General features: G+C 32.1%; 1 protein-coding gene across 1 annotated transcript; it reads right to left on the bottom strand.

The window, feature by feature from the left end:
• Positions 1 to 18949: 18949 nt before the first annotated feature.
• LOC129002530 (metabotropic glutamate receptor 2-like) lies at positions 18950 to 56494 on the bottom strand. The gene is made up of 16 exons (XM_054430403.1): positions 56344 to 56494; positions 49470 to 49854; positions 45663 to 45869; positions 41972 to 42114; positions 40553 to 40723; positions 37206 to 37350; positions 35190 to 35441; positions 33470 to 33748; positions 31693 to 31842; positions 29562 to 29695; positions 28319 to 28644; positions 27817 to 27979; positions 26880 to 27093; positions 23486 to 23637; positions 20879 to 21038; positions 18950 to 20251 (listed from the first exon to the last, which is right to left on the bottom strand). The coding sequence occupies exons 2-16, from the start codon at positions 49789 to 49791 to the stop codon at positions 20118 to 20120; spliced, it is 2952 nt and encodes a 983-aa protein (XP_054286378.1). The 5' UTR covers positions 49792 to 49854; positions 56344 to 56494; the 3' UTR covers positions 18950 to 20117.
• Positions 56495 to 72089: the final 15595 nt, after the last annotated feature.

Genomic DNA, 72089 nt, shown 5'->3' with positions numbered 1-72089 from the left:
CCAACTTATGAACATTACAGTGGATTTAACCTGTGATTTCTAGAGGAGCGTATACTTGGTCAAAAATTTAAAACGTAGACTAAGATCGTCTGACACTTAAGCTACCGATTTCGAGTAAGAAATTTGCTAATAGTTTTTCAGGTCATGAAAAGAAGTATTTTTAAATTTTGAATAGATATATTTTCCGTACAACTTATGAAAATGTTTGTTAATATTTTCAAACATCATGTAAGGCAAAGGCGATTTTATTGACGTTATGTCACGACTTAACAACAAAGTTAGAACGAATATCATATATTTAGGTTTTAAGTGGTTTAAAGTCCGAAGTTCAACATAGTGCATTGAGAATTACATTTCTTCAATAGGCCAAGATACTTTTTTCTAAGTATATACAGGGTGTCCATAAAAAACGTTTCAGGAATTTAGGAAATTAATCCTCATATTAAAAGGAAGGAAAAATTGTATGTGAAGGTATGTCTGAAAATGTATATTTACCCAGTTATCCGCCAATTTGTTTTTTATACCAAAATATTTTTTTCTGTAAAGTTTTTATTCGATGATTATTAAATTTGGTAACCATGTTAACATACATAAGACCTAATGTAGAAAAAATAATAAAGTTGTTCCAATTGTCTATTTCGAAATGGCGGCAGTTTGAATTTTTATAACTTAAATAACTCAAAAACGGCTAATTTTATGAAAGGTGTCAAGAATACTTTCTTTTTAGAATTTTTAATTACCTATCAAACGATACCAATGTCAAAAAGATCAATTAAAATATAATTTAAATATTAAGTTTTTTGTGTAAAATTAAGGCAAATTTAATTAAGGTACCCTTAATTTTACCTTATTTTAAAACAAAAAACTTAATATTTCAATTATCTTTAAAATATCAAAATTTAGCATCTACCTTTTCAAAATAATGTGGCATTTATTTCTTACCCAAAACTATGTGACCACATTTCTATAACAGGCAGAGTCAAAATTTACACCAAATGATTCAATGGTGTCTACTATTCATTTGGACAGGACAAATATACAAAGTTATTGATTCAGCGAATTATTTAACGTTTTAAATCATTTTATAATTTTTTTTTATTATTCTGGTGACAAAGTTGCACATAAAAGTTTCAGTGTAGCAGGATAAGAGATGGTTTGTGTTTTAACGCCAGAGAATATAAACATCCCAGGCCACTACCCGCATCTGGCGAAGCTATTGTATGTTACAACGCTATCTACTTTCTTTACAATATATTTTATCCTCAAGATTAAAAATAAGTTTAAATAAAATATTTTTGATATGATATAAGTTACCCTTTATTGTATTAGGAGCGATAACGATGATCAATAATTGCATCATTCCATACAGACGATGTTTCTGGTATTTTGGTAAAAATAAAAAAGGCTCTGAAATTTGTACATTAAGTATATAGTAATTATACTACTTAAAACGAAACGTCAATGCAATGGCATTATATCTCAGGCATTTTCCATTTAACTCAATAACACTTTTTTAGATTTGAAATAGTTTAAATGGGATTACAGATCAACATAGTATGCAAAGTATATATGTTCAATGCATGTATGTTTTCTCAGCGTATGAAAAGAGTTGACAGGGACAGTAAAAAATTAACAAAATTTAGCATCTACCTGTTCCCAATCTATCGCTGTATGTAGTAGTAAGTTAGAACCAACAACATTATAAAGAAAATCTAGAAGATTCAAAAAACCTCCTTAACTAAACTAGCATTCATCTATGGTTGTGTTTTGAACCATATATTACATAAAGAGAACTTATTATTTTATAGAGTTGGTCTAAAATAATACAATAACAAAGATATTAGAACACCTGAAAATAACTTGATCACATAGTTATTCTTATTGGACTTTATATTGCCGTATAAAATTCAGTTCTTGGAACTGCCATTGTAGTTAACAATACCAAGCTCGCCTAGACATCTGTCCGCAAAACAACCTTGATCAAACTTTGTTGACAGTTCTAATGAGTGCCTGGCTAAGTTTGTAAGCTTCATAACCTACTGTATTTGGTTTCAACCTATTTAGGATTCTAAAGAATTTGTACCAAAAACGACATTTGAGGTGGTATATTTAAAGTAATGTGCATGTTCTCTAAACCAAAGAATTAAAATAGTTATTGTCTGATTAGGTTAGTTAGGGCAAGCTTACGTAATAGATTAATTCATGCCAAACAGGGAATTAAAAGTCTACAACAAGTCTTTAAAATAACATGTATTTGTAATATAGTTTGGTTGCTAAAGGTTGGTTATATCTAGATTAAATTTCGTAGTTAATGCCGAAGAAGTTAACACAGGTATATAAACGTTCTATAAGAGCGTATTTTATACCTTACCAATAGTGTCAACAGACATTATATTGAATGATAACATGGAGCATATAGGTGCAATGATAAAATTTGATCGGAGTTTAAAAAGAACCTAAAACACAGATGTTTTCTTATAATATATTTAGCAATGGAATTACTGCGATAAATTACAGAATTGCGTTAATTGTTTACGCTTGTATCATGTTATTTTAGAAATATTCTGATCGATTGAGTCTAGTCATATCCTGTTTTATAGTTATTAAACCTCAGAAAAAATTTATATGGCAAATTAACAATATCTTGTATCTTTGTACAAAGTTTATCTAACATTTATTTTACATACTTATATATTATATTATAGCTCAATACAGGCTAACAGTATGTATCTTTGTATAAGAAATATAAACTAACTAGAGATATTTCAATTTAAATTTAAATTTCAAATATTTTATAATTTTAATAAGTTGTAGAGTAGGCGGTATCATAAAACTTTATTCTAGATTCAAAGGTGTCTTAAGTTTTAGATTCCACATTTCGAACATGTCTTAACTACTACCTAAGCCGTTCAATCCAACAGTTGTTTCTAGAAGTGGATTGGGAATTCTAACCATATGACACTTTGAGACTCTAGATTCTGGTTGAAGCTAGTTAAGCTCGTTATCCTACTACATGAAACAATTTTAATTCAAATAAATTAAAAAGTTTAGTTTTGGTTCATAACAAACAATCCATTTGATGAAAAGAGAAGCTTAGGCTACTTTCGCTTAAAATTTGATTTTTAATGAACGTTTAACCCCTAAATTGGCATCCGACTTGTTGGTGCAATTTTCTTCATTATATCCATTATTATACGTGTTCTTGAGCTATTTCCTTAGTCATCCTAGTACGGACCGAGTCGGTGCATATACGTATAAAATAAATGTTTAAATACTACGATGATTATTCATAGTTTTAAACTCGTTAAATTGTGCTGTAATTAGGCAGTATAGTTCGTATTGTTAGCTAACAAAGGCTGCCCCATATTTTGAGATCGTCAACACGAAAAGGCCATTGTAAAGGAATGGCCCCATTGAGCGAAGGATGTCCGCTTATCCACCACATAAAATGTCCTGACTCCTCCTTTCTGTACTGTGATCACGAAAACATTTCAGAATAATTGTAAACTACCGATAACTTTACCTAAGAATTAATTTACTCTACTAATTATTCATAACTTCTCGTCAGATTTTGAGTGAAGGTCGAAAAGACACTATTTGCCCGTGTCATTAACTGTCTCGTCTACTGCACCATTGTTCAAGGAAACAATTCGAAAACTAAAATAAGTAACCTCTCAAAACCACTACGTTGTTTTAAATTCTAAGGTAAAAAAAGCTGTTAGTAAGTTATTCAATTCTTCTTCGTCTATTATGATTGCGTAACTGTAAATACTACCGAATTTATTTTTATTCAATGAATATAGCCTACTATATGTTGAAAAAACTATAAATATATTGAACTATTAATAATTATAATAATTAATCTTTACTTTTCTCTTTAAAACTAAATATATTTTTGCTAACGCTAATTTCATGTGTAACACGGTGGCTAAAAGCTTGCTTTGTGTTTGTCACTGAATAACAAACACACAAAGTTCACAAAGTCCAATCTGAAGCTCATAAACATAAGTAACAAGTTAACAGCAAGACTCTACTCTCTCCATAATACTTTGTGAGCTTTACTCCCTACTACAGTCATGTTTCCCTCCATATAAGTACAACCTGATAAGGTCGGTGTGTATCTGGTGTTCAAGATAAGATTGTTTCTCCTATTCCTACATCTTACACAACCATATTCATGTTCTACCTATTCCACCTAGATATAAACTATTCCGTCGTAAGATGAAAATCTATTTAGTTACCCTTTTTAACTATAATTTGTTTATTGAAGAAAATGTTCGAATCATCACTGTGTGTTCATCACTATAGAATATTTTAACACTTTAATTTTTGTTAAAGATTTAAATCTTACATGACAGTCTGGAGGCTTCTATAAGATAAATAAAGCTAATACGTCTGAGGTTTGAAACATTAAACTAATAATTAGTTTGAACAATTTTTGGAATTATAAAATAAACCTACAAAATTAACAGTGTATTCCGGTAAAAAAATAAAATCTTACCAAATATACTAAATATCAACGATACTGGATATAGAAATTTATGAACCCTTCAATGATTGAAAAAGCATATCAACTGAGCTAAGCTTAGTCACTTTGAAAGAAACTCAAAGTTCAACTGAAGCTACTTTCTTTTCACAAAGGCAATAACGATGTTTTATTGAGCTATTCTCATAATCTGTTCTTTAATTTCTTATCCGTCTTTCTTGTACTAAGTCCTGCCACACAGTAAATGTTCGGGGTCTTAAACATTTGCAGTTTTCATATTCATTTAGTAAGTGAAACTAATAATAGTACTTATATAAAGTAAAATTTAATATAATATTATTTCTTATATTATTTAATATAATATGTTTTTGTTTGTCTTACACTTGAAATGATTCAGCCTATGAATGTATTTTTGTTTGTCTTTATACTGGTTATGTCTTTTGCATGTCATGTCTGCTTTCTAATTTATTCTTATTATTGCTCATATTTATTACCTAATTATGCTATGTTTATAAAGTGATTTAATCCTATTTAATGTATATTCCAATGTAAAAATGGTGTTACCGTTGAGAGAATAAATAAATTAATAAATAAATATTTGTCAATTATTGTTGCAGTCATCTAAGTTTTCCAGCTATCATGCTTAGTTGCAAACTTGTAAATGGTCTATCCGTTACAGTGGAACATACATTTCAGCGTGTTTTTTACTAATTCCCCATTTCCTTAGTTCTCATTTTTTGGAAATCGAAAGCATTGAAGCTGCATTTAGTTGATAGGCTTGATCGAGAGTGGAATCAAAGGATTTAAGTCCACTTTCATAACTTAAGTGAGGCTTGCCCTTAAACCATGTTGATGCATTACTGGATTTGCTTGAGCCCTGCTTTCGGTAAGGGATAGTTTCTCTCCTAAAATTTGCCTAACATTCAATGTAAATTAGAAATATTATCATACAAAACTATCATTAAAAGCTATTTAAGTACCAAAATCAACATTTTTACAAAATCTGTACTCATTAAATAAACTTTTTAATATGAGTTAACATTTATCTACTATCACTATTTTTATTTCAAACAAATATTTAAATTTTAAATTACTACTCAAACCTTAGGTATACACTTTCTTGATATAACATCGGTTTCCATAAACCATGTTACTATTTTAATAATCTTGTGTTGGAAGTTTTATTTTTACAAAAGTTTTATTTTTAAATCTAAATGTGTAATAAATATCAGCCAAACTAAATACTTGGATTTGAAAAGGAATAAAAAATTAGGCACATCTTCTTTCTAGATAAATATTTTTATATTGATTTTTTTTAGGATATAACAAAGTGTATAACTATTTGAAACGACTTTGCCACTTAGAAAGAGTTCGTTTACAAGTCACTTTAGGGTATTATTCAATTCCTTTCTGACAATTCAATTTCAGGCGGCACCGGAGATCCTTACTTCCGGTTTCAAAGTGGAATGTTGGGCGTGCGACTTAATATCTTTATTAATTTCCATATCGGTACTGTATTGGACATTTAAGGAACTCTAAGTATTTAAAATCATGGTGAATCTAGTAATACTTTAACAATATAGTTTTGGGGCTAGGATTTTGTGATATTTGTGATTTTGCATTATTCTATTAATCTTGAAATATCACATCCACACTTGTAGTGTTACATCACACGATAAAATAGTAGAGCTAATTGTTACAGCCTATTTGATACTATTTGTACCGGACAAAACTAGAACTATGCCACTGAGCCAGGGATGATATTTTCACACCTTACAGTATATTTCAAAGGAAATATGTATACTTGACTTTCCTATGAAGATTTATTTTACCTTTTGTTGGTGCAGTAAGCAACTATTTTAAAGGTAATTTAATGTTTCTTTAATTTCTCTTTTCTTTAACAATTCTTTGTCCTTGGTAATTTCCCCAAATCAAATTTTTGAAGTTAAATAAGTTTTAACTAAAGGATTAAATTAATTTGTTGATTATTTGAAACAAACCGGATGCTTAGGTTAAACATGAACAAATGAAGGAACAGCGAGCAAGATGAATGATAACTGATCACGGCAGGAGGGTGTGGCGTAACTATAGACGTGAATATATTATGATACTGTACTGTTTTTGTGATGAGATTATTGACACTAATTGTACTAGTCGCTCCATTTTGCTTTTTTATCTCTTTAATTTCTTTAAATATTACTTTTCCACGAAATAGTATTCAAGGGTACGTACCTGTCGAAAATTCACTTCATTTACGTTTTATTATTATTTTGCAAAGCCAGATACGATTACGTAAATTATTACTGCATTGCCCAACGGTGAGTTTTATTGATAATGCATATATCAAAATAATGTACAAGAGAAGATTCTAAGCCAAACCACCAATTAACAAGCATGTAAGGTGGGGTAATCGCGGGTAATCGGACCAATTTAAAGGCAGATCGTTTACAAAAGGAAATATCACGTATGTACACTGTACAGTGTACACATGCAGGTGTCAGTAAAGCCCGCAACATATTGTTCTGCAGAGTAGAGTGATGTTGTAAAGTGTTACTTATGTTTATGAGTTTCACACTCAACTCTATGTCTTTATTGTTCTGTGTACCAAGACAAAAGCCGAGGCTTTTATCGTCATTACTGTTTTAAATACAACATGTGGAAAATAATTGAAAAGGGATCCAGCTAAAAAGTAATCAATTTTTTTTTTTATTTTATCAAAACTATTTCCATATTTCAATAGGGACTATGACTTAATAAAATATAATAAAAGATGGCAAAGATTCTCAGCTTTCATCAAGCATGGTTATTTTCCAGGAGGTAAACTATCATTGCTTACAAAAAATTTGTTTAACTTTCAGTAAATTAAAAGAGGGCTTCAAAATAAAAATGTATTTTTCACTCTTCACTGGAGTGATATAGTTTCAAATTAAAATTCTGTGAAGTCAGGATGAGATATTTTTGGTGTTTTAACGCCAGGGAATATAAACATACCGTTCCACTAACGGCATCTGGGAAAGCTATTTGATGTAAAACACTGCATATACTCCTAATATCGTATATTTTATTAATATTTATTTCATTTTACCATGATAACTTGTTGATGTAATTGCATTTCATAATTTTAATTTTATAGTAAAAAAATTGAAACAAAAAGTACATTCCTGATCAAGATCCTGTTGTTAATTATTTTGCACGGCCATAAAATCTTAAATTATTTCTCTCCTTTTATTTATCTATGCGCGACTTGACCGAGGTTTTGAGACTTTTGGTGATATGTATGGTTGGAACTGGCTCGGTTGTAGACGAAGAGGTGAAATTTGTTTCCTGACTATCGATTGTAGCTTCTCTCCCTTTCGATTATGTAAATTCGCTTCGGAGGTCTTCCGCGTTTCATTCTTCACCTTGTAAATTAACCTTGAAAACATTTAACTGTAATATGTATGTAAACCAAACATATAACTATACTTAACATTAAACTAACTATATACTAACTATATAACTATACTTTAAAACATTAAGTCCAAACCAACCAATACAGTTATTTTTTACACGTAAATCAAAATGATAGTAAAAATAATATTCTACACCTCTTTTTTGTTAACCTCAGCTACAAAAAGGTATTGACGATAACATGGGCACTTTCAAGGGCTTTAGGACGGAAACTGGATTTTCTTCAGCTTTGTGACCAACTCCAATTAATTTCTCGTCGCCAAATACCTAATTTTAAAGAAAAAAAGAAAAAATCCTCGGACAGAAAAATGTTTGCCTGTACCCACTACATTGAACTTTCACGTGTTGAAGTTGTTTCCATCTTACCAGTTTATAAAATAGTGTAAGGAGAGTTTAAAAAACGTGTGTACGTTATCTTACATGCGTTAATGTGATCATTATTTAGTACTGGTCAATTCATAAAAATAAGATTTTTTTATTCATTCATTTGCCAAATTAGTTTTAATGTGATTATTATTAATTGTGAAGACTTCTTATGCATATACTATTATTTATGCACAACTGACATCTTTTTGCATACACCTTGTACTGAGGTTTTTAATTGAGGAATTCTGATTAATATTTAACTTAATGTCCTAAAATAATTGTTAATCTACATATTATAAGTAGATAGGTTGCTATTATACATTTTTAAATAACAGATCATCAACTTAACCACTAAATTATGCAAACTGTATGATACTAACATTTCATAATGATAACAATTATGTAGTTGAAAGGTAACCTATGATCAACCTGTATAGTACGATCAACAGCAAAATTGATAACTTTGGATTTGAATAAAATTGAATCTAAGAATTTACCTATAATTTTACATAATATCATATGCTAAACATAACGGTATTCATAATATCTATAATTATCTGAGTTCAAAGTGGTGTTCTCATTAAATGAGAATGCCAGAACTTTAGCGTTGAAGCAGTTAATTAAGATTTTATCACATTTAAAGTTAAGCCTTGAGCAATTTAACCACTTTTAGCTACGAAGTTTAACGCTGCAATACAGCAGTATACTCATCACTGTACAGCTACGTTTTGTTGGTATTAATAAACTGTAACATTATGTATCACTTTTAAAATATTTCACATTAAACATTCTCCCTCGATGGCTCTGCTTTAAATTTCTTTAAAATCAATCTTCCTTATCGAAGTGTTAATAAATTAGTTACTATTCGAGAGGTTAAATACTCTGTTAGTTCCTACCGTAATATTTGGTCATCTAAATGGCGACCGGTTTCGACATCCTTAAGGTGGCACTGTTAAACATTAGACTTGATGTCCCTCCTAGGAGGTTGGCACAAACAGTGGTAACAAGGTTCTCTTAAATATTAATTGTTATGTAATCTGGAAGGCAACAAAATAAAGTTCATTAATGAGTACATTTAGATTTGTTACATTGCATGACCTGACAAAACTTTGAATAACCAAATCATTGCAAAAAAATATATACATTTTGCAAAACGTTTAAGTGTAAGTTACAAATTAAGTCCAAAATTAAAAAAATTAAAACTTGATGGCATAGTTTCTTTAATAATGTTGAATTTATAGTTTATGCATACCAACTACGTTTAATAGAACTTGTACAACTTTGTTGGGAAGACAATTATATTAAATTGCGCGACAACACCAGAAGGCAATACATTCATCTCTAACTCTGGTTCCGATAAATGTTCCTTGATATTACAAGTCCGGAAACTGGAATATATTACTACTAAACCTTCTATCTGTTTTAAAGTTCTAGAAGGAAATTCATAGTACAAATTTTATTTCGTGCATTCTTTGAAATTTGCGACTCTTTGTATTATAGTTTATTGTATAAGAAATGTTTTAATAATAAAAAGATTTTGATGCCTGTTTAGGTATTAGTTGTTTACATATAATCAAATCCATTAAGACCTCAGTATGATGATAGGATAGCCTATTATAGTATAGGTGGGGAGCGAGCTGGTATAGTGGTTAGAGCGCAGTACTTTGGTTCCTGAAATCTCGGGTTCAAATCCCGTCAAATCACCAATGAATTTTATCTAAGTGACAATGCCGCAACTCGTAGGTCTTGCCTGAAGTAATGTGAAAAAACAATTCTGAGCTGGTGCCGAGCGTCGTAGGACAACAGATTATAGTTGCGTGACCCCAGAATTTTCTGAATTTGATACAGAAATATGTATGGTAATGCGCCGGCTAACCATAACTGAGTAATTGGCGTATTTGGATTACAAACTCAATGTTTGCGTAATATAATTTAGTAACTCCGAAAAACTTGGTGTACTGGTAACGCAGGATGACATCGAAAACAAGATGAAATTAAATTAAAATATACGAAGTAAAATGCCTATTAGATATATTCTAAGTCCAGAACCCAAGATTCTGTGTTTCATGCCTATTCGTTTACTAAAACGTGTACTTTTACATTCTTCTCTGCACTAATTTGTTTTGTGTTGAGTTATTACAATGACCATATAAATATAAGATCCCTCTCTGCAAAGGTAATGTAAACATTGTCAGTTAAAGTGTAACACTAAGTGATGTTTCAGTTTCATCATAACTTACAACTCCACCACACTGAAGAATTGTAACATTTTGTCAAACTAACAGTTAATGGTTGAATAGAACAGATAATAATTTGAGAATGTAATACACATCTTTCATGCAAAAACATGTAGTTAAGTTTCAAAGTATTTTTGCCATATTTTAAATATCTAATGAGCGCATTGAAAACAAATGTAGTATAGTGGTTTAAACATAATGCTAAGAGATTTTGTTAATTTTTTAGACGTATTATAATTTATTCCATTCTTCAGTATAGCAAACTTTGTCCAAATTAAGACACTACAGTAAGTTACGGAGGCTACAAATTTAGCCAAGCACCTATTAGAACTGTCAACAAAGTTTGATCAATATTGTTTTGCGAACAGATGTCTGAACAGTTGAGCTTGATATTGTAAACTACAATGGCAGTTCCTAGAACTGTAATACTAATTAATTTTATATAGAAAAGTATAAATAATTGATTTAAACTAGAGGTCGTCCAGAGGTCGAAAACCTGATTATATAAATGAAAACTATGTGCTTCTTTTAGATATTTATTTAAGTAAAATGCTGAATTAAGTCAGAGGTAAAAAGTTTGTATATTATGTAGGCTTTACATACGATTTATTTGTATACAAACAGTTTTTATTTCACTAGAAATGGAATATGGTTGTTTTCACTTAAGTTTGTTAGTTTGTATTGTAAAAACATTTGAAATCCGATGATTACATAAAAACCTCAAGTGTTAGGAATGTTTTGGTGCGTCAAAGTTAAATGCCTGACGTGTCAAGTGTATTTAAAGAGGTAAATAATGTGAAACTCCACTATAAGTTACACTTTGTAGCCGATACTAAAGTAGTTTGAATTATTATGGTATTAAAAAGAACTCCGGTTGAAATATTATCCAAAGATCCATTCATATTGTACTTAAGTTATATGAAGTTAGTTATATGTTCATGTTTAAATATGTTTAAATAATATCTATATACTTATTTAATACGCAAGCAGGTTTTTTGTGACAATTACTCCTCCAAAACTACTGAACCGATTGACATGTTTTTGATGTCATTGGAAAGAGCGTAACGTGAAGTTGTGCAGGAAACTTTCTTTTTGGGGAAATAATTAGACAGTGAGGCCCTCCATAAGATTAACATGGGAAACAAAAATTGTTATGAAACTTCAGCTGTTGCCAGAAATTAAAAGTGAGAAGAAGAACATATTAAGTTAATTATGAAACGGTCAATAAGTTTGTTAATTTAACAGTTTGCAACAAACATTTACTGACTTGGTTGAAAAAAATATTTACTATTTGAATCCGGGTTGGCGTAAATATTACAATGGAAAAAAGCAAGAGAGCCTGGATAAATTGATATACTAAAAATAAAACTGAATTCACACTGTGCTGCATTTCTTAGTAATTATAAGAACCTATTTGCAAACTATGGAAAAATAGAAAAGTCATAGAACACCACCGAGGAGAAGAAATAGAAATAATGTTTTTTTTTATATTTATAATCGTTATTATGGACAACCTAATGCGGCTATGAGTAAGGCTATTTGTAGAAAACACTAAAAAACAAGATCAGCTTTTCAAAAATGATAAGATATTTACAAGAAATGTTGATTATATCTATCTGTAATGCACATCTTGAGTATTCCCATAATCTTAGAGTCGTATCTTTTAATGTCATCAGAAATTATTACTTTTATTCGTTTTAAAATAAAGCCTGTAATACTTAGCAATTGCTCGATTTCGAGCAACAGGGACACTAGTATTGTTATATTTGGAATGTACTAAGTTATATGAAGATAAAATTGTAAACAAAATTGTGACAAGGATGGTATACATACAACATACATCTAGAGCCACCCTAGAGACGATCACCTAGAGATCAGGTAAGCATCCAAATGTAAAACAATTAATCGTGTCATACATATAGCCTTTCTTGCTGTCTTATTATTTTATTATTTTTCTCGTTCTATTGTTACCCTCTTGGGCTTTTACATATTTCATAGGAGGATTCGTCCGGAACTCCGGAGAATATGATTATGTTTTTATAAAGAGATACTCATCCCTGTAAAGGTACAATATACTGCCTTGCTCAAAATGTGTCAAATGTTTGGTATCAGGATACAGAGTTATTTCTTAAGCAAATTGTTTAAATCTAGAAAGAAACTACATAAATAATAATATGCTAAACAGTAGCTAGAATATCCAAATACATTTCAACTAAACTTAATATTGTTTCTAAAGCATAACAAATTGTAAGATAATCCATTGTAATAGGTCTGAATTGTCTATAACAATATTTTGTTTCGGTATTTTGATATCTTTGGTAGTTTAACGTAGCACAACTTCATTATAAGCTCATTTGCTTTGGGAGGTAAGTAGCTATAGAGGCCACAAAAGGTCATGTATATTATGTTATATACTTGAAATATTAGTACTTTCTTGACGGTTTTAGGATGAAAATAATGTCCATTAAGATTTAGGCTGAGCTTGGGCTTTTGAGCTTGATAAATGATTCTTCTTGAAGGGCCAACAAAGCTAGCCAGTAACAAAGGTATGATAATTTATTCAACGTTATTTCTTCAAGTTTCTTAGCTTTAAAATATCTCCATTTTCATGACATCAGCTTACTTTTTTATATCTTATATTTTACTTTTTCTCAACAAATCATGTTAAGATTTCAATATTAGGCCTAACGTAATCGGATTATCAAGCATTATATTTGTATATGCGATTAAAAAAAGGTACATAATATAATAATATTAATAATAATAATATTAATAAGGTAATAATATTTAACTGAAATGAGAATCTAGCCTTTGACATATCAAAGGCTAGATTCTCATTTCAGTTAAATATTATTAAGGTTTGGTATAGAAAAAACACTTTTTACCAACACCCTCCGAAGGTAGTTTTATTGAAATGGTTTTAATTATTAACTAGCCACAATTTTATTTTGAGAATAGAACTTGCAATGTACGTTAGTGTATTTATAGTAAAAGTAAGCACTTTACAATTATAAAAACACGGTCTTAAATTTGAACCAAGATTAATGTTAACTAGTGCACATGTTGCTCGAAATCGAGCAATTGCAAAAAAGTAAGTAGTCAGTTATTTAAAAACAAATAACTTATTTAAAAACGAATAAAAGTAACCGTTTCCGATGAGTTTAAAAGACTCAACTCATAGATTACGTACCTAACAGTTCCATATAATAAACATTTCTTGCAAATATTTTATAATTTTTCAAAAGCTGATCTGGTTTTTAGTGTATTCTACAAATGTTTTCCCCTTATAGCCACATGAGGTTGTCCATGTTGATCTTCGTCAATGATCATGTAGTCATGGTACTACCCATTGTCGCCAATACTTTCACAAATTTCAGTCATTTTTTATAGCGAAAATTGTTTTTACATTACTTAAGAACTGCCTGAATTTCTGCATAACCTCTTTGTCACAATTTGATTTGCTTCAATTGGCATTAATTTGGCTAGTTACTGTTATAATGTAGGCTAATGTAAAATGTGTTACAATTTATTGATTTTAAAAATACACTCTCAATCTTTTATTTTGTTCATATTTGCAGTTAGAGCCACGCCGACTTAAAATACGTGAGCTTGACTAATACAAAAGTTTACTTTATTGAAATTATTCCATTCTTTTTAGAGCGTTTGAAGTCGGTTGTATTTTTTACAAAAATAAATTATTTAAATCTCTTTTTCTTCTACTTGGTGGCGTTCTATTACTTTCCTATATTTTCCATGGTTAACAAATCGGTTCTTTCAATGATTACTCAAGAATTACAGTACCCTGTCAATTTATTTTTCTTATTTGGTAAAATATATCAAATTGCCCAGACTTTCTCGATTTTTACATTATAATATGTCCGAATGTAAGTTAAAATATTAAATACTTAATTTCAACCAAATCAGTAAATGTACTAATTGCGTTTCGTTGAATTGATATATAAATAACAGCAATTAAATTATACAGCTGATCAAAATGTAAACAATTATATTCTTCATAAGGATAACATAAAAACTTCAAAAGCCACTGGGGCAGAGCCCAAGGGACTTTTTCAAAAAAGCAAGGCCAGTTTGCAAATCTACGCGACACGCTCTTTCCAATGAGACGTCAATGGATAAAATCTGTTAAGAAATGGCGGAGGAGTTCAACCGACAAAGTTCCATGTAGCGTATTAATTATATAGATTCATTTTACATACTTTACACATTAATTTCGGTAGATTATGAAATATTTTAATGGATATTAAACGTATAATAAACACAATTATCTGTGAATCTTTTATATTACAGGTTTAAATGTGTAGGCTACAGTTTTTTGGCGTTCTATTAAACTATGCATGATGTATTTTATACGCGTTAAATTAAATTTTGTTAGATAAATGTAACCAAAATGGTCCGAAGCTGCTACACCGGGGTAGTATCAGTAAAAATATTGGTAAATCTTATGAATAATAAATGGGTTATAAAAAAAGCTGGAATATAATTACTGTATTTGGAACTGACTTTGTATTAAGATCGGACTCTCTGGTCACATTAAATTATGAATGACCGACTGTTTATTTTAGATAAGAATATATTCTCGTAACATGAGCACATATTCTGCTACAAAATTGAATCCGTGCGCTGTTTTAAATTAAAGTAAAATACAAAAATAAATTTTCTACGGGTAAAACAGAACCGTTTCTTGCGATTAAAAAACAAACTTTAAGATATTAAGATAAATTAAGAAATAATATAACTAAATACGGTGTTATATTTTTGGACTTCAGTGCGTAACAACTCTACATAATACCGTGAACATAAAAGAATATCATCAATATAAGATTTATAAAAGGGTTTCCCATGTAACATTATTATAATGTAAAACAAAACTAGACAATCGAAGATGTCACTAACTGTATGTAGACTACTTCTAACTTTAAATCAACACTCTAAGTCTAAGACGTTGTGCTTTTTCACAGGATCAAAAGTTGTACTAAAAATAATGATGTTTTACTGTTTTTCAGTTAGAAAAACTGATATCAAAACCTCAATCATTGAAAAAAAAGCTGATTAGTTAAAACTGGTCCGATTGAAAATACCCCTTGATCTGTTACATAAACTTTAACACAGTGTAACATCAGCCACATCAGTTAGAGGAATTTGCTGGATCGCCTGTTTGATTTAACTTGTCTGCTCAAATCGCCTGTTTGATTTAACTTGTCTGCTCAAAGGGACAAAACTTGTGCTTTCTATTGGTTTTAGTTTAACAAAACATTTCCTTCTATTGGAAATGGTTCGATGTATGCTATTGTTTTCCCGAAAAGTCCACAATTAGGACTAGTGTTTTATATACAGAGTGTCACAAAAAAGTGTGATGGGCTATACAGGACCTACATGCAAAAATATGTCAAAAATGAAGAATAATTTTTTTTTTATTTCGGCTTAGTTTAGCCGTAATCCGCCATTTTTTTTTTGGGGAAAATATTTATTATTTCAAAATCCCTTTGAGATATTTTTACGAAACTTGGCAAAATTGTTTACACTATAGTAAGTAACATTTATAAAAAAAAATATTATTTTAACTTTCCAAATTTCAAAATGGTGGCCGTTTGAATGTTTTAATGCCAAATTTCATGAAAACCGGTACCTAAATCAAAATTTTGTAAGGCAAAAAAGTTTTAGTATTTATTATGAAAAATCCAACAACACAAAAATGAATAAAATCGGTTCATAAATAAAGAAGCTGTGTTTATTTTAGTAATTTAGACTGAAATTACTTAATACGTTACATAAACATTACATTTAATACATTTTAATATTAATAATTAATAATATAATATAATATAATAATATAATATAATAATAAACAATTTTGCCAAGTTTCGTAAAAATATCTCAAAGGGATTTTGAAATAATAAATATTTTCCCCAAAAAACAAAATGGCGGATTACGGCTAAGCTAAGCCGAAATCCAAAAAAATTTATTCTTCATTTTTGACTTATTTTTGCATGTAGAATTAGGTCCTGTATAGCCCATCACACTTTTTTGTGACACCCTGTATATAAATCATAACGCTTAATAAATAGTTAAGAAACCTGAAACACTTAAATTGGATTTTAGGATAGATAGAGTTAACAACTAAAAGCCAAACTATTTCAAAACGTATATAATTCAAATTCAGTTTGAGTCAACATGCATTGTGTAGGAAGAATAATTGTTAGCCAAAGGTTGCTTAGAGCAATTGTACCTTTTGTCTTGTGTTATTGATTTTATAAGCGTCCTTCATTCTCGCAATCAATTGAGAGAATGTAGTGTCTTGAAATGCAAGGAAACATAAGTAAAGACAGCTTGTAATTAGAGACTTAATCGTGTCCGTGCAACCGTATTGAAGTAGAACATTTTGTTACAAAATATAAATAGAACAATTTTAATATTACTATTTATATTATATTATATGTTTTATATCTACGTTTTTCAGATCTAACAGTAATGAGAAATCAAGAGTATCCAAAGTCAACTCACCTGGAATGGACTCCTGAAATGCTTTCTGCCACAGTATTGTAGATTTGAACCGTGCTTCCCTTATGGTATGTGTTCAATTCCATTTTGGAATCGTAAGCCTAGTATTTCGTGCGAATACACAAATTTATAATCCTTTGCAGGTTTTTTTTAGTTACAGGTTCAATTTAATGTTCGTATTTTTTATTGGAGAGGTTTTTGTATTTCAGATATTGTTTCAGCATTTTTGAAATTGAAAACAGAATGGGTTTCTAACTAAATTGTCATTGGGTTTCATTTAATTAAAAACAATGCGAATAGTTCTTTGCTTGTGCCTTGAGAAAGATTTGTCATAATCAGGATTACTAAATTGTAAAAGAACCAGGGTCTCCGTTCTACTAAACGTTTGTCGAGTTGAACGCTTTGAAATGTCATGAAAACTCAATCCCCGGATAAAGTGTAGTCTATATAAATATTTGAAGTGTTAGTTCTACAAACTTATACCATCTTAATACATATCAGTAGACGAAGTAAACAACAATGTGCGTATGTGGATTATAAAAGGAGCATAAGTTGTCACGACAAAGAAATCCAATGATGACCTACATACAGGGAGTAAATTGCTTAAACTGGTGGTCAGAGAGGGAAGTTGAGTTAGCTAACTAAGTTAGTTATGTTGATGAGTTAAGTGGAAGATAATCACATGGAACCCAAACTGGGTGTGGCTGATATGTTGCTTGTGTTACGAGCTATTTTGGTGGAAAATTTTATTTAGCAGTTTCTGACTTACTAAATCATCTCTCTTAGTAAATACTTCAACCGAACACCGTATTTGATTTGATTTGATTTCTTGATTAGATTTTAGTTCCGGCTTATCTTGCAATTTCCGTGTATTTATCAAAATAATTTGCATATAACTAAATAGTACGATGCTTTCCATCATTCATCAAAGTAACACGAGAATCCAAATATCTTTAGTCAAAGAAGTGTTTCAAGTATTTTAGTGGAATAAATTTATCTTTCGATTTTGATTGTTGAACTAACACTAAGCAACTGAGATCTTTGGTGATCCGTTTAGTCTAAGGGTCCTCGTCTTGTGTACAAATGCTTCATCTATTGACAGACTCTCGTCTTGATGAACCTTCTCGTCAATATTACCAAAGATTGGATCAGGTTAAACTTACAGAAGTTATGTTCAGGTTAGTAAATTTTGTTAAATTGTCTTACTCTGCAGCATCAACAAATTTAATCTTTGACATTTTGGAAATAAATAAAAACACAAAAACTGAACTTATCGTGTTAAGGCGTATACAATCTATCGAATGTATCTTGGCTCTTATTACCTCTGGTGGTAAGTTGAAAAAAGGTCATAAATAGAATGTTTAGGAAAGCCTGGCTCCGATTTTGATTTTAAAATTGTATTTGTGTTTCTACGCTATTGTATCAAATTAACCAGATTTTTAATAAACAAAAAATACAGCTGGTAGGTACAGCTGGTAACCGTTTTTCTGTGTCTTAGGTTTGATCTGGATTTAGAGAAAATAGACAAAATATTTTCCTGACCTCAACGAAAAATACATTCATTTTAGTTCCATCAACACCCGGTTGTTTGTAGTAACTACTGCATGGCACCCTTTAATACAAATACCACACATTTTGAATTTGTTTACTTTTTCAACCAAGCAACAACATACGATGTAAAAGCGTTTGATAAAAATATAATTTTACAGTTCTCGTTGTTTTGACACAGCTCATTCAACATTGTAGCATTAAAAAAAAACTTCATAAATGTTTTTTTATACTATTATACTCGGGTCAGAACCCGAAAAGAGTTGCAAAAAATCTCACTCTGTGAATGTGGGAACTTAGGTCATCATCAATAACATTCCATTCTCACAGCCAATGATTTTATTTTCCTTTAAACGCTAATAAGTAATAGTAAATAGAATACAAAGTCAAAACTAAATGAAATAATTATAAATACGTATAAAATAGCTATGTGATGTTTAATCAATTGTTGTTCATTGTACACTAAACTATATAGTTTCCTAACGAGTAAAGAAGTTGAGCACCGTTGTTAACCTTAAACATCAGTAATATTGTTGATTATATGCGATATGTCATATAATCGGATACGATTTTTAACTCTTATCTAATTAACAACATCTGTAGTGGTTCTACCTATGCAACCAGAACCTCACAAAAAGTTTAATTCCTATACCTGGAACCAAATTTGCGATATGAACGATATTATATTTGTCGTAAGTTATAAATACCAAATTGAGACTTGATGTATACTAAAACTTTTAAGTAATAGTCATATTTTCGGCATATCATCGACAGTATATCTTTAAAACATAATTTTGCTTTTTATTTGATTTTACTATTTTTTAATTTGTGCAACGCACCCAAAGATTTAAATTTATTTTCATTAACTGCTGTTTATCAGAATTAATAATGAGTACTGCTATACTGCGTACCATTTGTTGTTGAAAGTGTTCGCTATACAATAATGAAGGTTAATAATTAATGGTTGTATTAATTATTTAAATTCTCGAGACTTTCAGACACAAAATAGTTATAACTTAATACATTGAAAAAAAAACGATTTACAATTTTCATCAGTCTTAATAATTAAAGTAACTTTAAAAATAGGCCTTACCACATATTACCAAAATCAATCAAGTCCTTTGTGGACCATGTAAACCACTTAAAAGTAACGTATCTTTTATCAACAATTATCCTACGACAAATTATTATAAATAGCGCAAGACTCAAAGCATGGCGCTTTCTAATAAAAGGCCGCGGTGAGATGAAATCGGCAACACCGCACGGCCGGCTTAACGAAACACCTGTTTACACTCATTCATAATGTAGCGCCTGCTGTGTTTAGTATCTGTGCGACGTTGCCACACCCCGACTTCAAGGCCTTGTATTAGACGTGGCTATGCTTAAAGGGATCGGGATAAGGTTTCATACACAAGACATTACACGAATACAGGTTTGTGGTTACTCTCGACAAAAGCCTGTTTCTTGGAGCGTCCTCGAGTGCCTACACACTTGGACACGGAGGGTTGACGCTATACAGCCCTGGGTTCGCCGTTGGTCACAGGATGGGTGTGGGTGTGGGTGTGGGTGTTAGTCTGGGTGTCCGACAACGTCTGGGTAGATTTGCTCACCTTCAACACCGGAGGTTTCTCCGCTTTGGAAACTACTGGAACACACGTATTGCAATCCTTTGGTTATTAAATCATAATATAATGAATAAATAGTTTAATTCAAAATAATGTCGGTAACAAAAAGTTTAAAAACTTAAAAATACATTAGGAGTTGAAATTGTTACCTGAATAGTACTATCGTTTAACAGTAGTCTGTGTTTAAAAACATTTTTTAAGAGAAGACAAGTTTATGTTATGCTATGAAATGAGTGGTATTATTGCGGATATTTTCCAAATGATTTAATGATACCATAAATGACAAATATGTGTTTTTTTTTGTTTTGATCTGTAAATGAATACCCTTTCGTGATGAAAAATGTCTGCCACCATACCTTAATATGTAGTTGCATAAAAAAATGCCTTATATTTACCTTCATTAAATTATTTAAACGTAATTCCTATATAATATTGTATATCTTATAAAAGATACAGATTTTCATTTGTAAATGGATTGCTTAAACTAAACCACGAAAATCGCATTGGTTACTATCGTTAATATTACAAATTTAGTATTAAATCTACCCCTTAATCAACTACGAAATAAGGTAGTTAAACACATTACGATGGTATTTAGATTATTTGTTCAAGGATTTTAGATTTATTCACAGTTTTTTTGCACTTACCAGTCACGTCTGTAGGGGGGATGATAGAGTCTACATGAGCGGCGGCCACGGCGACACTAGCGCTAGTACCTGACTTGACGGCACCCTGGTGGCGGTTTCTGGTACTAGGCATCATACTCTGTCGAACATTTCTCTCTGGGCGTATCAGGATAATGTACAGCTGTAAGTTTAATTGCGAGTAAAGTATACATAGTACACGTATACTTTTTACATTCCGACCAGTATGTATGGATAGTTTATAACTTTTTAAGATAAGATTACTTGCTATTCTATGACACTATTTTTAAAATACATGATGTAGGTAAAGTACCATACACTTTAAAATCAATGTATGAAATCTAGAAGTATTTGACATAAATACGATAGTGTAAACCTTACCTAAATTTTGTGACGTTAAAATCAATATAACATTGCTTGTGATTGAAAGAAGTAGGATATAGCCTTTACAAATAGAGAAGTTTTGTGTAGTATTCTGACTTTTTGTTTGGAGTTTCATTTTATTATTTATTACCATTGCATTATTATTTTGTTTATTTTTGTTTACCTTATGGGTAGGGCCTATCCAATTAGTGTCTAATAATTTTCTGTTTAGTAATTATTTTTTAACTGTCAGTGAAAACTCAAATTCAATGAAGGTATAAAGATTAATCAATATATGGATATATTTTGATCACATTTTGAGTGATCTAAGTTGATCCCAGGTATGTGCACTAAGAGGTAATTCTTATTGTTTTATACATTGAAATTGTATTTTTTTTATTTTATTAGGCCATTCAAAACTGACTTTTGATGACTTTTATTTTGACACTGATGTCTTTTGTCTATACATTATATATATATATATATATATATATATATATGTGTATATATATATATATATATATATATATATATGTGTGTGTGTGTTTATGAACAATAAATGATTTGATTTGATATACAAATTATTATAAAAAATAACATTTACATTAAAAATTTACATTAAATAAATTTAATATCAATCGCTTTTTATAGCAGAGTTTAACTTGGAATACACATGTTAAAAAGTTAACTAGCATTTTAAATTAAAGTTTTAGCAGAAAAGAAATGGTAACATTTCAAAAGGACGCGTGTTTAGAAAGTATTATTATTGTCATAATGTTTCGTAACGGAACTATTACAAGCTAAGTAACTGCATTATTTAACGGTTGTGGCCACTATAATTGTGTTGGGTAGCTCATGCATCAGTCAAGTCAGGCTATATTGCATTATTCATGCATAACACCCATGCAGATATAGACACATTGCACCCTGACTGTATTTAAAATACGGAAGTCTACTTTTTTATGAACTACCCAGTATAGAACACAACTTTTCCTAATTTGACCTTTTTTCGTATTCTCACCTTAATCAATTAACCTCTTTGTTGGCCAAAAAACCTACCAACATTAAATTAATGAAAAATCTATTCAAATTTACCCAATAACGAGTAAGAATGTATTATTCAAATAAAAAGAAAGCGCACAAATTTTCACTTAGTCAAATTGGCTTGAGTCAAATTGAAATGTAATGCGACAACTCCAGGTGGCGTAACTAATGACTTTTAAATTGCTCTTTGTCCGACAAAAATACAATTCCATTAGCATTAATAATAAAAGTCCATTCAGCCTTTGCTAGGATTAAGAAATTTATATACAATACATGCAAATACTCTATGATATTGTACAGACGTGTTATGAGTACATAGCAACAGATTAACAACAATAATTAATATTATGCACAAAATAAGGCACATACGAATTTATATCCGATTTAAGTAATATACAGGGTGAATAATAAGTCAAGACCATCCTCTCTAATATTTTTCTAAGTGATAAATTCAAGTGAGTAAGTAAGTATATATAAGTGATAAAGAGATATCCTTTTGGTGGTCGTGCAATTTTGGCTGGAAGTTCCATTTTATGATTTTGAAATTTTTAAGTGTCCCCCCAAAAGGGGGAATTTTGGGGGCACTCAACAATTTTAAAAGTAACACCCTTCAAGTGACACCTCATTTTAAAGTGTTTACAAAAACGTAAAGAAAAAACGTTTATTCACAAATAGACAAAATTTAATTCTTACATTAATTTTACAAATAAAATATTGATGAAAGGTCGTCGTCTGTGGGTGTGGACACTTCAAAATGAGGTGTCACTTGAAGGGGATTTATATTTAACATTTTTGAGTTGCCCCCAAAATCTCCCTTTTTGGGGGACACTCAAAAATTTCTAAATAATAAAATGAAACTTCCTACTAAGATTGCAAAACCATGAACAGGATATCTGTGTATATTTACTTAGAAAAATATTCGAGGGGGTTATTGACTTTTTATTCACCCTGTAGAATAGGTTCCTACTTATTTCGTTTAAATATTTATTCTATTATCTTCTACATTAGGATTTCAAAATGTTATAAAATTACCTTTCGATTGTTACTAATAACAACAGACCATAAAAAATTTCAGAATATGTTAAGCATATCCACCTTATTTGTCATTTGAATGGAAATTATGTGCTACGTGGTTACTCAAGTATTAAGGCAGATCAGAACGAAGCTGTTTATTCATATTTACTGTTCAGTATATGAACTTACCTTGGGCGAGAAGAGACAAGCGACAGTAACACTCGCAGACAGACTGATGGTAACTGACATAGACGTGATCCTCAGAGCCATGTTGTTGCCTGTGCCGAAGTACAGAGGCACAAACGCCAGCCAGATCACACAAGTTGTGTACATTGTGAACCCTACACATAAACATGTTAGAATCAGGACTAAACATTAGGACCTAACATTGTTGGCAATCTATCTGTTTAAATTTAAGTAAAAAAACGTGTCATCCTTGTACTATTTTTGTCGATCATCTGTTTGCAGTGATATTTATACACTTTGAGGGTCAAACAAATACAACAAAAGTAATTTTTTTAACTAAATAATAAAATAGTTGTACTAATTTTTTGTGTTTAAGTGTTTAGAATATTTTGTTTATTGTTTGTTGTTGTTTTAAATGTTCATTGGAGAATTATACGTAATTACTTAATGAATTTAGTTCTTTCTTTGGTTTACGAAGATTGCAGTTTATTTCCATTGGAAGGCGGTCAAGCAATTTTATTATTCAATTTTGCAAATTTTCCATACAGGGAATAAACTAATAATAAACTGCGCTTAATGGCTAGGAAAAAACATCTTATGGAAAATAAGTAAACTAACTGTTGTGGTTTACTTGTCCATATGTTGATAAAAAATATGGAAAATTTATGTATTCCATATATATCTCTAAACATTTCCTTAAAAACACTCTATTCATTTCTCTGTATCAGCAAACCTATGTACTTGTTAAACTAATATTATTTTAAATAAGAAATACATACAATATTTTTAGGATATACAGGGTTAGTAAAAAGTGTGGAGACCCCCTGTTATTTTTTTAACGGCCCATACTAGAAAAACCAAACTCGGCACACCTTTATGGCATGTTATGAAGTACTTTTTGGGCATGACTGCCACTTGGTGTACATCCCCAAAATGGGGGATTTTGGGAGAAATTTAAAAATTTCAAATACAAACACCCATCGAGTGACCCCTCATTTTGAAGGTCCTGGTAAAATAAAACCAACAACGCAAATTAGAGGTCTTTATCGCAATCCAGTAAAAAATGGCAGCCAATTGAAATTCTCAGAAGTTAAATTAAACTTGCAACTTTCCAAGTCTGGAGACCCCCTGTAAATTTTGTAACAGCTCACACTAGGATAACTATAAACTCTACACACCTTTTTGGAATGTTATGAAGTAATCTTTAAGCCTAATAGCCACTTGGTTCCCAAACCCAATATGGGGGATTTTGGGGGAAACTCAAAAAATTTCAATTATAAGCCCCATTGAGTGACCCCTCATTTTGAAGGTCCTGGTAAAATAAAACTAACAACGCAAACTAGAGGTTTATATCTCAATCTAGTAAAAAATGGAAGCTGATTGAAGTCTTTAAAAATCAGAAATTACTTGCAATTTTATATACAATGACTGCCTAATTTTTACTGTGTTAAGATAGAGACCTCTAGTTTGCGTTATTAGTTTTCTTTTGTTATGACCTTCAAAATGAGGGGTCACTCGATGGGGCTTAAAATTTAAAATAATTGAGTTTCCCCAAAAATCCCCCATTTTGGGTTTGGAAACCAAGTAGCTATTAGACTTAAAAAGTACTTCATAACATGCCGAAAAGGTGTGTAGAGTTTAATTGTCCTAGTGTGAGCCGTTACAAAATATACAGGGGGTCTCCAGACTTGGAAAGCTGCAAGTTTATTTTAACTTCTGAGAATTTCAATTGGCTTCCATTTTTTACTGGATTGAGATAAAGACCTCTAATTTTCGTTGTTGGTTTTTTTTTTACCAGGACCTTCAAAATGAGGGGTCACTCGATGGGTGTTTGTATTTGAAATTTTTAAATTTCTCCCGAAATCCCCCATTTTGGGGATGTACACCAAGTGGCAGTTATGCACAAAAAGTACTTCATAACATTCCATAAAGGTGTGCCGAGTTTGGTTTTTCTAGTATGGGCCGTTAAAAAAATAACAGGGGGTCTCCACACTTTTTACTAACCCTGTATATTTGTAGAAATATATTCAGGCTAAAAGAAATTGGCTTGGTGTGCAGGTTTTGCTGTGGTAAGGGTATTATTATGATAACGCTACCTAAATCAGAATTAACATATATTATTATTATTATTATTATTATTATTTGTTGTCATGAGAGCCGAAGCCCCCTGACTGCTTACCCGGTACCTATCCTTCATTATTAACATATACAAGTAAGTTATGTAAATACATTATACGAAGAATTAATTTGGTTCTCTTTAACCTACGTATTCAAAATGTTTATGTACCACAGCGGCCATAGCAGCATTAATAAACCACTCTATATCATGTAACATGCACACAGAGTGCCATATGTAAATACCGTTGGCTATAAAGCACAACAGTATGTCACATGGGAATTTGGTCCCTACACGGAGGATAATGTAGTGAGCTCAGAGAGATCAAAATAAAATGATAAAAGTATTCAGAGTAAATCCCCCAGGGAAAATATTTACAAATTATTCAATATCGTTCAGATAATTGAGTTTCAACCTAATTCAAGTAAAAAATTTTTTTCGTTTAGTTTAGTCACGATAAAATGTTCTCAAGGAGAAAGGATGTAGCTACGTGGGAAATTATGTTTTGTGTGTGTTCTGACGAAATACTCTTTCAACAAAATGTAAAGGAAAACAAAAACTCTTTGTCTGCGTTTGAACACATGTCATGATACTTTAGTTGAATACATTCTGGACAATCAGTTAGCCAGTTACAATATGTGGCTTGAAATCTTCAACTGTAAAAGCTTTCAACTAAATTCAACGTTACTTCTGAAATTATTTTAATATTATTTTTGTACCGTCCCAAATGAAAAAGCGTATTCTCAACTAATAAAATAATTCACTATCTAAATAGTTTCTATTCTTCTTATTTATATTAGATTATAATATAAGTATTTAAGTGCGATATGGACAGCCTATTGAACCCTACATTGTTTTCTGTCTTATACACCAAAAGTAATGTGTTTAAAACAGTCTTTCAATCATACCAAACATTAAAATGCCTAATTAGTGTAAGCTATAAAATATATAACATAACTCAACAATTTACAGAACGCTAACAGATAGAAATCTATTCGCTTATAAAATGCTCATTCTACTACGTTTTCATGTTATAATAACATCGAAGGGTATGATAAAGGGGGAGCGAGCTGGTCTAGAGGTTAGAGCGTGGGACTTCAGTCCCTGAGCCCCGGGTTCAAATCCCACAAAATCACCAGAGATTTTATCCACATGAAAATGCCGCAACCCCTAGGTATAGCCTGAAGTAATTTTAAAAACAATCCCAGGCTCGTGCCTACTGTCATAGGAAAAAAAGGATAGGATAAAACCGATAAAACGTCTTCAGTGGTCATACATCACCTATGTGCTTAGACTCGTTGAATGCCTCAGGTATGTTTCTGGTCAGCACAGCGTACACGGTGCAGACGACAATCAGTACGATGGGATACCCGAAGGCGATCATGTAGGAGGCGTCCACGTAGGATGAGCATATCAGGAGGTTGTCCTCCCTGGTGGGGTAGTGGTGGATGGCACGGGGAGTCGATACAACCATCCACACTGCATTGATGAGCAGCTGGGAAGTAGAGAGGACATGTTACATGTTTACAATATTTCGTAAATGAATACATAAAAACTAGAATTCACATTGTATACACTTCAAAGTTCTGTTAAAATTCTAGGAAATTTTACTGTTAAGATAGGGATGGAATAGAACCTTGATTTGGCCATGATTATAAAGGTTGTTTAATGATGCAAAATGTTCTAGTTGAAACCAAAACACAGATTCTCATTTTTTAAATGCACAAAGTTAGTTTAAAGACGAATTTCATCACTCGTATAGCCCAATTGCCATTCTGCTTAAAAAAACCTATTCTTCCTGGTCTTATTTCAGCACACATTTTTAACTTGGTAGGTTTTACAAAATAGAACAGTAAAATGATAATTTATTAGTGTGTAAGAGATACGACCTGGAACAATAGGATCAATAAGTGTCAAAGTATTTACTTTGCTTAGCAGTGACCTAGTTGTCATCAGATAAGCGAAATTAAATTACCCACCCAAGTCCAATACTTTGCCTGCTCACATGTTTTATTTTTATTTATTTATTTATTCCAACTGGAAATCCATTTCAAACATTATTCTAAACAGAATTACTAGTTCAACTGGAAAGGTTGTTGAGTAAAGGCTTTAGTTTAGGACAGTGCCATTTCAATACAAAACCTATTACTACGGAGAGAAAACATTGACTAGCAATGGAATCAATTTTGAAGTGGTACATGTTGAGGATTTTTATCACCTGTACGGAGACGAGAGCGCTGCAGATGATCAGCTGACTGCGTGGAGAGATGAAGGAAGGTCGCTTGGTGGTGCGTTTACCCGCGTTGAAGATACGGGAGATACGGTTGGTCTTGGTCAGCAATGCGGCGTAAACAACGGTAAAGCTAAACCCAGCTCCGAACCTGCACATATTGGATTGAATACTGTTACGTAAATATTTCCAACATCAGCTGGCAATGCCTTACTATAGAATAACATGACAAAACTATCAAACCGTATCGTCAACAAATAAGGCTGAATTAGACTTCCGAAATTCGTAGATTTTACTTATTGATTGATAAATTATCTCTCTTTGACTTTACATCTAAGACTAATGGTGGAAATATGTTTGAATGAAGTATTTCAGATAAGGAAAGACAAGAAACATTTCATTGAATCGAATATTACATGTAAGAGTGTATAAAATGTTTGAGCGTATTCATATCTAGTTGATTGTATATTCTGTGCTCGCTGGTTCATACCTCTGCACCCCACAGACGATGTCCGAGGGCCGCAGCACCAGCACGAACGTCACCAAGTAACACAGCAGCAGACCTCCCAACAGAACATACGTCAGTTCTCGACCTGCAGCCTTGACTACCGGGGTGTCGTTGTGATGTATGAACACTCCGGTCACGAACAGTGTTACGAGACACCCTGTCAGTGAGAAGCTCATGGCTCCGATGGCACACGCGCTCTCGGCTCGCAGGAAGTCTTCGGGAATGTCCAGACAGAACTGGTGCTGAGTGTCAGGCTTTGTACCCCAGGGGCACCAGATACACTTGGTCTCATCTAGAGGGTGGCGGATCTAGAAAAAACGTAACTAGTTGAAAATTAGATGTGATTTTTAAAGTACGGTCAAAATAAATTTTCATTACTATTGTGCTTAAGTACCCGATGACAATGATTACCGAATTTTATAAATGAAAAAATCTAGAATAATCTAGAAAATCTAAAAATATAGAATACAAATAACAACTTGAATCTATTAGAGGGGTACATTTATTTTTTTGGAATTGAAAAAAAAAACTCCAATTTCTGGCTTAAGCCAGAATGTCCAGATGTTCATCGTCAACGGCTGTTTGCTAAGTAATATTTCCGCTACTAACTAATCGACCATTTTAAAGCTTAGAAAATTATTGAAATTAAGTGTAGGTTTGACATATTGTTATTCTTTATTTCATTTTCAAGAAAGTGTCCCTAATAAAGATTTATGTACGACGAAAGTAGTTGTTGTGAAGTTATATAATTAGCTTAATAATTTTTAACTGTAAACAAAATTGTGTCTGATGATAATAAAAACTAAAACTATTTTTCAGCATTTCATTTAGACTCTATATACACTGAAATCTCAGTCTTATTCATACAGCTCAGCCTAAGCCAGTGTTTTTCTCAAAGAGAACAATAAATATTTTTTCAACTACTATCTATATTAGTTTTTAATACCATTGTAGTTGATTGTAGTTGAAAATATAAACTACTTTAAGTTGTCATTTTTTCCAAACATACATTTTTTGGAAATGGGCTATTTACTTCAGGGTTTATTCAGTGGGTTATTGATTAAATATAATTATTCAATCATTAGAGACTTAAAACGAATATTTGAACATCTAGGCTACATTTTCGTAGTGTACCTACACCATTTATGTAAAGAATGAAACACTTTTACAATTATTTGATTGATAAGTATTTTACTGAAAGGTATTACAGTACAAGTAGGATTACCTGATAAGTAGAACAGTTGAAGCAATGCCAACAACAACTTTCTCCCTCTACATAAGTCTTGGCTTGTCCTACTTGACACGGTAAACTACACACGGACTCCGGGGGGTGAGGCTGTCCTAGCTTGAACTGGACATCTGTAAAATGCAACAACAACAATCATTAACGACGATGAAGTTACGAAAGTATGGTGTAGTTATGCGTTGTAGTTAGGTAGCATTTAATTGCGTTGTAGGGATTTGAACCGTACAAATCATACGGAAGGAGTGAACAGTTATAATCAAATAGTTTTTTTGAGATTATTTATTATTACTGTAATTTATTACTTATGTCTTAGTAATTAATTTTCAATTGCACTCTACGATCGTTTAAAAATTTAAATTATAAACAAGGAAAAGTGAAGTAAAACAGTTTATCAATTATAATAATAATTTCCCGAGATATTATTAAACCTCATTCACACAAAGCAACCTATTAATTCTCCTCTATTTCATAACCTTGCATACAAAAATCAATATCCAGTTGAATTGATGGAGGGTTAGCATAACACGATATAAGATCAGAAATCAGAATCAGAAAATCTTTATGCATTTATTAGATTGATGCAATTTAAAATGATCCGTATTTGACTCCAGCTTGACTATGTCTTTGATCATGGACATCAACAGGCTACCTGACTAATACACCAGGTTTGCTTTGTCTGTACCAAAGCAATACAATGCATCATTTAGATTTTTGTATTTGTATTTACGTTTAAATATGCTTTAGATTTAAAGAAATTAACGTAGGATAAACTGTTTTGTGGTTTAAAGGTAACGTTTTATATAAAAAAAAACTCTGTATGACGTTTTATATTGAAATGTTGTTATATAATCAGGAGTTTTGTAATAGTAGTTTACGCAACGATTGCGTTAAGTTAGTCTTTACGACACGAGTAGAAAATTTAAGGCACGAGCCTTGGCGAGTGCCTTAAAAACTTCTACGAGTGTCGTAAAGACTATTAACGCGAGTTGCGTACACTACTTTACCTACGACCGTTTTTTTAATTACTAAAAATCTGTTTTTTTATTACTAACAATCACTTCTCATAACTTCCTAGAGAGGTTATGTTTTCGTTTATTGTCATTGTCACTGAAAGTGATGCAACGACTTATTGTATAATCAGCTGATTTCATGTAATTACGTGTTTGTAAAACATTGTTAAATAATACGTTACTTTTTCAGGCAATAAGTTCTGCTAGCAGCATTCTTACCATAAATACTGTATCAGGTACAATTAGGGAAATATTGCATATATTTTTGGACAACTGAATAATATAGTGAAACAGTTAATTTATAGTTATATCTCAGCATCGAATATGTGGTCCACAACGAGTTGGGTGAAAAAGTGGTTAAGAGGTTTTCAAAATAAACCAGAAGAACATTTTCATTTATCAATTTAACCTTATATTGTTTCGTCCATTTAATGAATTGCTGGTATGTATTTGCATATGGTACCTTTGTTTTGATTTTGGTGGCAAAAGATTAGCACAGACAGTTTATGCTCTCATTTCTATCTCGTCAACATCACTTTCACTAACTGATATTTTAAAATCAACCTTCATTTAACTTCCACGAACTTAGGTTAAGAATACGCGAGTATCAACAGGAACAAGCCGGATCAACAATTAAAATTGTCAACTGATCAGCTGATTAGTTGACGTTCGAAGTATTACAATTGTACTTCTTTTCTCTCAATCCTTGAACCTCATTGGTCCGTTGCCCGTGTTGATATGAGAAAAACTATGCTGATATGAAATGAAACTATGCTGATATGAAAGTAAACAGCTGTTAAGTGAAACTTTTCAATTCTAAGAACTGAACTGAAATGGCTACTTTAAAAAACGGTCGTAGGTAAAGATATTAGAATAAAAAATATACAGTAAAAATAACCTTGAATATTTCCGTATTTAAATAGTAGATTATTTCACTTTATTAAATAACTCTTTATAAAATAATAAAAAACTGGGAACCACAGAAAGAATACAATTATAGCTTTTTACAATTCATAATAGTTGTTACTAGTTTTTACAAAACAAGGTAATCAGTCGTGGCCTGCAGTTCAAAATGAAACCTAATTGAATTTTCTACGTACCTGACATGTTCAATGTAAGTTCTCCTTCTACATACTCTCCAACATGGACCCACTGGAAGTTCCCAGGAGATATTTGCTTGAAGTGGATGATGTTGTAGCGAGCAGGACCGTCTCCGTTGGCGTCGAAGTGGAACCCATCCCCTGACAATCCTGAAGAATAAAGATGATTGTATTTAACTCAACAAAATGTTATAGCGTGGAAACAAAATATAAAACTATCGATCGTCTAATGGTGAACCTTCACAAGTTGGCTCTATTATAAAAGTCTTTCCAGACCTGTTTAATATTAAAAATAATCAAACCTGTATCTTAGTTTAAACGTACTCCTTTTTGGGGTTTTATCTTTCAAACTCGGCATCATTTGTATTCCTTTTTGTATTTATTTAGTATTTTTAACTTTTAAAGGTAAGTTGCTTTTACTATTTACTTGAACAAGACAAATTTAAACACACGACAAGGTAAATGGGGGAAATACGTATGGAAAAAGGAATGCTGAAAGGGAATATACGATGGAATGGTTGTGTGTATAAAACATGAAACACCTGTTGAGAAGGATTTACAGTTTATAGCTTGAATTTTTTTTTTTTAGGCCGGTATGATAGGGTCAGTTTTGTTATTCCTTAAGATAACAAATTCCTTTACGGTAGTTCTGAAAAAAAAATTTCAACCAACTTTGACATAAATAGAACAACAATTGGAACTATTTATAGCATGTCATTTGTGTCTGGGTAGGAAGGTAGCATGGTATGCACCTTGTATCAATAGTAGGAATACTCTGCTGCATGCTAACCTTTCTATTGTATTGCCTAAAACCTCTAGATTTTTCCGCAAAACCTCCAGGTATTTTTATGCATCTCTCTCTTTTTTACAGTTCACTACAAGACCTACATAAAGACATGTTTCAATGTCTGCAAAATAAATATTAATGATCTTGATATTAATTATTTTATCTCATCAGAAATATATAATAATTCTCCCCAAATTCCCAAGATGTTGTATTTTAATTTTGAGACCAATCAGTATGAGGATTTCTTTTAGTAGACCTAGATGGATTCTGTTTTAGAAACATATAAAGCCTGAGTGAAGCTTTATATAGCATTAGTATTTTACTGTTGAGAGTTTTATCATCAATGATTTAGCCACAGGTCTATAAAGAAGAAAAAAACATTCACATTTTAAGGGTTGTGTATATACACTGCAGGTCCTAACGATCAATCTATTAAATCCAAAATATGCCAGGCCAGGAATCGTAATAATGTTAATGTTATCGTTATAATGTTTTACATTTTTTTAGATAAAAAAGGTGTTATTTTCAGCCCAAAATATTTGATGTAACATTAGTGGAATTAGACACTCATACGGTTATGACAACTACCATCACTACTTTTGTTGGAGACTGACACTTCTTTGATTGCCTTTAACCTCCTTGTGTTGACATACTATTTGATTATTATAAACCCTACATATCCTGAAAAGTAATTTTTCTGTATACAAATTGGTCACGTTTTTAGCATAACCGGATCGTCCCATGTAGACAGACGTAAGTAACACCTTTATGTAACAGTAATGTCACACTCTAAGTATGTGGTGTTTGAAAGGTAATGGTAAATTACCATTATTAGACCTACAAGTGCCACCTACCCCATTACGACTCAAAATATAAAAAAATAAAATACAATATACGTTAATACAGTAGTCGCTTTCATATTAATTGTATTACCATTCGATTTTAGTAATGAATACATAATATAACATTTAGGCCTTAACATTCAGTTACCAGTAAAAGTGACGCCATGCAAGAAGTGCAGGAGATCAGGTCCGTTGGTAGGCTTCATGGCAGGACAGAGTCCCAACTGGTCACGACACAATGCTGCATGCATATCACGCAGAGCTATAGCAAAGGCCATTACAGCGTCGCTGACGAATTGCAGCTGATTCTCAAACGCGGTGTCCTGTGGAAGTCTGTAGGAAGGGTCGCAGGTAGTGGTGTACTTGCGGTTGTAGGGGGTGTTGGAGCTGTTGGGGTAGCGGCATTGGAAGTGGTCCTCCCAGAACTCTAGAATGGTAGGACAAATGGTAATTTCATTTATTGTATTTTTGATCAACTGATGGTGTTGATAGTCGTGGGGTGAGTGAATTTGTTACTCGAAAAAGTAGTAGTAAACAAATGTAATCATGGATAAAGTGAACGTAATTATTTAACTACACCAAAGGTTGTTTTAAGTAAGTAGGTAACGAAACACAAACAGAGGTTTGGATATAAGAAGAAGAACATATAGAAATATAGAAAAGATCAATCAATCAATCAATCATTGAGATGGGAACGCTCCTAGGTTTGATGTATTATATAAATGGAGTTATATACATTCATGTACCCACTGCATAGTTTGCTGAAAAGTGGTATGTGCTTCAGTGTAATTTAAACATGATTAGTAATAACTTAATAGTGTTGTATAGCCATTATTTTGACCGAAATCTATACCCAGTGAATTACATTTTCAACGCTAGAAAAGCAAACATGTTGTATGTTTTTTATACATGCAATAAATATTCAAATATTCTCTGGTATAGAAAAATGCTTGCCACAAGACGATAAGTCAAGTTTCATTTTGTAATGTCGCAATAATGACATTTTTCATTATTAAAAAGGAAAATATATTAAATCATCTCTACTAAAACATTACTTTAACGCCAAACATTGATTGTATCGATAATCTTTTGTGCAAAACTCAACAAACTATTCACAACAAACCTTGCTTGTTTTTTATGAAAAGTAATGTACTTAGAGATAAAATCTTCTGTATGGATACAAGTTTCGTATTTCATATGCAAATTCTATCAATCAGAATGTTTGTAGCTTTCCTTCTCCCCAAGGCTATGCAAAAATGCTTCCTTCAAGAGAATCTCAAAGATCAAAGAGATTGAAGTATGTAATCAACTCAACTTGTCACCTTTTACAAGGTGAGTCTAGCAAACTTTCAATTTTGTGCTTGTTTACACCCTCTAGTTTCGTATTTATACAATTATTTTGTAAAAATTCTTCAAACTTATAATTACCGGAGATTGTAAACTCAGAACCAGACACGTTTGAAAACTGTTTCAAATTGTAATTATAACTTTTATATGAAGATTTATAAGTTTTGCCATTTAAGTTTAGAACTAAGTCAACATTCAATCAACCCCTTTAGATGTTTGTTAGATGTAACTTAGATGTTTTTGAAAATAAATTGAGTATCATAATTTTAAAACGGTGGGTGTTTAATTAATTAACGTTGGATAGTTGGTATGAAAAGTGATTAGTATTGATGTTTAATATTGAATGTTGAATTCAATTATCTTAATCAATACACTTGGAGTATAATTTAACTAAACAAAATATCAAGAATGGTTAACTCATGTAAACTTTGATAAAGTGGTTTAATTTTTCAGGATACGACACAGAGAATAACACTTTGTACTGCAACAAAATTTAAGGAGTCTAAAACGTGTACACTAACCAACAAACCACGGATTTCTTTTGTTATTCTCAACAGTGAGGTTGAGGAAGTATGTGTCAAACCCCTTCACAGGGTTGGCCTGGGGCTGTACACTGAGGGTTCCCTCCACTTCTGGTTCACTTCCCTCGGAAACTAACGACCTTGCTGACCAGCCGTCGCTGCCTATCCAGGAGAAGCTTCCGGTGGCGTTACAACGACGGACAGCTCTCATCAAACCCGCCACCTCCTGGTCCGAGGCGAAGATTATGGCTCCTGAAACACCCCTGGACATTTCAGATTCAACAAAGTTTAAGAATTGCAGCTAAAATGAAAGTTTCAAACTTATAGTATTACACAGGGCTTTATTTAAGCAGTCCTTTACCTGATATTAGGAGATTTTCAGGAACCTCAAACTAGCATTCACCCGTTTACTAAGGCCAATTAATCAGCGCATACTCCACATACGTATTCGGTACATAATGCCTAACAGGAAATATATGCAATAAATGGTAAAAATTATGGTATTAAGACCATTAGAGGCACTTTACCCTAATTTTCTTCCTCTTTAATGCAATTACGCCTCTTTTTGAACATTACAATAAAATTCATAATATAAAAGATAAACACATGTTTGGCCTACTAAAAATGAAATACTTCACTTACAATCAAAACATACGTTACTAATTTTGCAATAAGGGCTTAACCATTACAACACAAGCTTATATAACTTATTTGCAGAGGAATAATTGCAGTAGAAAAGTTGCATCAATATCCTGCAAGTTTATTGTTTGAAGTCAGAGAACAAAGTGCAAGTTGAATACGCTTTCTGTGTCTTGAACCTTACAGAACTCTCGTGAAACAGTCTCTAATCATGTTTTAATTAGTGCAGTTCCTCAGATTAAACTGGAACTTGTAAATTATAATTTGGTTTGTCAAATTAGCAGGATTATTTTACATACTGCATTTTGCATAATGTTGTTTAAGGAAGATTGAATTACCCAGTGCTTATTAGTATTAAAATGTGGTTCAATGTTTTGGTTGCCTACTAATTCAGTTTATAAACATTTTTTCATACTTTAATACTTAAATACGTTACCTTTCAATGATACAAATTTTCTAATCCATGGTATATTTTTTTTACTCAACAACTACTTTACACAAAAGTAATTTTTATATCTTTACAAAATAAATACTTATAACATTATTAGTACTATGTTGGTAACATTTTTTGTAAAAAACCCTGTCAATTCAACAAAACCGATTAAAATTAATTATTTGACTCATTCCATCACAACATTTAAATTTTAATAAACAATTTGGATATGATTTAAATACCTAGAATAAAAATCTAAAAACATAAAATCTAAATGAAATAGTCACGATTTGATAAGTATCGTTCACCACAGCGAAGAAATCTTGGACAAAGACTATTCGCGTTGAGGCCAGTATTTTATTTAGGTGAAAAAGCTGACTTCTCCCGAGGTCTTATTGAGAGCACGACATTTATTTTCGCAATCAGAGAAATATTAATAACGGTTTCAGAACTATCTTGGACACGTTTTGGAAATAAATTTCATACGGATGATATTTTCTATGTTTCATTTAGATTTTTTACCATTTAAATAATAATCGGTACCGATTTTACTGATTTATTCATTCATTTATATCTGAACGGATTTTTTTAAATTTCATGTTTTGCCACTTTTTAACTGGAGATTCTTTATTTTTTAAGCAATTTCTTATTACTGCACCTAAATGCTTTTTGACATTCATTTAGATTATTAATTTAGCCAACTAATTGGAACTATCAATTTCTCCTGTACTTCGAATACGACTTTTTTACAGCAACAGAAAGGTCCGAATTTTATATTATTTCCATACAAAGGTTACTGCACTGTAGATCCTTTCAATCTTTTAGTCGTGGAAGTGCTAATGGATTTAGTTATTTTAAGTTGGACATTTTAATTAAGGAAACTTTAATTAATTACTTGCATTTGTTTCCTAAGACTATTGTTAGAGATTGAATTGCATATCCACCTTTAGCCCTAGGTTTGGTCTGTAGTCTCTGTACTACATTGTCATAAGCGGTTTCTTCAGCCACTCCTGAATCCTTGGTCAACTTCTCCTTCACTGCGATGCAGATGTTCGATTTAGATAGCAGCAACTCTAACTCCTCAAACGCCTAGGGAAACATTTAAAATGTAATTATTTTGTTTTATAACGTTTGAGCGACATATACAAGCTACTCCGATCAAACTTATTTGAAATAGTTCGAAAATACTTAAGGCCCCATAGATTGTCTATAGAAAACTTAAACTTTGAATAAGTATAGTTCCAATGAAACTCAAGAAAGGGTTGAAAACAGCAAACTTCCTTTAACACACAATATATTTTTAAATGGACTATATGAACAATCTAGGCACCATTGTTAAGTAAAATATTAGTTATGAAATTTTAATGTTAAATCTTAATTTTTAACCTTATTTAAACCTTAAGCCTTAAGATCAGAAATAAGGTTGATGTATGCGAAACATAGGCCTAAAATAGCTTAATAATACTCCAGTTGTATGCTATTCAATTTGGTTAGTACTGGCTCTTTTATAAGCAGTTTTTATTGAATGAGTCTTAAAGAGGCAGTGGGGGTTTAATCATAGTATCTTTTAACATCTGAATAAATAATGAGATCGTCCGTTACGGTTAAATCAAAAACTTCAAAATCCAATTTATTTGTAATTAGATAACTTACTTTGTATATGGAAGCGGAATATTTAAGAATACTTGGTGGAGTAGCGTTAAGCTACAATTTCTTTAAATCTGTTTTAATCAAAAGTAATATCTTGTCCCTGTGAGAGCCAATAATCTTTTTTTTCAGCAGCGAAAACCATATAGTGCGTATGTTGTAACTATGGTTTTTGGATACTAGGACATACATAATGTTTATATGGACCAGCACTAAATATATCTTTTATTCAAACAGAATATAGCAGGCAGCTGTCAAAACGAGACTTTTTCTTCATATTTTTGTAATAAGCTATTCGATTATAGGTATAGTTATTGTAGATAAATACAAGAAAACAGATGATTCATATACTATGGCTTGGTGAAACAAGTCTCCGTATTCAACAGAAATCAGTAATTGGATTGACCACACTCTGTTTCAATCCAACCACAACAGTTCGTACTCTAAAACTAGCTTCAACTTTAACATAAGAATATAGTGGTTTATTCTATGATAGCTGCTTACATAGTAAATTACAACGAAAGTATTAAGGTTAGTGTATGACAAAGATCTGTGTTTTACTTATAAAACAATGGGGATAGCAACCACGCCCTAATATAAAACTTATTCTAGCTTGTTTATTGCGAACTAGAAGCTAGGGTAGTATCTTTCTTATATTATTGTATAACGATTAGAGTAGCTTCAGATGTACAACACTCAAGATTACACACTTTAACCTGCATTTTCTCCAGTCACTTGTAAAGGCTGATGAGAGATAAAGGAAGGTTCTTTATTTTCCTGTCGTGCTAACCCTCGATGAATAGAATAAAAGAGATACACTTGGCAAGCAACTACGCCCCTTCCTTAAACCACTTTTATGTCCATAAAAACAACGGTTGATAATGGATAACAGCCTTACGAACAACAATTTCGGTGTCAAAAACTCAAATTACGGGGTGTAAATTTGCTCCGACCTCTGGCAATCGTCTTCGGCTTATCTTGATCACTATTATCTTTCATCGCTTCAAATCTTCTAGCAGGAAACTACATTAATTGGATTTTTGTTTGCAGTAGGAAGCCATATATTCACTTTAGAAACGTGAGGTTATCTTCATGATTGGCATTTACGATATTTTTTTCAAAAGAACGATCCAAACCCTGGCCTGATTACCATGTTAGCCTGGTGCTAGATAACACCGTTAACTGACTCCCAAAGACAAATTCCATCCAGGTCCATAATCTATCTCACTTGGAATCGAACCAGCGGCCATTAGATTTGAAGGCATAGACCTACACTATAACCATTGAGAGTGTATTTGTCTGTCCAGACAAATGCTATGGAATACAATCGATTCTCCTACTGGAAGGTACTCAATCGCTTTTTTTAGTACCTCACTTGTGTAATATCCCTTCATTCAAATAATTCCTAACAAGCTTGCTGACTGAATGTTAAATATAGTGTTTGTGTAGTGAAATAATACATATAAAGACGTTATTGTAGGTTGCACATTATTAATGAGCATTATCTTACAACTTTAAGGAGAAAATAGCCTAAACTCGCATTATCCTTTATAGATATAAAATAAATCGTTGTACAATAAAAACCTAATAATTAAGCACCCAAATGTTAATGATTTTGATTATAGCATCTCTCTTCTTTCTTCTTCATCTTCCTTGATTAAATCCTAGGTTTTTACTGTAAAAAAATATAGCTCATTGATGAATAATCGAAATGTTCATACGTCAAACGTGATTAAAGATGGAACTCAATATTGTAGGTAACTTATGAAACTACTTGTACCACTAACAAAATCGAGAGTACAGAAAACTCTTACACTTACAAATCACGCCAACAATCCATCAACCCCGATAGTGATGATTCCAAAACGCATTATCTACCCTTTTACCGGTTGACCTTTCCCGTATGACAAACAATTTATTGCTGATCGAATGAGAACTGAGTGATTTACCGTCGCATTTCTGACCAAATCCAATCTATCGAATGGTTTAGCATTGAAATAGCACAATTTATGTGTTGATTTACTTACAATTTAGGATTCGGCCAGTGTCCAATAGAAATGTAGTTTATTTAATATAAAGTACTGCTACATATAATTGAATATAAGATTTTGTAAAAGGCAAATAGTATATTCGTGAACAAATAAGTTAATCTCTACACCGGTGAAAAAATAAAGAGAATATGTTGTTTAAGATTTTTGTTGTAAATTTACTCACACGCATAATCAAATGCCATTATTAAAAAAATCCTCAATAAAATCAAACCATCCATATATGTATCGTTATAAATCGTTATATATATATATATCGTTGAAATTAATCAACGGCATTTGGAAGAGGTAGTTTTCTTAGGTTAAGTAAGTTATTCTAACTTCAGAGACTAATCATATTTCCAAAAAGTAGGTTAGCACCTTATATTCTTTGTATTCTATGTTTCTATGTTTTTTTTGGCTTAAGGCAGGTTCCAGTTTACCGTTTGATGACAATATCAAATGGCAAAACCTAATGATTAGCGGTATCTGATCTTGGGCATCCAGGTCAGAAATTTTTAGTTTTAATATAAATCTTAAGGAATTCATTAATTAATTCATAGAATTGTGATAACACCTTAACGTAACTAAAAATACAGTAAAATGCCACATTTTACCTTGATCCCATAGTTGGACTCTTCATACACGATTGAAACATAGCTCCATCCTAGTTTCTTGACAATCTCCACCATAGCCTTGACCTGGTGATGGTCTGAGGGAATGGTTCTGGAGAAATATTCGAACCTCTGCTTGTTGCTCAGCTCTGGAGATGTAGACCAGAAAGATACCTGGTAAATGCAATCGTTAATTGGTGATATACATTTGTTTCTATCTGTACAAATTATGGTTGCCAATATTTAAAAACACGCACAGCACATGCAGTGTGACTTAGAGGGTCTTGGTGTTATTTTACACCTTTATTGGTTTATTGACATAAAAGTGATCAAAACTGTCACAGAGACTGTACAAATTGGATCTGATGCCTTGACATATTGGATGAGCGTCCGCATTGACCTGTATAAAGTAATATATCATATAAAATATGAGGGAAAGCTAAATGCCACATTGACATTGAAAAAATTAAATGGGGAAGACAACTTAGATTTTTTTACTTATAACCCATTGTTTGTTTGTCCCATCCTCTTACCAAATGCAGCATAACTGGATACAATAAACGATTCATGCATTAAAGGTGTGGTTCACAAAACTATGCAGCATTGATTATTCGACTAAGTTTCTAAATTCAGTTCAGAGGAAGCACACAAATTAATCCCCATATAAGTGGTAATGTAATGGATTTCGGTTTGCTACATATAATGCGGTCTGAGAAGGGAATTGCTTGCGGTTGCTGTTGGTCAGAAGAGGAAATTGAGTTAGTCAACTGAGTTAGTAATGCTGATGAGTTAAGTGTAAGATAATCTTATCAAGCCTTTACCCTTGTCTGGGTCTAGCTTACGTGTTTTGGAACTAATTGGTTAACGTCGTTATACGGCTACTTTTTCTCCTTGCCATTTACACCTAACTCAGTTTATGTGCAGTTAACGGGGAAGAAAGAAAGGTGTGTTTATGTGTAAAAAATGTTAAATTTTTGGCAAAATTTAGTTTATTTTACAGTCATAAAATACTTTATTGATAAGCAGATTAGCAGTTTATGAAAGGGAAACAATGCAAGCAGTTAAATCTAAATAGTAGCAGTAACAGAAACACTTAAATAAAGATAAATGGAAACAGATTATTGCGTAGCTTCAGCTTAAACGTTTTACTTGAAAAAAAGTAATCCTGGATTTAATAAGTAATACACTTTTAAACAGGCTATTAAATATGAATAACATAAATCTATTTCAGCATCAAAGGTTTCATTTTGAATTTCCCAAAAGGAAAAATATTCATGAATGTTAAATTATTCCTCCTCAAACGACTTACTAAATACGATGGCTTATATATTCTCTTTTTAACTCAATGTTCAACATACCTACAAATACAAAACATTGCCATTAGAAATACGATATCGTGCACAGGTTTGAAATATATTTTACCTGAGGTATTTTAAAGAGTCTGAGAAGGTTTGCAACCTGAATGGAGGTTACACTTGAAGCTGCTCCCACCACCCCTGATATCACCTTCCTTATGGTGCTCTTGTTGCAATGATACTCTGCGTCGTCTATGTTGCTGATGGACCCTTCAAAAGCATTACATGTTTGCAAATAATTAAATTGAATACATTAATATATTACTTTTGTTACATCAGCTAATTTGTATGGTAATTAAGTTTGACAAAAACAGTGATTGTTCTGTGAAGTCATGTATTGGAAGAGTCTTGTGGTAACGTTTAATTATTTATGAGATTAAATATTTTAAATGGTAAAAGTTAAAGATATGACTCTAGTAGTCTGCTGATTGCAGACAACTGTTGTAGTGTAGTGTAGGTGGACCACGACTCCACTCCTTTAGTTGTCTTGTGAAAAGTTACAACATGGATTTAAAATAAGTTTTATTTATACAAGTCGGTCCATTTAACAAATAATTTATTATTTTTGATTAAAAATCACCTTAAAATTAATTGGCGCATAGGTAAAGCTCGGAGTAAGATGTAAAGGTAATTGGAACATAATTCAATTCCGGTTCAAGGAAAGTTTGAAGCGAGATTTGAGCAAACTTCAATGGCATTTGAATAATTAGTTAAAATTTGGTTTGAGCATAGTTTAAATTAAGTAATGCTCGAGGATATAAATAATATTAAAGTTAGAATATCTTAGTAAAGTTATGAAGTGATAATGGTATTTAACCTAATTTATTTGAAATTTACCATCCGGTTAAATTGTTATTACTGATACATTAAATAGCTCTAATTACTCAATTCACCACTGAAGTGGGAGTAAAATGACACAATAAGAGTTTTCTAGTAGTTTTAATCCTACTAATATTATAAATGAGAAAGTTTGGATGTATGGATGTATGTATGTTTGTGACAAGTAAACGCAAAAAATACTGGTCGGATTGGGCTAAAATTTGGTGTGATGATAGCTCACATTCCCGATTAACATATAGACGCATTCTTATCTCAAAAGTCCTTTCGGGCTCCGCCCCAGTGGCTCTATAGTTTCCACTGTTAACCTCGTGAGTATTCATATTTAAAAGGAATAAAAGCATTTTGTCATCTGTTTAAGTTGGTTCTATGATATTAAATAACATTAACAAGTTATAAGGTTTACCAACAGGGTGCAGTACTATTAAATTTAATATGAAACTTCATTATAGATTTTTTTTATTTATGTCAATGGATACTAAAGTGCAGCCGAATTTTGTTTCTAAAAGCGTTAGTGGATGTGTAACTTTTTTATACAACAAATGTAAAGATCAAAATGTGTCTATTTTGTGTCCTCTTCCCGTTGCAAAGCACGGGTACAACAGCTAGTAATATTATAAGTAAACTAAATTATATTTTTTTGAAATTTTGTTGACATCCAAGTTATGTAAGCTGTCATAAGAAACTAAAACGATTACTTTTACAACAACTTTACACTTTTTATATAATGCTACAGTAAATTACACATACTATTTTGATGATATGGCACAGCAGTTCTCTTATGTTCCTGCAAAGTAAAGTATTGATAACAATTCTAGTTAATCCGGGAACTACGTGCTGCCTATTAGGTGGTGCACAACTAGGTGTAGTGTTAGGTGTTGCCTAAAAGTCTTACTCCAAAATTCTTAACACATCATTGAAAACTAAAGATTTGATAGGGTTGAAATTGGTAATATCTGGACATACACTTGTAAAGGCAGTAGTATATTTTATAACTAGGGTATAAAGTGTCTTTTTTCGACCTGAGTTCAAGTTTTTCGATCGAGGCGTAGCCAAAGGCGAAGCCTAATTGTAATACAACAGCTGTCCTCTACTCCATTGGAACTAAAAAGGCTTTTTGCTCCCTAGGGACGAAAAATGCCACTTAAGACCCGCAACATATGTATGAAAAACTGCAGTTTTGGCTGCAGTATAAATAAAAGGTGTTTAATTTATTATTATTTTGTGTCTAAGTTTGTTGGAAAAGATATTAACAAATTTTAAATGTCCCCCAACAGTTGCATCGGATGATAATATTATAACACTTAATAATTATCAGTGACCACCATAGTAGACTTAAATAAAACTTTGGCTAGATTATATTTTCTTAACTGAAGACTATCCTATTGTTAGTATTGGAGCTTTTTGTAGTCTCTCCAGTCTATAGAGATGATATTTTCGAGATAACTATTGACTAAGAGCATTTAACTTGTTTATGAAACGTTCAATTATCTTGTATGTACTGTTCCTAGCAGGTTAGGCTACAGGTAAAACCTATCTTCAATAATAATAATTCTATTTGACTTATTTTATCTGTATTGCCGTTGGTAACCTAGGCAATCCCTATATTGTTTAAGATGATAGCTGAAAGAGCCGTATGCTTAAACGCAACTAATTGAAATTAACATGATGAACGATAATATTGAAAATAATCCATAATCTTCATTTTACCGTTCGTTCCAGTAACTTTTTATTTTATCAGATATTTCCACATTTTCATTACGTTGGGACTTATGTACATTAGTTCCTAACCAATAACATTGGGGTGCTATACATTGTGTACAGTAATGACTCAGCAATGATTCAAACAGTGGATAATATCTAGATAAAATGTTCAGCATGCGATTTTATTGTACTACGGTCAATGCAGTCTTCTGTGAGGAATAAGATTTTTAATTTCATTTGATTTGGAAATTGTTTGTGGTTTTGAGATTCATCAACCATCAAACGTTTTCTAACTATATGAAAAAACATGATAAACTATTAACAGTCGTATGCAACAATTTGGGGTGGCATTTGTAAAGTTTATACGACATTTACAGGCTACAACAAAAACAAATGATCAAAATAATTTTTATTACATTTTAAGCGAATGGCCTAACAAATTCCTACTATTATATCAAACTGGGTATAATGATTTAAGCTACGAAACAACATTTATAATGACGAAAATAAGGTTAAGCTACGACACAGCAACAATGTTTTATGACAAAAGGCCGTATTACTGGTGTTGTTTATTTGTCATGTAATAAAGACATGATTTTCATTGACATCTCTTCTTGACTCTTAAGGTTATCAAACTGCATATTCGTTTTTATCCATCAAAATCCTCTATATAGAATAAGCAAACACTTTCATTCACCAGTTTTGCGAACTCCACTAAATCAGAATATTTCCTAGGTGCGAATATAGTGTAAGATAAATATCTTTAAATTGTTTAGGGGATACGTTACAATGTTAGTAGGAGGATGTAGTATGTGTAATTTTTTAGGAAGAAATGGTGATGCAATGTGTCCTCAGAGATTTAAATTACCCACTAATCAGCAATATAAAGGGACCGGAATGGTTCAGTTAACACTTTAATATTACAAAATTTCTTTAAATGGTTTATAATTAGTCCAGTTCAACATTATGTCAATTAATTGTATGGTTGTATTGGTCCAAGCAGTCAAATGTGAGCACTGTTATGGACTTTAAAAGTATTTTAGAATAAGCTAAGACTTTATTGAGTTGTTTGGTTGTAATAGGATCCTGGGTAACATTTTCCAAAAACTCTTACAAAATGTATTATAGACGATATATACGATTAAACATTCTAAGAAGTTAGTATACTGCTTAAATGGGTTTTATCGAAAAAAATTATACAAACATAGCATAAATACCTTTTATAAAGTCCACAGCCATCTCAAGGCCATATGTGTCTTTGTCACAGTCGTCTAGGATGTGAGCACCAAGAGTGAAAGGTAAGAGACCTTGTGAGTTTATGACATCAAGGGTGTACAGCATGGTCTCTAGTGCTTGTATCCCACCCTGAGGCATGACGGGTCCACAGGTCTCTGTGTCTGAGCGTTCATGTACCATCATCAGACCTATAAACAACATCACAGTGAGTTTATGACATCAAGGGTGTACACCATGGTCTCTAGTGTTTGTATCCCACCCTGAGGCATGACGGGTCCACAGGTCTCTGTGTCTGAGCGTTCATGTACCATCATCAGACCTATAAACAACATGACAGTGAGTTGATGACATCAAGGGTGTGCAGCATGGTCTCTAGTGCCTGTATCCCACCCTGAGGCATGACGGGTCCACAGGTCTCTGTGTCAGAGCGTTCATGTACCATCATCAGACCTATAAACAACATCAAAGTGAGTTTATGACATCAAGGGTGTACAGCATGGTCTCTAGTGCTTGTATCCCACCCTGAGGCATGACGGGTCCACAGGTCTCTGTGTCAGAGCGTTCATGTACCATCATCAGACCTATAAACAACATGACAGTGTGTTTATGACATCAAGGGTGTGCAGCATTGTCTCTAGTGCTTGTATCCCGCTCTGAGGCATGACGGGTCCACAGGTCTCTGTGTCAGAGCGTTCATGTACCATCATCAGACCTATAAACAACATGACAGTGTGTTTATGACATCAAGGGTGTACAGCATGGTCTCTAGTGCTTGTATCCCACCCTGAGGCATGACGGGTCCACAGGTCTCTGTGTCAGAGCGTTCATGTAACATCATCAGACCTATAAAAAACATGACAGTGTGTTTATGACATCAAGGGTGTACAGCATGGTCTCTAGTGCTTGTATCCCGCCATGAGGCATGACGGGTCCACAGGTCTCTGTGTCGGAGCGTTCATGTACCATCGTCAGACCTATAATAACATGACAGTGTGTTTATGGCATCAAGGGTGTACAGCATGGTCTCTAGTGCTTGTATCCCACCCTGAGGCATGACGGGTCCACAGGTCTCTGTGTCAGAGCGTTCATGTACCATCATCAGACCTATAATCAACATGACAGTGTGTTTATGACATCAAGGGTGTACAGCATGGTCTCTAGTGCTTGTATCCCGCCCTGAGGCATGACGGGTCCACAGGTCTCTGTGTCTGAGCGTTCATGTACCATCATCAGACCTCTAAACAACATGACAGTGTGTTTATGACATCAAGGGTGTACAGCATGGTCTCTAGTGCTTGTATCCCACCCTGAGGCATGATGGGTCCACAGGTCTCTGTGTCTGAGCGTTCATGTACTATCATCAGACCTATAAACAACATGACAGTTAATTATGACATCAAGGGTGTACAGCATAGTCTCTAGTGCTTGTATCCCACCAACATGATAGTTAATTATGACATCAAGGGTGTACAGCATAGTCTCTAGTGCTTGTATCCCACCCTGAGGCATGATGGGTTCACAGGTCTCTGTGCCTGAATGTTTATGTACGATCATCTGACCTATAAAGAGCATGACAGTGTGTTTATGACATCAAGGGTGTATAGCATGGTCTCTAGTGCTTGTATCCCACCCTGAGGCATTTGGGGCCACAGGTGTCTGTGTCTGAGCGTTTATATACCATCAACCGACCCATGGACAGCAACAGGTCATAAAATAATGGATGAAGTGATTATGAAGTAACGGAAGTCTCAGTAAGAACGCCGGACTTCAGGAGCTTCTTATCCTTATCTGTATTTCAAAAGGAATTCCCAAATGAACAGCGATGTTATCAGTATTAGGTCCCATTTGTAGTCATAAATCACTACACGACGGACCAACGCGTGGTCATAGTTAAAATGCACTCCAAGTAGGGGGAATGTTTCGTTGAAACGGTACGTTATTTTCAGCCGCACCATGCACCAAATGAGTCATCCATCCGAAGATTGATTTCTAAGTTCTAAGTTCGATTGAATCTTCTATAGTTCCTACAACATTGGTTATGTAAATAAGGAAAACTGTAGAATTTGGAGAACTGAAAATCTTCCTGAAAATCGCAGAAACCCCGTTCTATCTTCCTCGTGTTACAGTTTGGTGTGGGTTTTGGGCAAATTGAGTCATTGGTTCATACTTCTGTAAATGGAAAAAAGATCGTGTGATTTAACACCGTGTGACTACTTTCTTTGGGGATATTTAAAGTTGTTGTTCTTGTTTTCACCAATAATCCTCAAAAAATCCAAGACCTGATGGAGGAAATTATTCATGCCGTTAAAGGAATTCAACAGGAAGTGTGTGAAAATGTGATGGAAAACTATTTCAAGAGATGCTTGGCTTTTCAGCAGGCAGCAGGTGGGCACTTACAAGACATAATATTCCATTACTGATCGAATATACTATGCTTTAAGATTAATGTTTCATATTATAAATTTAGTGTTAAAATTTATGATTTGTTAATATTTCAAATCCGGTAATCTTATTGGGACATACTTTACTTTATGTTCGTGTTCTCTCTGAAGCACGACAGTTATCTAGGTCACAGTTTATCATGCACATGCACTATCCTATGCACCACGTAACATCAAGTTTGTAATACTAAGTTGTACAACATATACTTCAATGCTTGTGTTTATACTAGAGTAAATAAGGAATATTAAGTTTAAGATGCACAGTTTTCGGACATTATTGGACTTTTGTTACAAGTTCCTCTATACAATATGAAATCTGTAAGCTTACAATGTTGAGAGTGAGGAACAACATGGTCTTTAATGCTTGTATACATATCCCCGAAGTATAACAGGTACAAGTCAGAATGGACAAGCGTAATGCGCTTTCAGATATTAGGACAGCATGACAGAGAGTTAATGGCCCGGCATGATATCTCACTCCGAGACTAATAACTGGTCCATAGCTAACAGTCACTGAGCTTTCATGTATCATTATAGGTCATCACAGCATAAGCTCAAATTCAAAGCAATGATAATGTTAGAAATATACTTTTTTTCGGAAGATTTTTTATAAGAGGTAAAAAAGTCTCTATTCTTGGTAAATTTATATTCCGTTTGATAAAGATTACAGTGACCGTTTTCCAGACTTAAATTAAGTAAGGTAATTAATGACTTAGACTACAGTTCAAGAGTTAAAGAGTTTCAACTCCCATGACATCTCAATCCGAGTAAGCTTTTTCTAAACTTCAACAGTTTGGTGCAGTTAACTATTTAGAAAGGAGAAATTGGAGTATCAATTTCAATTTCTACAATTATTTAATAACAAAAACTGTATTTATTAATAAATAACTACCCATCAATGGCGATTCAACAAGTATGTCTATTTATGGAAATATGTATTTTGTACAGCCATTCCTAGCACTGGTTTTTGCTCTGCATTTGTTCCGGGCTATCAGTTAATTTTTCAATCTAACAAAATTGTGTAGTTGGATAGTAATCAGACCAGGATATGGAAAATTCAATTCGAAAAACTTGCTCGTAAATATACTCAACAAGGCGATATATATATATAGGCGTATATATATAATCAAAGATTTACTGGACGTCATATAGAGTTCAGACAGTCTTCTTAAAAAAGAAAAAAACTGTAAGAATGCAGTGGATGCATGGCTTAGATACACAAACTTATATTAAACCCAGAGTAAGTGTACTTCTACAATACTTTAACATTTAAATGTTTCATGAAAGTTTTTACATCTAAAACCAATAATTCGTCTGTATCAACATAATTTAAATTTTATTACTTACCGCCAAGAATGAGATCTCCCTCCAAAACCGCCTCCCTCTTGACCGGCCATAGAGGTTTCTCCACTACCGGCGTCGGACCTTCTTCCAAGAGAGAACGGAAGTTCTTAGCCAGAAACTCCATCTTAAGGTCCTCAGGAATCTTCCTGTGACGATGACGTAGCTTGATCTCATGCTCCATGGTACTTCCGGAGTAGGAGTCGATCATGCGGAGACGAGGAGGGTGGTCGAAGGTTCCGGAGAGTGTGAGAAATGAGAGGATCCAGAGTAGACCGAGAAGAGTATTGTCCCGCACTATAATGTTATTGACGAAGCGACTCCACATCTCACACAACAATTCACTTAAGATGTTGGATCATTGTATCACCATTGTTACTCCTAGTGGAAACTATATCAAGAAAAATATGTGATTACAAAAAAGAAAAGTATTTAAATTTGAGACCTAAAGGTTGGATAAAAGTTAGGGTTAACAAATTTTACGTGTTAGTATTCGTGACTAAATTGCACCAAATTTAGGTTAATCCAGTATATTCTTATTTGTATTGCCTTAAATAAAATGCCCATGAGTGCACTAAACATTTTTTTCGTTAGAAGTTATTGTCATTTTCAGAATCTTTATTAAACTACCAGTAACAATAATTTAGATTAATTTAAACAAAATATCTGTATAAACCCTGATTCTGAAATAGAAATTATAATTTAAGATTTATGAGAAAAATTTAATATATTACAATATTTTTTCTGTATTACACCGGACTGTAGAGAGTGTCAAATAGTATTGATACCTTGTTGTACAGTCCAGTGTAATATATAAAACATACGTAAAATAGATGAATATTTTTCATAAACTACAAATCAAATTTTATTGCAGAATAAGGGCTTATACAGATCTTTTGTCTTAATGTCTCTCTCCTGTTATTATTGAAAATTAAATAATTCTAAAAATGACAATTCCTAAAAAAACAATGTTTAGTGCAGTTTTGGTCCATTTTTTTTGAGCAAGTACAATTATTTTAGAAGGTCGTATTTTGTCTATTTTTCTTAACTGTGATACAATATGGAAACCTAGATTCGTGCCATTTTGCCACTAATACATAGTAGCTTAAAAAATAATAGTATATTTTATCTCTAGGGCGTAAAGTGACTCTTTTTTAACCGAGCAAAAGTTAAAAGTCCCACGACTGAGGCCTCATTTTCGCGAAAAGGTCGAAAAACCAAGCTGGAAAATTAAAATACTTTTCATATAAAGATAACTTCTCAAAACGGCTTCCAGCTTTTTTTTTAATTTTTGCCAATGTAAATGAGCAGTTGTATAGTAAGTGATTCATTCATTTCGCTTTTTACGATTGTGTTTCCGTACCAAGGGCTTTATCTATGGTTGAACTATTGACAAGAATGCAACAATAAGCTAAAACCTAACCTAATAAATCAATCCATAAATAATGTTGATTCCCTCGATTGCTTAAAATTGATTTTACAACTGTCTAAAACAGCTAGTTTTTACTCCCAAGGGTCTAAAAATGCATGCTTCTTAAGATACTTAAGACCCGCAATGCATGTTTTAGAAGGGCGTTTTTGCTGCAGTAAGACGATAGATTTCTTAACACTAACTTCGTTCCACCCTCAAGATTAATAACATATTCCTTAGTATGAATAATGTATGCTTAGGGCATTGAATTAGAATTTTGAAGTGAATATTCAGTGATGAAATATTGTTACGCCAGGATGTAAAATGTCAAACCATTCATAATACAATATCTTCATGCTAGCTGTTTTTAACATTAAATCTATTTTTTTTAACAGTGCTGGACAGTCTGTAGAGTGTTAATCAGTATAATCAATATTTATTCAATTTTAATTATTTTATCAACATGGCAAGTTTTAACTATTTAGATTGTGACAGAATTTTTGTTTTTATTGGCATACCGCAATTAATTCATTAATACATTGATGATGTGGTTGCATACAAAATGAACTGACGAAGCTCTAAAGTATGAAACTAGTAGTCATACGAACAACTGTCGTTGGATAAGGTAGTAATTTTATTGCATCAATATTTATTTAACTTTTGGAAAAAATTATATTAAAGTGATTTTCTTTAACTATGTAATAAGTAATTGGAAATCTTGTACGAAATAATTATCTTGAACCCTGATGTTGGGTTGAACTGTTATAAAATACGCTAAATCTTCAGCAAACCCAGTGCCGAGACAAAACCCCCATTCATGAATACTGTTCAGACAGTACATGATTTGTTGGGGCCTTAATGCAGCTGTTAGGTGAAATATTGGAAACCGATTTCAAATTCAGTCTGAGTTATAGGATAAAGTAACCTCCCTTCTAGATTTACGATATAGAGGTTATTTTCAGCTCAATCTAGTGCTAATTTCTCCAGCAAATATCAATCTTAGAATGTCAGATTCAGATGTTACAGTTTGACTGTGTTGTAATTAGATTAGATAACTAGAATTGGAAATATGCTTTAATATAGATTTTAGCAAAAGCAATATTTTTTTGTCTTGAGCTATGCTATGAATATGATTTGCGTATGCATTTAGTGATGGTAAATCAACTTTTTTCAACAATTTGCAAGATTCTACTCTTAGTATAAACATATACTCATTCCTGAGAATATTGTACTACAATTAAATATAGATATAAATAGTGAGTGTTTGATATAAATACCTTGTGGTTAATAATATATTCATAAATCTATGAATTCACATATAAATAGAAAACAATTTGTTTACGATTCCACAATTATGAAACTCTTTTCAAAATAAAACTGTTACTCCTTAATTTAAGCCGGTCCTATCATACTCCATGGAGTCGGGCAGAAGTTAAGTCAATCATTATTATGTATACATAATATTGGAATAAATTATTTTTGATTAAAAATACCGTTTACTTTAATTTTTAAATAGTTTAAGTTTAAATAGATTAATGTTAAACGTAAACAATGCTCTCCAAAATTGTTTAGATCAAAGAATAATACGCTAAATTAAACGCTATATTAATACGTTCGTTTTTTAGGGATTGTTTTCACTGTAAAACGTTTTATAAGACAGAAACTCCTGTATACGCTTCAAAGGATTATACGAGTTGATATTTCGTAAGTGTCTGCTGTTACATGTTACATGTGCGTGGCTTTGATTTTGACATTTTGACATCCTCTAAAACAACGGAGATTGATATCCGGTCTCAATGACATTGTCATTTCCGCCAATCTTTCTTGCCGTGATTGATTCGATGTTAAAACAAGTAAGTCTGTTAATGCACACAATAACATTTTAACGAATAGCCTACAATATTTTGGTCAAAAATTTGTACTCAACACAAAATGCTACATTACCCTTCTCAAGTTAATTTTACAAAAATATTTTATCAAAAAAATATAATAAGTGGATTGTAGCCAACTGTTGTAAATTTCCCTTTTCGTTATTAACGATTCTTAAAAATCGAAGTGAAGTGACGAGGGGCAAAATTAACGAACGATCTAATTAACCCAGCACTTCACACATACAAGTCGTTCCAGGCGACAAATTTACAGGCATATTGACATCCAATTTAGCTCTCATAACAGGTGTGAATTGAGTAGAGTGACTTTCATATCTGAAAAATTATTTTTGACGTGATAAAGTTGGTTTTAATATATTCATTTGCAAAAGGTTAGTGTAAATTTATAATCTGTTCTAACGAAGGCCATATTATGAATTCAGTCTGCTTTACAGACAATTACTATGTACTAATTACTTAAGTGTTCGTTTTTAATAATGTTTACAAGTGTCTTTAACCTTTCATTGTTGAGTATGGCAAACTAAACCGTTTTACATGACATTCTGGTAAAAAAATTCAATGAAGACCGTTGTATCATTAGGGATTTAATTTTGCTTGCAATAATAAGGTTATTAAATGTATCTGTTCCGTGCAGAATCATATTTACTTCCTTCATATATATATACAGTTACCCTTGCACCTGTTACGTGATGTTTCGCGATCCTTCCTAGTCTTCATGTAATGCTCATACTATTAACTCGTTTGTCAATATTCATATTTTTTCCCCCAAAGATGTCCTGAATGAAAGTGATACGGAAATGAAAATTTTTATTTGTGATATACCCCCGACCTGTGAAGTTATTAAAGTGCATGAAAACTGTCGCGTTCCTACTCCCGGTCGTGGACGTGAAACACTAATAATTACCACGCCCCCTCATCATCATCAGACCTATAAACAACATGGCAGTGTGTTTATGACATGTTTCTTATGTTTATGTTTCCTATGTTCTATGTTTTGCCAGCATAGGACTCTCGTTCAACAACATGACAGTGTGTTTATGACATGTTTCCTATGTTTATGTTTCCTATGTTCTATGTTTTGCCAGCATAGGACTCTCGTTCGTAAAGAAAGGTACCAATCTATGGTTTTGTCTCTTTACTTAAGGAATCATATTTTTTTGCTCGAAGATTACTTTTCCTACCTATTACCTATTTGTCCTACTTATTATGGACTTCGTTATCAGAGTTTATTTTATTAGACCATAGCTTCACTACTTCGCTGCATGTGGTCGACTGAAAAAAAAGACATTGTAACTGGATCATGGAATTCAGGGGCCTTTATTCCTTTAACTGATATGATAGGATCGCATTCGAATAATATAAATACACGCATAATCCGTTATGGTGAACATGTATAACAATAACGTTGAATATATTTGAGCAAGATTATAATGATTCATTTTCCGTTTTACTGGATTAAATTGAATTACATAAATAATTATTTTCTGTTGCGTTGAGTAACACAGAATTACAGTGAATAGGAAATGCTCCTTTTATAGCTAAATCAACATCGTTTAAGAATTTCCTGTAAATACCAAACATAATATAAAGTGGTTTCATTGTACAATCAATTGTGTTGACGCATGTATTGGAATTCAATAATGTTAAACGTATGAAGTAAGCGTTACCAAATAAATTGTGATTATATAATTTCATTCTAATAAGGTTTTATTTTATTTGACTACCTTATATCTTTTTATTTCGTATGATGTTTTTTATTATGTATTTTAAATTTGGGTGATTATATCTAAACAAAATGTGTTATGTGCGTAAAACTTTGGTGGTAATAGTTTTTAATTTTAATGTTTAGAAAAATATTCCTTTTTAAGAAAAATATTAAATCAAAATCATGGATTCTAAGTTCTTAAAACAGTTTTAAGAAACTAGATTTCGTTACTTGTTTTTCATTTTCTTTAAAAGAAACAAATCTTCATGATTTGTAACTGTTGGTATCTTAACAATCATGTATCAAATGTATCAATGTTGAATTTCATAAATTTGGTTTCTGTTTCAGTATTCAATCTAAAGATTTTATTTCAAGAATAAAATCGATTTATTACTATAGTAAATTAAAAAGATATTATTTGTAGAGAAAATCATAAATACTTTAATCATTAGAGTCGGAATTCGAGTAACTGTTGTCAATGTTAATGTGGGCAGTATTTAAAAACTACCTATGTGATAATTTTCTTCGTGGACGGTAACTAATAATGTTTATAATAATGGTATATTCAATTTTCATTAGTGAACAAAACCATAAAATGTATTTTAATTTACAAACTTGTTCAACCTACCACCGAATGGAATAATGCTTAATTTATACTTTTTCAGAAATAATAAATTACTTTATTATTTGTTCGTGTAATTAGCACAATATTTGTACAAACCAGTGGATACATTTCCTCGTATAAAACATACTTCCTCTGATGGTTTCGTGGAAATAATGCATGTCAACGTTTCGTGATCGTATGACTTGCATACGTTGGCAAAATTGTTGCTAAAATCAATACTGATATTTGTTGAGGCTACGACAATCCATCTTCAAGCATACGTGCATAGTTTGCTATTGTATTACGTCAACGATAAATAGTAAAACTGCTAGTATAACATTCAAAATAATTGCAAGTGGAAATTGGTGGACAAATTTATACTTGAGGTAAAGTTTGAGCTAATTCATTATAACTTTGTTGTAATAAATATAACCAACCTGAAAATAACCTTTGTTATTTTTTACCAAGCCTTGGATAATGCGTTATACATTTGTAGTATGAACGTTTTCAGTTATATACATTCTCACACAAAAAAACTAATGTACTAAAAAAACAATAAAAAGTCCCTGGTTTATTTCTTAGCCTACACGCATAAAACACTAAGATGCTGCTTTCCAATGTAGTTTTGCACCAGATTTAAAATATCGTTTATCGTTTAAATATAGATTTCAATTGGAAGACATCTGTTAAAATTTAAAATTAACTGTCGTATCTAAAACTTCTTAGGTGCAAAATTAGCAAGAAATCCCAATTATTAAAACACTTACCAAACCAGTTGATTACTGTTCTTATGGAAGCTTTTAGATAATTATTATAACTGTGGCGGTAATAAAACGATATTGATAATCACTAGATATTAAGTGCCATTATTTTAACTAAATTTATCCTTGATATTGAACGATAGATGATTCAGTATTATTCAGTATCAGCATTCAGTAGTATTTTTGATCAGATTAACTCCTTAAACGTCTACGTCGATTAGTCAATAATCTGTTATTATCAGTTGACAAACCCTAAAAAATTTGCAATCAGTTAATACCGCGATCATAACATGTATCTTTTCAAGAGCAATATAAATAATGGATTGTGATATCAATTATGTTATTTCCATTTAAGTTTTGATTGTTAAAATTATTTTACATCCTTAAATTTTATCGATACAAAATATAAATCTATTTATATTAGAAATCGTAAGGTAACTGTTATAAATAATTGTATTCAAACGTATTAGGTACTCATAAAATAATTACTTGTTGAAGTAGATTACGCACATAAGCAGCACTTCCATTTACTTTTTTAGCGAATTCCCGAATTTCAGGGAGCAGTCCAGTTATCGTCCTTTTCCCCTAAACGCACACAAATAAAAATCTAACTAAAACGACCAGGAATACGAAAACAAACTTGTGTCACGGCGAACCCAGGTTGTTGGCACGGTGGCGGCAAAGCAACTGCTCCACCCTCGACAGGTGGTGATTACACCCCCTACACCCACCCTGTACCCCACCACTACCCACACAACAAGCAGTGCCCTTATCAAAAGTTCCCCGCCGGAGAAAAGTAACACATTGCGTGTAGCCCAAGGTTTGCAAAGCTAAGTAATATTTTCAAACAGTTAATGCATATGTCCCTGTCATTGAAACAAGTGTTGATGAAATTTAAATCTTGTCTAGTGAATTATACTAACTTCGATTCAATATCGCAATATCGGGAAGTTGATGACTGTCTAATCAGGAAAAACATTTGCAACCACTGTATAATATCGTTACACGATAATAAGTTGGGTATATGTTACTGTATGACAAACGTATAAAATCCACCCAAGCTATCATAGGGGTGAACCTTAAATCAATGCCGGATTCATAAATGTGTTTTTAAGTAAATAGTTTAAGCTAATGCTGAGGATCTAATAGTTTTTTTTCACATTAGATATCCTAATTTATCTGCTGTGTAATGATATTAATATGTGTGTTATACAATACAAAATATATAAAAACATATGTATTTAGCCTCCAATCTAAATTTAAATAAAAATTCACCTATTTTTAGGTATATTTTGTTCTGTTCCATTTAATCCTATGACTTTGGATGTAGCATTTTAACTATTCTCAATCATTCTAAAGTCTTGAGAAATAATAAGAAGAGTATCAAAATCATCAGACTATTTGGAATTCTTCGTTGATATTATTGTTGTATAAGATTAAATTAAATAAATGGTATAACAAAATAAGTTAATTAATATCTTAATATTGCGTGCATATTAACAGTTTTATGTAAAATGTTATTATTATGAATATATATTTGAACTTACATATTGGTCAAAAAAGCTTGTAAAAACGATCTAATATTTGGAACAAGAACTAATTGTTGAATTTTTTCAGTTTGTGGAATTCAAAAAAGTTTATATCTAATTTACTTGTTGAAAGCAAATTTATATTATACTTTTTATACCAACATACCATTAATACTATTGGTATTTATTATGAAATAAGTTTACAGTTTTAACTATAGTGCCAATTATTAATGGCTATAATATTTAAGACTAACATAAAGTAGATAGATATTTAACGTCTTATTATGCATTTTATGGTACATCATAATATGGGACTGTAGCTATATCATTTATGTGTATTCATAAAGTTTGGGAGATGAAACCGTTATGGGCAAAATATGTCAACTCCTCGCGTATACCTCATATTATATTACATTGTATATAACAATATTATTAATATATTATTGTATTACATATTATATTGCATTATATTACATCATTTTAGACATTTCAAACACCCTACTAAATCAGTTTGAAAACATTTAGCTAGATATTATTACATTTCTTTGCATAATCTTCTTTAAAAGAAAGAAAATCTTAAACCTTCATTGAGACTCAGGTTTTAAGCCAATAAAATCCTTTAACAAACATAAACATGACCTATCTCTTTTAATAGGAGAGTGGCTGGTGGTATTACGTTCTAATAATGAACCAAGTTTACTCACACTGAAAATTTTAAGGAATTAAAAAAAGCATGTTTTACAAATACTTTGTTTTATTAAAAAAGTGTTTATTCCACACATACAACCAAAACTCACATCTCACAAGTAGGTTTTGGAACCGAAACAACGTAACAGTTCAACCCGAATAGCGTAATATACAAAGTGAATCTTCTAAAGTTGGCCAGTATTGGATTTACACAAACCGTTGATCCAACAATGATTAACTAATTTTTTTCTTACAAAATAAACATTAAGGAAGAGCGTAAACCTTTTTAAATCCATGATAATTACGTTATTCTTGGTTGCAGTGTAGGACCAACTGTTTGTCTAAAATCAATAATGGACACCTGACAAGATTCACCCTCTATACAAGAAAAAATATGACATATTTATGTGTACAGAAAAATTTTCAACCAAGGAACAACAAAATTACTATGGTGATTCATTGGAATATTTGTGAAGTAATGATTCTCTTATCGTGGCTGGAACATAACTTTGTCCAAATGTACTTAGTGTAAAATTATTGGCTGAAAGTATAACCTTTCTTGACACTTCAAAAGCATAATGTAGTCATACATTTACATTATTGAGCAATAAACATGTAATGAACATTGTTACGTTATCGATTTACAAGCACCTGCTGGAGTACGTTTGACATCCAAACATAAATTCATAGTCAATAAAACTATAGTTCCATAGTTTGTACCCAATAGAGCGTCAACACGAAATAAAAGTTCATCTTACTATATTTATATGTATCGTCTGTAAGTTAATTAGAATATGACTGTACAGATATGTCAGTTACCAATCAATATTGATAACAATAAAAATATTTATTGTTTAAGTTATTTATTGTATAATTTAAGTTGCTCATTTGTTGTTGTTGTTGTACTGTTGTTTATGTAAAGTGTTATTTATTTAATACTGTGTTGTTGCCTGCATGATGAACAAAAGACATTTTGACACGTGTTCACACAAAAGTATGTACTGTATTATGAGTATTTGTACTATGCTGCAATGTAATTGGACTTAAGTATGTTGTTAAATGTTTGTGATCCAACATCTGTATTGTAGCATTTACATAAATAAATAAACAATAACAATAATTTGAATAAACAAACTATTCAGATATCTATACTATTATATAAAAATCTAATGGTGTCTGTCTCTATGTGTGTTACTAATAGGTGCAAAAACTACTGAACAAACTGGGCTAAAATTTTACAAAATTATAGTTACCATACCAAGGACCATTATAGGACTATTCACGTTTCGATACTGACCGTAGGCTTTGTCCCTTTGGCTTTAAAAGTTGTGAGGTGAAGATTTTAAAAGTAAATATTGATTTGTCTCCATGGCTGCGATGAGATCACTAACAATGTTTGTTTACATTTGCTTTGACATTTAAATGTAAACAAGAAGAACTGCTAAACTGCAAATTTCACTATTTCAGACAGCTGATACAAAGAAATTAAATATAATATTTTCCATAACTTTGAGGTAGGTTTATTTTAATCTAACCTTTTATCATGGATTATTTATTCTAAAACTATGTCAATGATTATATACAAAAAATATTCTATAACCGTTGCTGTATCAACTCCGGCTCTGTTTTGGATTTTTTTAAAGCGTCTAAGTTATGAAAATAATGTTATTAATAATACTAGTGTCCCTGTTGCTCGAATTCGAGCAATCGCTAAATAAGTTATTACAGGCGTTATTTTAAAACGAACATCAACCAAGTCAGCAAATATTTGCAGCAAACTGTTTTATTAGCAAACTTATTGACTGTTTACAATTAACCTATGCTCTTCTTCTCACTTTTGATTTCTGACAACAGCTGGAGTTTCATAACAATTTTTGTTTCCCATGTTAATCTTATGGAGAAATACGAAACTTTAAAGGGCCCAGGGCCTCACTCTCTAATTATTTCCCTAAAAAGAAAGTTTCCTGCACAACTTCACGTTACGCTCTTTCCAATGAGACCAAAAACATGTCAATCGGTTCAGTAGTTTCGGAGGAGTAATTGTCACAAAAATCCTGCTTGCGTATTAAATAAGTATAGATTATTTCATGGAAACAGTATGAAAATTACAATGTATAGATATTTTATATGAATTTGGAGGCTACTTTAAATAAATTCTAACTCCTTAACAGGTGTTAGATTAACTTAACATAACTTGCACATCACATTGTTTTTTATATGTATATTTAGGTAAATTAAGTTATTGTGTTTTACTAAACCTATGCATAAATTAAACTAACGAATATCATCAATAACTAAATTGTACTGTACGTCGTTGATTTTTGTTTTTTTTTTAAATCTGTTGTATATGTGTAACTATAATTAATTATCAAATGGTAATACAAAATACTCTTATTTTATCCATAGCTTTCAGTTCACATTTACTTTATTTGATACATTTATTATTTGTATTTTTCCACACCACTGATTAAATTAAACTAAGGAAAATATCATAAAACTAAGCAGTACACAGTGTTCTTTTGTTTCTAAAATCAATGAAGTATCTGTTACTAGACTTTATGGTAAGTGTGAAAATGTAAAGCCAATGGACGATGGAACTGATTAAAAGAACTGGTTTGTATATTAAGTTGTTTGTTGATATTTTTGTAGAGTAGAATCAGAGATGCAATGAAACATATACTGTATTTGCTGTTAAATTGTTTAGTCCTTGATGCTTTGATAATCATATTAGTTTTGTCTGCTGTCTTAAATGCTAAATTATTTTTTGAAATTTTTTATAGTACCTATAGATAGGCCTATAGTTTCTTTAATATTTCAAAAGACTGTATTGAAAAGGCATAGGAATATTTCTAAAGCTTATAACAGCTGACTTAGTTTTGCTAATGATTTATTGTGAGTGAAGAAACTGAAGATGGAAGGATTTGTGATTTAATATGTATAAAGAAGAGTGAAATCATTTAAATTTAATAATAATTAGTAGTAACTTCAAAATTGAAATTTAAAATGTCAATAATAAATAAAAAGATATGTTATTAAGGGAGATGAAATGGTGGTATCCACTACTTACCAGATTTAAAAGTCATAACTTAAACGTTTCTATTAAAAACTTTGTATAAAAGTTGAATTTTGTTTCTAAAAGTGTTGGAGGATGTATAACTACTATATGCAACAGATGTAAAGATTAAAATGTTTCTATTTTGTGTCCTCTTCCCATTGCAAAGCACGGGTACAACAGCTAGTTAATATATAACTCTGAAAACACCTTTATTATCTATTAAAGTAGGGCCCATCGCTATATTATTATTTTCTGTAATGCCTATATCAAATTCTAACTGGAATAGCTCCATTAGGAATGATCACGTTGCTAACATGTTGGGCCATTAGTTCTTGTGTTACTCTTTCTTTTTTTCTGATGAAAATGCACTGTACACCTTTAACAATAATTTGTAATACGGCTCATATAATACTTCATCGCTAACGTTATTAAAAATAAACTGATTGATCATAAATAAAGACAATGATGACAATATCATGAGGCAAATTTTCATAGCTAAAAGCAACAATTTGGACGAGCTAGCAAAATATGACACGATAAAAATCGTCTTCAGATTATAAATATATAATTGGAAAAAAAGAACTGAACATAGTAATATAACTAAAAGAAAATAAACGAATATAAAGTTACTATTAGGTCTCCTAAAATAATCTTTGATACATTTGTTAAATTTTTTAACCTTGCTCTCAAATATTTATTTAGCTTTGTTCCTTCCCGAAATCATTGTTTTATACCTTATTTAAAAAATCCAGTCTTTTACTTTGGCATAAATCAACAAGCAAATTTAAGCAAAGCATAAACTAATCATAACACATTTGTTATCTCCCTATCACACAATGTAGCAAACCTTTTGAACTAGTATAGGCTTTAAAGGTTTGACAGGCAGATTTTGAGTTCGCTGTGGTCGCATGCCCACGTATTGGCGGCGCCTATTTTCTTAGTAAATCGTAGAGGGTGTATCGAGCTTAAAAATAATATTTTTCTTAAAACCTGTACAACAAAAATTGAAAAAATTAAAGGAAGATAACAAATACGTAGGTCTGCTGCATCGTGGGTATTCAGGGAGACGACAGGACCATTTAATTTAGTTCGTTTACATGTTACTCCAAAAGTAAAATTTTAGTTAGTTACATAAATACTTAGCTACCATGCAATTTAAATAAAGTTGTTTGATCAATAAAGACAGAAAGGTAATTTAGCAAATAAAATTAAACGCTCAACATTTTAAATGTATCAACGGTTACATTAAATTCGTCGATAAACAAAAACATGAAAATATAAACTAGGAGTAAAAATGTAACATCACAAGTTTTAGTGTGGCAATACATTGTAGTAATTACTACCAGAGGTGGCAATTTACAGCATTCAGAGCGATGCTGCACTTTTATATACGCCCTAAAGATAAGGCTGCAATGAATATTCAGTCAGACCTGTACTCACGAGGAGCTGCTAGTGATGAGAAATACTACAACCCTCAATAACACCTCACTAGGTGGATTCACAGTAAAATGTTACTCCCTACACATACTATGTAAAGTGCGCAAGCTATTTTGGCGAATAGCTTTCGCCTGTCGTATACACTTATACTTATCATACAGTACTCTGATCATAGACTTTTAGATTTTTTCCCCTTGTATTAACCCTCTGTACCGAAAACTGAATAAAAAATATTTGTAAAGATGACAACTAAAATATCACATGGTCTTTCTTTAAGTGCATTTCTGAAAATAACTAAAAAAAAAATGTGTGTAATATTATTTAATGGCGATTCTATCCTAGATATTTAGTACTTAGCACTTTTAGCGTTTAGCACATTAAATAAGAGTGTCTTCTCCCTTTTGTAAAAAGTGTTTCATTAGGCATAAACATAATCAAGATTCATTAAAGTTCTTAAAATAAACTGTTAGTGATTTTAAATAGTTTTGATATATTTACTTACACATCTTTTCAAATTGAAATTTTACTACATAAAAATTACATTTGGAATTAGATACGTGCAAACGGAATGGCATTTATATATATTGTGTTAATATAACATATAGACTATGTTAGGCAGTAATTATGGCTGCACTTTACTTTAAGTCCTACACTCATTCGAATGAAAATATCGATCGACATATCGATTAATCGATTATTTCATTCGATATATCGTTTGGTTAGTTAGGTAAGGTTAACCTAACCTAACTAACTAAACGATATAACGAAAGAAACAATCAAATAATCGATATTTTCATTCGAATGAGAGTGTAGGACCTAAAGTAAAGTGCAGCCAAAAACGTTTCAGGACGTGATCACCAGTTACATGCATTATAATCTACAATATTAGTATATATTCTCGAAATATTAAGATATCGTATGAAAAAAGCACTTTTTCTCAGTAATGAGCGTTGTTTCTAAGATCTAAGCAATTATCGAAGCTGGTGATGAGCCTCATTACGTTGACTAATGAGAAATCAGTTTTTCTAAGTTTCAGACTTTCCTCTCCACTTTTGTTTTATATAATTTTCTTATACTAACCCTTGACATATTAAACCTGCAGACTAGGCAAAATCCAGTATTTCTGATTGGATTTTAACTCAAATATATCCAAATACCCCCACCGCAGCAAACCTGCAGACTAAGCGAATTTCCATCTACACATCTGGAATACCACTAAATTATTCCCTTAAAATTGTCAGATTTATTTCCTATTTAAATATCATTAATATTAATGAGTACTTAGGTTTGCTGATACAGGGAAGAAAATAGGGGGTTTTTATTGAAATATTAATAGCTTAGTATAAAGTAAACAAAATTTCAAAATTTCATTAAAATATGTCCATAGACAAGCAAGCTGTATTTATTCTCCATAAGAATAACATGGTAATTTTAAATTTACACTATTATGCGATTTTTCCGTAACCGTTAGGCATGCAACAATGCTTCAATAAACTAAATTATTTGTTTTTTGAGCTCTACAAAATGGTTTAGAAAGAAATTGCAAAATTTTATGTTTTCAGGGTGAAAAATTAGAAAAACCCATTTTTACCCCATAAAACCCCCCATTGAATAAATGTAGGTTTACACGTTTATACCAAATTTCATCAAAATCGGATCATTATTGCTCGAGTTATCGCGCTAACGTACACATATATAAATAAATATATATATATACATATATGAATTTGAACGGATGGTGTTTTTTGGCCTCTGGGGACCTCAAAACGAAAGACTAAATCGGTCCCGGGTCCAGGTCTTACCATGAGACCTACGGTAATAGCTTATTCCCTATATGGGAAATTCGCTAAAATGTATTTAATCATGATTTAAAATAACAATTGTGTAATGAGTACTTAGGCTTGCTTCTACGATGGAGTAAAACGTGAATAATCTTTGAAATGCGTTAATTGTATAGAATGAAATAAATTAATTCACCAAATTTGAACAAAATGGATCTATAAACAAGCGAACTAAAATATTACAATAACATGGAAATTTGAAATGAAGAGTTTCTTGGAATTTCCATCAAAACAATTAATTGTTTGATGCTTCAATATTCAAGGTGATTGTATGTTTTTAAGTTGTACTCGATGCAAATTGTGAATTGGCATCTTTTATAGGTAAAGATTAAAAAATAAGATTGTTTGAGATTTCCCAATAACACCCCTGCCAAATTAGTAAAATAACATCGCAAACACATTAGGCAGCTTGATATTCTGTATGTCTGTCTAAATGGAAGTTTAAAAATGTACCCTTAACTTTTAAACTACATTTATTTGTAATTAGTAAATAGATAATGATAGATAGGACCACTTGTTTCACAAGGTATCATATTTAAAAAATCCAATTTGAATATCGTTCTTTGAGTATCGTTTGTTGCGAAATCGTACAACCAACCCAAAGATATCTCAATCGTGAAAATTTGTTACTAAACAAACAACTAGCACATTAAGTTTTTGTGAGAACGCGCATGACCCATACCGCTACGTACCTCACCGACAGTGGCGCAACAATAGGAAAAAATAAATAAAAACATAAAATTCACATACACGGTCTCGCAAACAATACAATCTACAGTTCTCTTGATTCACTTTTATGTACGTCCTAAAGATAAGTGTACAATGAATATTCACTCAGAACTCCTCTCACAAAGATCTGGAAAAGATAAGAAGTATTACAACTGGCAATATCACCTCAATGTTTATGCCACTTCTTACATTTAGTAGTAATAAACATAAAATACACGTAAAGTGCATTCTCTGTTTGGTTAAAGTAGGTTAATTTAGGTCAGAATTACGTACACCTTTGACCTATATAACGCCACAGTCTGAATCTTAAAATTATGAACTTTTTGTCGTATATTTTTGTTTACCTTGCCCAACCAAGAGTTATATACCCCTTCTAATATTTATTTATTTAAAAGCATAAAACAACCTGTCCTTTCTTATTTTTATACTAATGAAACTTTTTAAATTCAAACCGGATCGGTTTTTTTTAGTGTAGAGTGAAAGATCACTCTATCGGTTCAAAAAAAAACCTAAATTTTTCTGGATCATTAAAAGACTACCTAACATTCTATGTCAAAATATTTATCCCTTAACTTTGTTACTATAAACTTTGAATTCTCTTTATTTTTTAAACAAACACCTGAGCGTTCTCGTATAACAAATAAAAACTACAAAGTAAAATAAACTTTAGCAACAAACCGTAACCTTTTAGTATTTTATTTAGAAAATACGTTATTTAGCTCACTGGTAACTCTACAAATTTTTCCCTGTATACGTATGTACGACCTTACTTTCTGTAGGATCGATTTTAGATGAATGTTCATTTGACTTCGATTTTCACATTCCCATTATAAGAAGGTTGAATTGCCGTAGAACTAAAACTATCAAAGAATGCTACATGAGTCCCCGTTAAAACGTTTATTTTTTGGAAGATTTTAGTAAAAAAATGCTAACCTATAAAAACATAGTGACTGACCAATAAAAATTCCATGATAGTAAAATAGCTGAAGAGTCTATAGTTCTCACTAATAATAATGGTTAACATAAAAAATTTACAAATTAATCTGAAATCAAGCTGTACTTTCGGAATACTTACGTAATGATAAAATAATTTCTTTGATTTGATCGAATGATTGCTGATGTGACGGATCAGATACGAAAGCTAATGTAGGCTATACGTGTTTTCCTACCTCTGCATGGTAATGATCTTATTGCCATACTTTAAACAGTACGCAAAATAGCTCATTGATGCTCTAGTAGAGAGGGAATGTGATTTCACAGTTGTCGTTTCTACACCAACCACAGCCGCGGATCCGGTACGTTAGTTAACAACCACCAAGCAAATAACATGAAATTTTATATACAGCTAAAAAGTTAATCCGTGTGTTATTATAAGTAATTATGCTAGTAGGATCACAAACAGTCATTGCCGCTCTTAATACACAAATAGCTATGTCCGTCATGTTAAAATAAAAATAAAATGGAAAAAAATCAATAGATATATATTTACTAGAGTTGGGAGGAATTTTTATTACGTCTCTAAATCAGACCTTTCCGTAAGAAAACAAGAAAAAAGAATTCTTAGATTTTATCAACAGAAAATAAATAGTATACTACTAATCAAGTAGTTATTTAAAAACCCAATATATTTTCTTTTACTAACGGTACTCTTCTTGCTAAATAACATGACAAACTAGTTTTTATTATATAATCCCCGTCGCTGAATAAATTTAAAGTAAAACTTAAAAAAGCTGAAAATGGGGTTGTGTGACTTAAGCTGGTAACTTGAAGGCTTGACACACAACAAACCCATCTCTGTAACACGACCTAGCCTTTTATTGTTTGTTCCAGTTTATGAACTCACGTAACTAATCCAAGCTACACTCGTCGGATATCGTATTACCATCTCTAAAATTATTCATTGCGACACTAATTTTAATTCTATTTTGTTATTGCAATCCAAGATTTTATCATTTCCTGTGTTTATTGTTTTCAGGACATAATCTTTATCTTTTGTTTTTGTATCGTACAGTTTGGGTGAGTTGGATTATTTTAAAGGAAGCATATAGGCCTATCTGGTTTAAACATGCAACTTTTATTGGTAAGTGTCCTGTTACTTGTAGGAAACTAAATTAAATGAAAATCCTTTATTTTAACAGGCAAAGTTAGAGCCACATGGCCCTTAGACTTAACCTGCAAATGTAAGTAGGTTAAGTATTAAAACCTACCGGTTTTAAGTGTACCGTACTTGATAGAACGGCGTTTATAACGTAATATGAAATTAACATTTTTAGGGTTTGGTAAACACCAAAGCCCTGGCACAATCATCTTATCTCCCTGAATCTTTTCCACGGACGTTTATAGTTTTAACCTGACCTGTGCAGTGTGCTTATAGGGGGGGGGGGGGGGGTGATGGAGTGCGGATCATGGACACGGACGATTTTTATTGCCAGTGTGGCATGCTCTATTAGTCTTGCTGGTTAGCCCGAAAAACCTATCTCGTAAGACGAGTGTGGCCACGGTCAAACTCTTCCACGTGCGTCGCCAAGTGGAAAAACCAAATCTCACCGGTAAAAATTATAACTGTGGCACCAGCCTTAAGTTGGAATAGGATCTCTTGTGCGCCCAGAATCGTCCCATAATAATGTGTGAACGACTACAATAGGAAACAATCCAAAATAAACGTAACATCTTAGCAATCCGGGAATAAAATAGAGTGTTATTGTAGTGATCCACTCTTACCAGTGCTTGGATTGTATATCATTATAATTTTAGCTATCACCAGATATTGTGTCAATTAATGACCTCTTAAGTATGATTAAGACCATATCCAACTCCATCAATCCATTGTCTATGTGCAATCACTTTGCTCTATTCACATCTGTCAACTGATTGTGTACTTAAATAGCGGTTGACGTCTAAGGCCATAGAAATAATTTCTTATCACTGAACGTGATCCTTGGTGCAATTTTGACGTTTTCAATATTTTTCAGACCAATTGTCTCGTGAGGATTGGATAATATCTAGAGTAGTAGTGGATGAAGCAATGGACGATATTGATCATAGAATTTGAACTAGATAACGTAGTTGTGGTGGAGACCTTAATTTACGGACAACCCTCGAGTTTTACCAATAAATGGAGTAGTTTGTATTCAAATACTGAAATAACATGCCACTGCTATGCCTTTCGTAGATTCAGCTATATTTATTGTAATTTTGGAAGCATTTTGTTGTTATTTTTATCATTACGTAAAAAAGTGAATAAACATATTGTATTCATAAGAGGAATCCTATCAAAATTAGGTTACACTTCCAAATAACTTCGACCATAACCTAGGCGCTTTGTTATCGCAAAGGGCTTCGTGCAATGGTTCAGTTTAAGTTAGCTCACAAAAATGCCTCAGAGTTACACACGTGACAGCATATAGGTCGGGAAATGAATCGAATATCATCACAGACAACTAACCACAACTGATACAAAATGGTTTAGAGTTCAAATCCATCGTGGCTGTGGCTAAAAGAGTTGTTGGTGATTATATTTACCTGTGTCACAGACAATATAATACTTTAATGTTTATTCCATTTATTCCATGTCCTTTAAGGTTTATTCCATTGTCTGTGCCTGTGTGCTCTACACTCGTCTTTGAGAGCTTATCCGCATTATTTTGTTTAATTATATTCCTAAACTGAATGCAATTTGGTTGCAAACAAAAATAAATTAATTTTTCACCACACTATGATGTTTTTAGCTGTTTTACATACGTCAATTGGTGGCTGAAAGTTACGTTTTGCTGGCCATGCCAGCTGTCATCTTCATTTTGGGTCCGAGCAGGTTTTTACATCCCCAGGGCCGCAAAATCATCTGTCCGCTTACTTTCATCAGTATACATAGCATTACGATAGAATTGTTTTATTATCACCACTGCCTAGCAACTATTATTATTATTATTACTGTTATTATTTTTGGTGATTCCTCAAATTATTTCTTCACATAACCTTAAAGATGTAGTTCTGTTGACTATCAATGTGCATTATTATTGTGGTGAATAGTGGTAATATGGTATAGTGTGGTGAAAGATAGTGTTCGTACCACGGACCGAAATTATTATCGAAATGATCCATCGTTTTAAAAGCTATTTCAAGCCGGAAAAACCTCATTTTCAGCCCTAGGTACGAAATATACTATTTCGGGTTTATAAAGTGACGCTAGAGAATTCATTATTAAAGCAGTGTGCCCGTATGAAAATACAATTCTCAAAAACAATCATATTCAATAATTGAGATTTGTTTTTAATAAGATACATGTGTGCTCTTTGTCAGAGAAAAATATGACTGTTATGTGAAAAAAATGGCACGTATAAAGTGTTGCAAGTATTTTCAACGTACAAATTTAAAATGCTGCCATTAAGGATATTTTGGAGACCTTTAATGTTGTACATAAAAGATTTACAAGAAATATGCTCAAATTTGGGCAATTTTAAATAAAGTGTGAACATATTTGTGCAAACTTCTTTTAAGATGTTCGTAATAAAATAATGTTCTCAACTTTATTTTGTTATTGCTTTAACAGCTTGAGAACTTAGCAGCGGAAGTGAAATATAATCTATCTATCTATATATTAATAGGCAAGCATGTTTCTTTAAAACCTTTTTTCTCAGGTCGTGTGCATCGCAGGGGAAATCTACGCATACTGTTGGAAAGATATTTGCCTGTAGATGTGCAGAATCCCTTTATAAATTAAAATAGGCTAACAAATAAGCACAAAAAATTAATTTGAAAACTTCAAAAAATTAACATGGAGCATATGGGTTGCCATGATGGTGACGAAATAACAACAAAATGTAAACAGAAAATCAAAACAAATGGAAGAAATTCAAATCACATGTGTTATTTACAGTGTGGGGAGAAAATAGAGAAGTCTGTACATTAATTATTTTTGGTCGAGTTTCGACCACAGGACGACCACTAGTATAAATAAATATAAACGTAATATAAATGTCAAAACTAAAATTCAAGAACTGCATTATTCAAACGAAGTTAAAGAAACAGACGGTTCAGTTATGTGTCAAGTGTTTGATCAGGTTGGTAAATACTGTCTCAAATACCTCTCTTGTGATTTAAACTAACAGAACCGTAAGTTTCAAGCTGAGCGGACATTTTTCGCAAATAGGTAGGTTTTCATTCTGTATCAATATTGTATAGAAAACCAATGTTTAGCTTATACGGTGATTTTAGTAACAATGACTGAAACCAAGTAAAAATCATTCTTAAAAACTTCAATTTGCAAAAAAACGTTTTGCAGAGGTTAATAATTTATCTAATAGAAAAATACGTCAAGTTAAGTGTGTAAGCTTAGTAAGTGCTTTAAAATTGCTTAAAATAACAGGTAAATATTAAACTTACATTTAAAATAGATAGTTTTATACTGGACACAAATTCCAAAAACAAAAGCAAGCTAAATAAAAGTAGCGTATACCACTCTTTTGCAATACTAACTTTGTATTATCATAACATCTCAAATACGCCGTAATTATTCTATGTATTTAGAAGGAGAGTATTCAATTGACTCAAAACTTCTGCAAACGACTCCAAACATTAATTATTGGAGTCCTTCGATGTACATACCTAATGTACAACATATCTTTTAATAAAAAAAATACACAATCAAAATTAATATTTTGAATTTTGGTTTACACACTGAATGAACCATGTATATATATGAAAGTACTGTATCTTTAAATTGTTGATGATTTTGTATTCTAGAGGGAAAAGAGGGTATTGCAGAAGGGGATTTGCCAATTAAAAATAATTGATCATCAGTGGTTTGCCAACACGTCACCCTCTATGATATAACCGAAGCATACAAATAAATTCATAACAATATACTTTTTTAGAATAAGGTAAAGGAATGTATACAATATTTGAATGCAGATGCTCACACTGTAGGAAGACCTTGTGCGCTACAACTGCTGTACAAATATGCTATGTGACAATCGCTGTTCCTTGCTCAAGACTAGTACATTTCCACCCCACCATACCAGAGCTAAAAGTGCACGGTTGTCTCAGAAGTAGCACTTGGTATCCTCTGTATCTTACTTCTTCGTGGGAGACTCAACTCGGTTGGGCCTCCGGGCTAACCTTAAGGTGCCTCTGGTGGCTTATTGAGCCCACAGTTTTTTTTTTTTTTTTTCCTAAGGACGCTAGGCACGAGCCTGGAATTGTTTTTCACATTACTTCAGGCTAGACCTAGGGGTTGCGGCATTATCACTTAGATAAAATCCATTGGTGACTTGGCGGGGATCGAACCCGGGACCTCAGGGACTAAGTCCCGCGCTCTAACCACTACGCCAGCTGGCTCCCCGATTTGAGCCCACAGTACAGCCGAAAGGAGTGTTGCGCTTGGCCCGGTGGAAAGGAGAGGCGTGTTGAGCCCCGGCAACCCGTACTAAAGGCGTGTCGAGCTTGGTGCAGTCGAGAGACGTGTTCAGCACCTGCACCCCGCACTCATAAAGTGTCAGTTGATGAGAGGGTCTAGAAGAAAAGCTGAAAAGTCAGAATCCAGGAATTAAAGTAAAAGTCGGGAAAAGTACCCTACAAATTTGTATCGTAATTATGATTTAAACAAGTATAAATAGTTGAACCATAAACATATTTTGTATTTACTAAAATATTATTTTTGGCCAGGTGGGCTGGTCTATTGGTAGATCACGGGGCATCGTTGTCCGAGGTCCCGGGTTCAAATCCCACCAATCAACAATGGATTCAATATATGTGATAATGCCTCAACCCTCTAGGACTATTATGAATTAATGTGTGAAACAGTTCCGGGTTGGTGTCTGGCGTCCTAGGATGTAAAGGTGGTACATTAAAAGAACACTATAATATAATAAAAATGATAATATTGTTCCTTAATCTAATTCTAATAGGGAAGCCCATTGCATTTGTATCGCCTTCGCAAACTGCTGAATACATTCCAAACATAATGCTGTCACGTAATTC

Source organism: Macrosteles quadrilineatus, unplaced genomic scaffold (genome assembly GCF_028750875.1).
Source record: "Macrosteles quadrilineatus isolate MER2022 unplaced genomic scaffold, UCM_ALF_1.0 Scaffold_9__3_contigs__length_116548681, whole genome shotgun sequence".
Taxonomy (NCBI): domain Eukaryota; kingdom Metazoa; phylum Arthropoda; class Insecta; order Hemiptera; family Cicadellidae; genus Macrosteles; species Macrosteles quadrilineatus.
This window is presented reverse-complemented; position numbering and strand designations above follow the sequence as displayed.

Bases quoted from the DNA above. Each gene is read 5' to 3' on its own strand.
- LOC129002530 (XM_054430403.1), bottom strand. From the start codon at position 49,791: ATGTGGAGTCGCTTCGTCAATAACATTATAGTGCGGGACAATACTCTT. The intron at 35,442-37,205 runs GTGGATATGCAA...GGGGTGTTTCAG, and splicing joins GACCAAACCTAGGGCTAAAG to GAGCCATAATCTTCGCCTCG. The intron at 33,749-35,189 runs GTTAGTGTACAC...CTACCATTCTAG, and splicing joins AAGAAATCCGTGGTTTGTTG to AGTTCTGGGAGGACCACTTC.